A 72,089-nucleotide genomic window follows, 5' to 3' on the forward strand; every position below is an offset into this window, starting at 1 on the left:
TCTCTGTTGGGTCGCCAAAACACAATGAATGCCCAATGGCATTCACAATGGTTGACTGCCCTACAGAGATGGATCTCAGGAGGTCAATAGCCTCCTCACTCAGGGCAGCAGTGCTCACTGGGGCAGGGCCTGAAGTGCCTGGGGCAAAGGAGAGGCCCACCCTCCTGGGTGAGCGGGCACGGGCAACTCGCTGAGGGACTACTGGGAGGGCGGTGCTTCTACGGGGTGGCGGCTGTACCTGCAGCTGGGGTGGTCACAGAGGTGTCCGCCACCACCAGGGTGCTCCCATCAGAGGAGGTATCAGAGTCTGTGTCGTCCCCTCCAGTCTCTGCCCTGGTGCTCCCCTTGCCCTCCGTGCCACCGGTTCCCTTGGCGTCGGTGGACTCTGACTCCAGGGTCCTATGGGATGCAGCTCTCTCTGTCACCGGTGCCTCTGCTCCTCCGCTAGATGATGCTAATGCACACAAGGACAGGATGACAGAACAAGAAAGGGGAGAGAGAGAAATGATACACAGGGTCAATGACTGCAACAACACCACCGTTGGTGTACACAGCACCTTCACACACAGGGAACAGGCCTACGCAGTATGCATTGCACTACCAGTAATATGGCTAACCACCAAGGCATGTGGCGAAGCACACACCGCCAACTGCAGCACACCTGGGACACACGCAGTCCTGTCTAGAAGTGAATACTAACAAGCTAGGTTACCTGTAATTGCCATGAAACCCTTACCCTTCGGAGGACCTACGTTGCTATGTCTGGCCTGGCCTCAAGGGCACCCACTAACACACAACCACCACCCGAATACCACCCCAATTGTAATGATACCCACTGTACTCACCCCGTGTGGGTGCTGTGATGCCCTCAAGCGCCCATCCAGCTCTGGGTAGGTCAGGGTCCGACAGGCACCCCTTCCTCGTTGGGAGGCCATCCCCAGCTGGGCCTCTGCAGTCTTCCATGCCCAGCTTCTCAGGTCCTCCCACTGTTTCCGACAGTGGGTGCTCCACCTGCCATAGACCCCTAGGGTCTGCACCTCCTTGGCGATGGCACGCCATAATCCCTTCTTTTGATGACCGCTGATCTGCAGAGGAACTACATACAGGAGAACTTCATTAAACAAACAGTCCAGCCTGTCACACACATGGCCCACCATACCTGATACCATCAACATTGCAAAACACATAGGACAGCTCAAAACATGTACACCGCCAAGAGAAAATCCTCACACACCCCACCCACCCTTACATGATGCCTTCACACACATCTCCATGCATTCATGCCACATACATCATGCCCACAGTGTACTCACCTGTTGGTCTGGACGCCAATACAGCAGTCCCTTCTGGGGTAGGACCCCATCCACCAGTCACTCCAACTCCTCTGAAGTGAAGGCTTGGGCCCTTTCCTAGTCACACAGTAGGTTGCAGGCACAGGTCACAGCAGCACATGCACTGTAGGTCTTCTCCTGTGGAAGGTCAGGAAACAAGTGAGGAATCAGATAGAAAATGGCGGTCACGTCCACTGCGGTATACACCGTCACCACCGGCACATATCCCCATTGGCCACTATACTCCATAGAGCCACATATTATCCAATGAGGAATTGCATGGTGTTGCAAGACCGCCTTTTGCCACAATGCCCAACGTCGGTGGAGTTACCTCACTTCCACCTGTCCCTACATGTAGGACAGGAGGTCATCATTTCAGGGCGGGGGGAAACAGTCATATCGACATTAACTGCGTCACAGATTAGATTGGCATGTACCTCACCATTAACACTGTCCCATTACTTAAGTGCACCAAGTATACTGAAGTTTTTGTTCCATTGTTCCACTTGTGACAGCCTACTCACTCTTGTGTCCCTTAGATACCTACCGCTGCGGATGAATAGGAGGAGGAGACATCCCCCTGTGTACAGACCCCCAACAGGAGACAGGCCAGATCTCATCTATCCGTCATCCAACTGGGATCCACCCTCTTGTTTAAGTGCTATCAGTGCTCCATTTCTTTGCAACTGGTTCTTTCCAAGTGACAGTGGGCTTAGCAGTCGGGAATCCCCAAGGTGCCTCCTGCGTTATCTGTCAGCATCCCCAGGGATTAGGGTTAAATCATATCTCTGTTCTTGGTTAAACCTTCATGTTTCTAAGTAAAAATAATGTTCTGTGTTACACAATTGGATTTATCAATGCTTGTTTTACCAATGCTTGTTTGCTAATGTGAGCAGGTGTAGACATTTGCTTCTAATTGGGTGTGGTGTAGACATGTGCTTCTAATTGGGTGTGGTGACTCATCCACATGTGGAAACTCAACTGCTTTCCTGATTGGCTATAAATAGCAGAGTGAAGCATGCCTCCCTGCTTGGCTTTGTTTTGCTTCCTGATCTCAGCATCTGATTTGGCAGTTACGTCCCTGCTGTCATCCTCGTATTCAGTTCTTTTGAGGCAATTCTTTTCTTCGTTCCTGTACCAGCTGACACCAGGCATTCCTCCAGCACTCCAGAAAAGACTGCAGCTAAGTGACTAGTATTCTCCAGGGAGTTTGTAATTTGAGCGCCGCGCTTTCCTAGAACAGCTGGTGTATTTCAGACGTCGTATTTTGGCAGAGTGCTTATCTTGAAGAGACAAAAGCATTTCTGAACATTCTACATTATTATTGTTGTAACTTGCCTACATGTGCTTCAGGACATCTGCTTGAGCTCAAGTAACACAAAAAGTGCAATTTTAAAAGAACATTTACATGACTTTTCTTTCTGTAATAGCATAACTCTTGGATTTAAATTGTGTCATTCATGCCTGTGTTTCAGGTTAGAGGAATTTGCTTTTGAAGTGTTGTTTATACACACAGTGAAACCAAACCAAACTGTGCCACCCTAACTATTTAAACCCAGAGTGGACATTTGTATTTATTGGATTATTTTTGTTTCTTTTAGTTTAACCCTATGCATGCAGGAAAGTTATACATGATATAATTAATGCCCTTTTTTGTCTTTCTTGTGCATGATAAGTGCAACCACAGTTCTAATTGTAGTGTGCAAAAGTGAATCTCTGTAAAGCCAGCCCTAGTGTTGTAGTACTTATTGTTATGGTACTCAGTTTGGGTTTTTGGTAATGCAGTGTTAGTAATTGTGCCAACAGTTATTATTATTCAAGAAAAGTGCTGGAGCATCCCAGTGTTCTTCTACCGCTCCCATGCCCATATCAGAAAGAGATATTCAGTTTCAAGTAAGTTTAGTGCACTAACTTTACTATCACACTGTCAGCAATGACTTACCCCCAGAAGATACAGGGTGCCTGGCTGGACCGGCAAGACGTGGCAGTGTTTTGTCTCTTTCTCTTCCACTCCCCCTTTCCTTTTGGGACACCTACCGGGGTTTCTGTGTCCACCAGGAAGTGCTGAGAGGTGTTCCATGAAGTCGGGAGACATACCATCGCCCCTGCAGACATCCTGCTTTTCAGGTGAGTGGCCCGTCTCGACATTAGCAGCAGGAATGTCACAGCCAATGTTCTCAATCGTGCTGGCAAGAGTCTTGTCTGCCCTACATTTCTTTCTCTCACGTGGAAGAATTGGCCACTGTGAAGGGTGAATTCTATGCAATGGGACATGTCCCTAATATTATTGGGGCGATTGATGGTACACATATTGCGTTTGTCCCCCCCACCAGAATTAACAGGTGTACAGGAATCATAAGAGTTTCCACCCACTGAATGTGCAGATTGTGTGCCTGGATGACCAGTATATCTCCCACGTCAATGCTAAATATCCTGGGTCGATGCATGATGCCTTTGTTCTGAGGAATAGCAGCATTCCCAATGTGATGGCCCAACTCCGGAAGCACAGAGTGTGCCTAATAGGTGAGCATTGGTCCCTACCCACTGTATGATAGTGTATGCCTCTGTTGTTAACCCCATATCATTGTGTGAGGGTAAATGTGGTCCCTCAATAGTTGCGGGTGACTCTGGCTCCCCAAACCTATCGTGGCTGCTGACCCCTGTGAAGAATACCAGGACAGGGGCTGAGGAACGTTATAATGAGGCACATGGGCGAATCAGATGAATCATCGAGAGGACCTACGGCCTCCTGAAGGCCAGGTTCAGCTGCCTCAGTCTGATAGGTGGATCCCTGTGCTACTCACCCGAGAAGGTCTGCCAGACAGTAGTGGTATGCTGCATGTTGCACAGCCTGGCCCTCAGATGCCATGGACCTTTTCTGCAGGAGGAGGAGACTGGATATGCCCCTGTGCAGCAGTAGACCCTGACAACAGTGAGGATGAAGAGGCTGAGGATTAGGATGAGGACAACAGGACATCAGTTATCTGTCACAGTTATCTGTCAGTACTTCCAATGACACACAGGTGAGACAGTGCAACTGCACAATCCTATGACTATTGGTGTATTCTGTGTGGCTGTAGCATGATGGCATTAACTTCCTTTGCATTTCAACTTACTGTCACCTACGCTTTGTCATTTTACAGATGTTGGTGATATGACAACTGTGTACTGATTATTTCTATGCTCTCACAGTGTACAGTTCATTTGCACTAGATGTGACTGTTTCCAAAATACACATTTTCAAGACATGAAATACTAGTAGTCAGGTTGTGTTCAATGGTGTTTATTGTAGTGTTAAACACTTTAGAGGAAAGTGCAATGGAATGGGGTGATGATGGAGGAAAGTCCAGGGTATTGTTCCAGTCTGTTTGTTGCACAGGTCCAGTGTCCAAGGGGCCATAGGAAGGGGAGCAAAGGCAGTTCAAAGTGGATAAGGTGACTGAGTGGGACACAAGGGGGACTATTAGGAGAGTCTCATTTCCTGGCAGTGGTCTTTGCAAGTGTCTCTGGCTTCTGTCTGGCTCGCAGGGAAGGTTTGCAGGGTGGTTCACTTTCTGCAGGGGGAGGGGTGCTGGTGCCCTGTGGGTCCTGTGTGGGGCCTCCTGCCCACCAACTGCAGTGGAAGTGGAGGGCTGGTCAATGGACTGGCTAGTGGTAGGGACCCGCTGGTGCGCTGTTGCCTCCCTCATGATGTTGGCCATGTCTGCCAGCACCCCTGCTATAGAGATCAAGGTGGTGTTAATGGCCTGCAAGTCCTTCCTCATCCCCTGATACTGTCCCTCCTACAGCCATCTGTTCTCCTGCACTTTGTCCAGGATCTGGCCCATTGTGTCCTGGGAATGTTAGTAGGCTCCCAGGATCTCGGAGAGTGCCTCCTCGAGAGTTGTTTCCCTGGTCCTGTCCTCCCCCTGGTGCACAGGAGTCCTCCCAGTGTCCCTGTTGGCATGTGCCTCTGTCCCCTGAACGTTGTTCCCACTGCCACTGACCCCAGTTCCATGATTGTCTGGGGCATGAGGTGTGGACTGGGGTCCCTGTACAGATTGTCACACTGCTGATTGATGTGTCCTGGGGACATAGTTGTGGGTAAGCTGGGTGGGTGCTGTGGTGTTGGATACTGATGGGGGAGTCTCTGTGGTGGACTGTGATTGCGCTTGGGTGACCGGCTGTCCAGTGGTCCCTGATGAGTTACTGTTATCACTGGGGGCATCTTCTGTTTGGGGACTGGATAGTCGTGGCACCTCCTCTATGCTGACAATGGCTGGGGATGTAGGTGATGTTTTTTGCTTTATTTGTGTAACATATTGTACATCCCTGGCTTCCCCTATATCGTTGGTGTTGCCTTGTCACCTTTTGCTTGTGTATGGGTATGTATTGTGGTATTGTTAGTTCCTCTATGCTGTGCATGCTTTGGTGATGGGTGTCCATGCAGGGTTGGGAAGGGTGTTCCTGCACTGGTATGGCATGCAGGGCTTGGCATTGGGGTTAGTCAGAAGTGACGGTGCAGTGTGTGGGATGGAATGGAGTGATGGGGGTGAGGGTGTGGGTGTGACTTGGCATGCAGGTATTGGGGGGTGACAGGTAGTAAATATTGACTTACCAGTGTCTAGTCCTCCGGCAACTCCAGCGAGTCCCTCAGGATGCAGTAGTGCCAGTACCTGCTGAAAAGGCAATCCAAATATAGGACCACTGAGGAATCAAATAAGTCTGTTTCAACCAAATAATAAATGCATGTACTCCATGCAGTGTGAAGAATTCAAAATCATCATTGTCAGCAAAGTAACCAGAGGTAGTCTGTGCAAAAACAGGAACCTTACTTGATGAAGTAGAACTGGTAGGTTCTTCCAAAGGTGGTTGTTGATAAACAACTTCATTATTTGAAGCAGCAGTTGAAAACGGTACACTCATATATGGAGTATGTCCTCTATTGGTGGTAGCAACAGCAACTAGTGGAAATTCAGCATCTGAGACCCCCTACTGGGGAAAAGCATTGCTCCTATTACTTAATGCTTAAAGAGAGTTTTAATAAAGGGTAGTGAAAGGAGGCAGGTAACTACCCAAGAGCCCTTGTGGCCTAATATGTAGGACTGACCACATGGTGTAGCGTAATTAGATCAAATGAAACAAAGGGCCAGACTTACAAGGCCCTTTTGCCTCCTTGCGGCACACTAGTACAATTTTTTTATACTAATATGGCTCAAGGAAGCAATTTTCACCGCACCATATTTACAAAGTGGTGCTATGCATGCATTGTGCCACTTTGCGACCCCTTGCACCACATTATGCATATGTCAGGCATAATGTGGTGCAAGGTGGGGAGTTCTGGCATTAGGAGGCCTGCAAAAACGGCAAAAATAAATTTTTGGCATCATTTTTAATGGCTGCTCAAAGCAGGTGTTAAAGTGACCACCCATTTTAATCACTGGGCCTCCTTGCACTTTGCAGCACCAGCGTCAACATTTTTGATGCTAGTGGTGCAGCAAAGCAGAACAATACCATAAAAAATGTTGATACTATTGGCCAAATGTGCGCCATGGTGCGCCATATTGTAAATATGGAGCACCCATGGTGTCATTAAGTGGGGCAGGGGCGATACAAGAAAAATGGCGCATCAGCACTGATGCAGCAGTTTCTTGACAATATTCCCCAAAGCATTTGTACTTACAACCAGCAAACGTAGACAAAATCAAAGTTCTTGCACCTTGAATGCCTAGGATTGACACCAGTGCTCTCTAGGATGGGCCAAACTCCTTTGTATCCATAATCTTCTCTCAAACAAGATCACCAGCTTAAGGAATTCAGCCACAAGATGCTGGTTGCTCCTTCAATTCGTTAGTGTCAGACCAGTTGGAACTTCCATTGGAGTGCTCATCTCAGAAATCCTGTAATTATTGTAAGATAACAAAATGTTGATTAATGTTAAAAGGCGTATCCACCGCCATTTTTCCAGGATTATCGAGCTCTGGAACGCACATCTCGATGCTAAGGGGAACCTCATGTGGGTCCAGCCTCCCAAAGGTCTTCTATGCAGATTTTTTAAAGCTCTCTGGACTTCAGACAGAGGGTGGATCTAACTAGGACCTGGGCCTTATACTCTAGGTTTTAAGGACTACTTCAATTCATGTTTTTTCTTTTCCACTATCGAATTTCCCTCGGGATAATAGGGAGAGAACTAATACACAGCAACACTCAGGGTTCCCATGGTATCCTCATAAGCCTTGGAGGCAAAGGCAGGTCCCTGGTTCAGGTGAAATGCTGCTACTGCATCTACACCAATGAAGACCTGCAAATCTTTAATAACCGTTTGAGCATCAGTCAATTGTTGTGATCATACCCATAGAAATCTAGAAAATGAATCAGTGGCTAGTATACTAAATTTAAACATAGCATCTGACTTCAGAAGTCTACAATGATTTAAATATACACATTAGAAAGGCTTATTTGAAACTAGGAGGGGTGTCTATGTGAGCGTACTGTAGTGGAACCTTTAATTTGCTGACAAATGTCACAACTGAGGACATTCTGTTTTGTCTATTTGTACAGACCATACTACTGATAGATTGTCCTTAATAAGGAAACTGTAGCCACCACACCAGCATACACAGATGCCAATCCATCATGTGCTACTTTGATCTGTTCTAGTCTGAGGTCTTATTTTTGTATTGTTAGATCAACCACCACAGGGATGCGGGTAAAGGTAATTTTTTGGGCACTCAACAGAAAGGAATATTTTTTCTGGATATTTTTTGGATGAGTGAGTTTGTTGGAAATGGCCATTTCTGCAGGGTTATCTACACAAAGTTTGCTGTTCTCCTCCTATATTTCTGACCCTCTTTTTGTTAGCTTGTAGACGGGTCTCCTCGACCGCCTCTTGCAGCTCCTCGGACTGGCGCCTTTCGCGCGCCTCAATTGGAGGAATCGCACGTTCCCATGGAGACATGGGAACGCCTTCGGACTCTTGGAACCCGGATTTCTGGGTTCCACTATTAAAAGGAAAGACGGACTCCAGCAGAGGAGAGGAGGAGTTCTCTCCGAGGACGACACCGACGACAGAAGAGGAAAAGATGCCGCAAGAAGAGGAGGATGAGACAGGACCGGAGGTGGTTCCATTACACCACGGGGAACATCCAGAAAAGAGCCGAGACCCAGAAAGAGCACTTTCCGTCACGACCCTGGAGGGTCGTGGCTCAACAAGGTACGGTCCTTGTTACAAGGACGCCGACAACCCATTTTCTCTATTGGGACACAGGGGAGAGGAGGTTGAGAGACGAGGGGTGGGACTGAGGAAGGGCATGCGGAAAAGGGGTCATGGAGAGTGTAAATAAACGGGTGAAAACTTGGGCAGAGCACTGAGTGAGATACTTATCACAAGGATATCGAACCTCTCACCCCTCACTACCGGGCCTATCTATATACCCCTCCACCTCCATCTAAAGAGTCCCCCCCCCTTTCCGTGCATGTCTAAACACTAAAACTACGCCAGAACCCCCACAAAACCACTTACCTTTGTTTTCTCTCCTGTGTTTTGTTTTCGGTACCACCTGGGAGGTCACGCGACCCGGCACATCCAGGAGTCCTAAAGGAAGACAAAGGACAGAGACGTTAGAAAAAGAAGAAGTCAACTGGAATTTTTGATATCAAACTTTTGTTACCACATTAACTTCCATTACCTATTGTTTCAACCTCCTAAAGAAATACATTTTCTCTCTCTACATATGGCCCAGAGTCCTCTGTACCGCCAAGTCCCCACCACAGTGGTGTCAGAAGTGGGACCTAGAGTCCATAGGCGGTACAAAGAGGCGAACAGGATGGGGGAGAAACCTACGCTAGAGGATATGATTAAGCAGTTGGCAGAGGGTCAGCGACACCTCCAACTGGTGTGGGAGGCTCATCAACGGGAGGCAAAAGAAGACCGAGAGGCCCTTCAAACGGCATTAAAAAGCCAAGCCACCATCATGGCTAATAACCAGCTGGTGCATGAGACTGCGCTCCAGAAATTAACTGATACCATCGCAGTCAGCAAAGTACACCCTAATGTTCTGAGCTCGGTACTACAAAAGTTCCAAGAAGGGGAAGACCCTGACTCCTTCTTCACAAATTTTGAACGTGTGGCATCCTCGGCCCAATGGCCGGAAGAACGATGGGGCCAGTATATCGCACCCCTCCTAACGGGCATCCTTCAAACAGCATACCAGGTCGCTAATCCCGGGGGTACTACTCCTCATAAGGATATTAAGAGTAGTATCCTAGAAAGGGTGGGTCATGACTCAGAGTACTATAGGATGAAGTTTAGAAAGGTTAAATGGGGACAGAGTGAGGATCCCCGTACTTTCTATTTTAGGGTTAAGGATTTGGGGCTGAAATGGCTGGGGCCGTTAGGAACAGACCGAGAAGAAATCATTAAAGCAGTTATTCTGGAACAGTACCTAGACTCCCTCCCAGGCAGTACCAGGAACTGCATAAGACAGCATCTCAAGATAGATACGGAACTGGCTGTAGATCTAGCCTGCGCCTATCACCGGTCTGTTGATGTTAAGACTTTAGGCCCCAGGAACACTGTCAAACCTCCTGTGGGACCGCTCAAATATTCTCCCCGACGACCACCAGAAGAACCAGGGACCCAGAGACCTGGAGAGACTAACCCCATGCAGCAACCCCAATGTTTTAGCTGCGGAGAGTGGGGACACATTGCGAGAGGGTGCCCAAGGAAAGGCGACGGGGTAGAACCTATGGAAATTGGGGTCACCCGGGGTAGAGTATTGTGTACTGGTAGAGGGAACCGTACGTTCAAACAGATCATAAAAGTAAACGGAACCCCAATAGAAGCTCTGATCGATTCGGGCTGCAGCCAGTCAGTAATACGCGGAGACTTGTTAAGCCAAACGGACCAGACCCCGAGCCAGTTGGTTACTATCTGTTGCATTCATGGAGATAAAGAGAACTATCCTCTAAAGCTGGTCAGAGTAGAATGGGGAGAGTATCACGACTTTCTTCCAGTAGGAATTATGGACAGATTGGTAGAAGACTGCGTCATTGGTACGGATTATATCCGGTTCAATGATCTCTTAGATAAAACAAGATTACCCGTACAATCTCCTGACTGGTGGTCGGAAGCACCGTTTTCAAACAGTCATATTGAGAACTCTCCAGTTCACATAAAACTGACCAGAAGGGAGAAAAGACAAAAGAAACAAAATTACCAAATTGCAAGGTCTGAAAAACCCCCAGAGAAACTTGTAGCCAGTACCGACAAACTTCACCCTCTCTTTCAGAGCTAGCCAGCGGGACTCTATGTCACGCATGGAAAAATGCCAAAACAGAATCAACAAAGGAGGTGGGTCCTTATTTTCTAATTCATAAGAACCTTCTGTATAGAGTCACTACGTCCCCAAACGGAGAGAAGAAACAACTGGTGGTACCTGAGCCCTATCGGAATCAGGTCCTATTCTTAGCCCATAACCAGCCAGGAGGTGGACATTGCGGTCGAGAAAAGACTGAGGAATATTTATTAAGGCGATTCTATTGGCCAGGGGTTTATGCTCAAATCTGAAAATACTGCACACAGTGTCCTAGGTGTCAGTTAATAGAACCAGGAGCCTTGAGGAAAGACCCTTTACAACCCCTGCCCATTATTGAGATTCCATTTAGTCGTGTGGGTATGGATCTAGTCGGACCACTCTTACCATCATCCAAGGGTCACACCTATATACTAGTCTTGGTAGACTACGCTACCAGATATCCGGAAGCCATTCCCTTACCTAGTATGACCACGAAATCAGTAGCCCAAGCCATGATAACCTTCTTCTCTAGAGTAGGATTTCCCCAAGAGATCCTAACCGACCAGGGTACTCCATTTGTGTCAGCCCTTATGAAATAAATCTGTAAAACACTGGGGATCACTCAGATAAAAATCTCAGTATACCACCCCCAAACTGACGGTTTAGTAGAACGCTATAACCGCACCATCAAAACTCTGCTGAGGAAAACAGTGGATGACTCCGGAAAGAACTGGGACCAGAAACTGCCTCTGGTCCTCTATGCCATCCGGACTCATGAACAATCCTCCACAGGACATAGGGGGTTATTCCAACTTTGGAGGAAGTGGTAATCCGTCCCAAAAGTGACGGTAAAGTGACGGATATACCACCAGCCGTATTACGAGTCCATTATATCCTATGGAACTCGTAATATGGCTGGTGGTAAATCCGTCATATTTGGGACGGATTACCACCTCCTCCAAAGTTGGAATAACCCCCATAGTCCTTTCGAACTAGTGTTTGGGAGGCAACCCCGTAATTTACTTGATATGGCCACAGAAATGTGGGAAGAAGAAGGAGACGAAAGAAAAACCCCTGCTAGAGTATGTCAATAAATTAAAATCACACTTACAGACCACATGGGAAGATGTACGGAAACATCTAGAGAAGGCACAGGCAAACCAAAAGGCTTATTACGATCCGGGGACCAAACTACGGTCTTTCTGCCCTAACGACCAAGTCCTGATACTGCGACCAACCTCCGAAAATAAGCTGCTAGCTAAATGGCAAGGGCCCTACAGAGTGATAAAAGCGGTTTCCCCGTCACCTACCTCATCAAATTAAATCAGCACCCAAAGAGGACCCAAATATACCATGTCAATTTACTAAAAAAATGGGAAACACCAGAAGACACCCCTAACCCCTCTGCTACTGGGTTCTTAATAACCCCAACCACTGCTTTAGGTATGGACCTCTATCCCACCACTAGCGAAGAACAGCGGGAAGGTCCATGTATAAACAACTCTCTTACCAAAGCCGAAAAATCCCAACTAACCACCCTGTTACAAAATCATTCGCAATTTTTTTCTGAGACACCAGGTAGAACTTCATTAATTCAATACAGTATTAGAACACCGGAGGGCCAAACCATTCGCCTGCGGCCCTACTGGATTCCCGAAGCACAAAAGCATCTTATTGAAGAAGAAATAAAGAAAATGTTAGCCCTAAAGGTTATCGAACCGTCCACAAGCCCCTGGTGCTCCCCGGTTGTTCTCGTTCCGAAACCTGATGGGTCTGTTTGGTTTTGCATCGACTTCCGTAAGCTAAATAACATATCTCTCTTTGACACAATCCCAATCCACCAGTGGAGAAATTAGGAAGGGCCCGATATATGTCCACCCTGGACCTAACGAAATGGTACTGGCAAATCCCCCTCGCCTCTGTCGACAAAGAGAAGATAGCTTTTGCAACCCAGTCAGGCCTTTATCATTTTACTGTCCTTCCCTTTGGCCTTCACGGGGCTCCAGCTACATTTCAACGCTTAATGGATCGGCTTTTAAAACCGTTCCAAGCGTTTGCAGCAGCTTGCTTAGACGACATTGTAATTTTTAGCAATACCTGGACTGATCATCTACAACATCTTGAGGAGGTGTTCCGCATCTTAACTGAGGCCGGCCTTACGGCCAACCCAAAAAAATGCGTTCTAGGAAACACACAAATCGCCTATCTCGGTTACCTTATAGGCAACGGGATCCTACGGCCACAGAAAGATAAGATTGAGGCCATATTACAAGTGCCTGTGCCCAAAACCAAGAAAGAACTTCGATCCTTTTTAGGTTTGGTAGGGTACTATCGCAGGTTCATTCCCTAATACTCCACGATTGCCACCCCTCTCACTGACCTCCTGAAAAAACACTACCCCACCAAATTACCCTCATTCACTGACTCTCAACTCCGCAGCTTTGACCAGCTCAAACGGTCCCTCACGACCGAGCCTGTACTGAAATGTCCAGATTTTTCCATGTCCTTCCACTTATATACAGACACTTCCAACATCGGTCTGGGTGCTGTCCTCACTCAACCCGACAGTGAGGGGCACGAACATCCCATTGTATTCATCATTAGAAAACTACTTCCCAGGGAGTGCCACTACCCCACTATTGAGAAGGAGTGTCTGGCTATTAAATGGGCCGTGGAGAACTTACAATATTATCTATTGGGCAGACCTTTCATCCTGTACACTGACCATGCCCCGTTAACCTGGTTGGCCTCACATAAGGACACTAATTCTAGGGTATTGCGTTGGTTTCTTGAGCTCCAACATTTTCCTTTTCAGGTCCGCCACGTTCCGGGTTCTCAGCAGGGTCCTGCCGATTTTCTGTTCCGGTTTACCGACTCTTTGGTCCTCTACCAGTCGCGATCATGGGATGAGGAGTGTAGACAGGTCTCCTTGACCGCGTCTTGCAGCTCCTCGGACTGGCACCTTTCGCGCGCCTCAATCGGAGGAATCGCGCGTTCCCATGGAGACATGGGAACGCCTTCGGACGCTTGGAACCCGGATTTCCGGGTTCCACCATCAAAAGGAAAGACGAACTCCAGCAGAGGAGAGGAGGAGTTCTCTCCGAGGACGACACCGACAACAGAAGAGGAAAAGACGCCGCAAGAAGCGGAGGATGAGACCGGACCGGAGGTGGTTCCAGTACACCACGGGGAACATCCAGAAAAGAGCCGAGACCCAGAAAAGAGCACTTTTCGCCACGACCCTGGAGGGTCGTGGCTCAACAAGGTACGGTCCTTGTTACAAGGACGCCGACAACCCATTGGGACACAGGGGAGAGGAGGCGGAGAGACGAGGGGTGGGACTGAGGAAGGGCATGTGGAAAAGGGGTCACGGAGAGTGTAAATAAATGGGTGAAATCTTGGGCAGAGCACTGAGTGAGATACTTATCACAAGGATATCGAACCTCTCACCCCTCACTACCGGGCCTATCTATATACCCCTCCACCTCTATCTAAAGAGATCCCCCCCCACCTTCCCTGCATGTCTAAACACTAAAACTACGCCAGACCCACAAAACCACTTACCTTTGTTTCGCTCCTGTATTTTATTTTCGGTACCACCTGGGAGGTCACGCGACCCGGCGCCATCCAGGAGTCCTAAAGGAAGACAAAGAACAGAGACGTTAGAAAAAGAAGACGTCAACTGGAATATTTGATATCAAACTTTTGTTACCACATTAACTTCCATTACCTATTGTTTCAACCTCCTAAAGAAATACATTTTCTCTCTCTACATACGGCCCAGAGTCCTCTATACCGCCTAGTCCCCTCCACATAGCTCTAGGACTCTGGGCTCTATACCACTGCTAATCAGTGCTAACGTGAATGTGCTCACTCCATTAAAACTTGATATTATTGAATTAAACCTATTAGCTTATTGAATTTACCTGTAGGTCCCTTGTAAAGCGGTATACCATATACATAGGACCTGTAAAACAAATTCTTCTAGTGGGTCTGCAGCTCAGATTGCGCCACTCACAGAAGTAGTCTTTCAAACTTCTCTCAGGCCTAACAGGACAGTGCTATGCGTGCAGTTTACTGCCACATTGACTTGGCAAGCCAAAGTACTAACCAAGGCCTGAATGCCCTTTTTACTACACCTAAGTCACTCCTAAGGTAGGCCCTAGATAGCCCTATGGGCAGGGTGCTGTGTATGTAAAAGGTAGGACATATATTTTTATTTTTTACATGTCCTAGTAGTGACAAACAGCATATTTAATTTTTCACTACTGTGAGTACTGCTCATCCCATAGGTGTGCATTGGGAATTCCCTTATATATGTCTAAGTGGTCATTTCTGACCTGTGTGGACTAGCGTGGGCATGTTTGGTATGTTTGGAATGGTAGTGAAACATCATGCTAACTGGTGTTGGTAGATTTTTCATCACTATTTTAAAAATGTACTTTTAGATAGTGGGCATTTCTCTGTGCTTTTAACTCTAGTGCTTTGCAGCCTAATTTAAATCCAAGTCTGGGACAAAGTGACAGCTCCACTTGGTGCATACTTTCCAGACAGCCGTAACACAGGAAGGGCTGTGGGTGACAGAAGAGGCATCTGCATACTGATAGTCACCCTGGGCTGGGGAGAGGGAGGGTCATTCACACCTTATATGCCAAAAGACTTTGTCCTGCCCTCACACAATGGACTGATTATCCCCTACTGATGTCTGGAGACAGAGCTGGGTTGAAAGGGTGATTGTTTCACTTGAAAGGGTCCCTTTGAAGTTACCCCCTGAACAAAGGCATTTGTGAGTATAAGTAGAAGGGCTCTTGCCCCATAATGTCAAAGCACTTTGCAACTGGGACTGAACCTCTGCCAGAAGGACTGCTGAGCTGCAAAAGGACACATCTGGACTGCTCTCCTGTTGTTGCCTTGCTGCCTGGTATCTGCTGGGTGGCACAAAGGACTCACCTGGATTGCTTTTCTACTTGTTGCCCTGTCTGCCAGCTGCCCCCTGTCTTGTATTCGACAGAGACACTATGTGGACTTAGCACCAGGTGCTGCTGGAAGGAACTGTCATACTAAGAAGAACCACCATTAGGATTGTACTGCTGTTGTGCTGACCTGTGGCCTGCTAGGTCACAAGAGGACTGCCACTTCACCCCAAGGACCCTGATGTGCTGTCCTTTTGCCATTATCTGCCCCCAGGGCTCTGCCAGGAATCAGCAGAGGATTTCCACATGCTACCTCTGGTCCTGCAGTCATAGTGCCTGGTGAGCACTATAATCTTCACCTAATAGAGCTCATGGTGAGCTATGTTATAAGCCTGCAGGTAGCTCATTTCTGAACACCCCTGCTGTCCCCATGGATGTGTGCCCCTGTTTGGTGTTGCACTCCTAAGTTCTGCACTGTTTCCCTACCCAGGAGGGTCATGGGAGAAGGAGGAGTGCGGCGGTGATTGCCAACAGTGTTTTTGTGGAATGGGGAGTAAGCGCATACTCCCTGGTGCCCCCAGGACACAAGCAGATACCCACTCCTGCTGTTGGATGTTGTGAGGGTGGCTGGGTTCTTCCTGTGCTACCGCTGAGTGGCCCCAGGGAAGCCAGATAGCCAGCCTGTGTTGGCTTCACAGGCGGGCCCCTGCAGAGTGAAGGCAGTCACCACACTGCATGTTCGCAGGCAGTGGCCCATGAGGAGGACCTGCATGTGGGACCCTAGAGGGTTCTGCATGTCCCTGCTAATGGGCGTGGACCACCCCCCCACTCTTCACCTCACTCACCACCTGGGGAAAGGAACCCTCAGTAGGTGATTCCTATTGCAGCTTGATGTTGGGGAAGGCTGCCCTGGTTAGTGGCTACTCCGTGCACGTGTGGGCAGCTACCTTGCTATTTGTCATGCAGGGGACCCAGTGAGGTCATCCCACAAATTCATGCAGTTGATGTCTTCCCCCTACCTCAGGAGCATACCCTTTTTGGGGGGCCTTCATCCCTCAATGTGACTTGCAGGATGGGAGTGAATCCTCAACAGAGGTGCTGTCCCTGCTGAGCTCCTTCAGTACTGTATTCACGGCAGTAGGAGAACAGGAGCTCCTTTGCTGGATGTGGTGAGTACTCACTCACCTTATATCTTGTAAAAGAAGTGCAGATGCACTGTATCTATGAGTTTGTACGGATTCAGATATTGCTGAGGATATGTGATCACCATAGTGGTGATTTATGTATCAAGATACTTTGGCAATTCATATTTTTTCTTGCCCTAACCTAACTGCTGTATTTTCATGGCTTGATATTATGTTATGTGTTGTTATTGCCTTCCTGAGGTGATGTGCGTATTTACAGGATCTGCCTTGTATGCATTAGGAGTGGGTGCTTTTGATGACCTGTGCAACGTGGGAATATTTATTTTATTTGCACTCAGCGCAATGTTTTGACAATTGCTTAATTGGCAAAGTAATTACTGATTTATGCCATTTTGGCCCATGGTTAATATGCAATACAGTTTATTTTTATGTAATCTGGTGTGAAGTTTATTTTGTAATGTGCTTATTGTGCCAACAGTATGTATGTGTTGTGCAAAGGCTTTGCACATTGCCTCTTGGATAAACCTGACTGCTCTGGCAAAACTACCAAGGGGGTGAGCAGGGCTTATCTGTGGTGTGAAGCTCCCTTACTCTAAACAGAGTGGTGGTTTCTGCCTGGTTTAGTTGCCTACCCTAGCCAACCAGAAATCCCACTTCTTTTTAAGTTTAAAGAGAACGTTTATTGATAATTAATACACTATTTAAAAGATATAAATGTATTTGATGACAGGAGTGAAATAATACAATAACAGTTCAATTTCATGAAAAGCGCTTATTGAGGAACACAATAGATATATTAATATTTGAAAACATAAGTATATATGCATATATTAAATGTATTAGGGGAGGAAGTTATAAACAATGTAACTAAATACAATAAAAGGTAAAGTAAAAAAATTCATGGCGGTTTAGAAACCTCCTCATTTCTAGGGGAATGATTACACAAAGAATAAGCTAAAGAGTTTAGGTAATTTGTAATAGGTAACCATAACGTGTCTCTTTTGATAGCAAGGGATACAGGGGAAACATAAGCTCTTTCCAGTCTGTGATTATAACATATACCATACCACCAAGCTTGAAAGCATAATTTAGAAGCGTCCTTCCTAGTTTTCATAATTTGTTGAAAAGCAACAGCCAACAATAAATTTAAGATTAAGATAGAACTTTTTGGAAGATGATACCAGTCGTCTGCAAGGTTGCCAAAAAATATATTTGTAAAGCATAGGGTAACTTGAGTTTTAAAAATAGTATTAATTTGACTCCATACATTAACCCAAAATTGAAATGTATATGTACATTCAAAAAACATATGTTTAAGATCCGAGACCGGCTTATTACAGGACCATTAAGAGGACAAAAGGTTAGAATTAATTATATTTAAAGATGAAGTAGTAATTAATAACCTATTGTATATAAAAACGAAAGTTTGAATTGCATTAGCTGCTCTTGAGGATTTTCGTATTTTAATCCACACTTTATTCCATAAAGAAGGTGAAAATGAAATATCCAAATCTTTCTCCCATTGTATTTCTATTGCTGATTTAGGTCTATCATCAGGAAGAACATTAATTGTTTGATAAATACAAGAAGCTGATGCAGCCTGTAATAGCAGATTCTTAATTCGAAAATGATGGACAGAAGATGCTTGCTGAACCGGAAAGAAATGATATGACCTATTTACAACATGTATTAAAGCATCATATTTTCTACTAAAAGAGGATGGAAAGGAAAAAACAAGTTGTGCCTGTACAAAAGAAAGAGGGGAATCATTTTCAAATAGTTGGTACACCCATCTTAACCCCTTCAAATGCCACGATTTTCAATAGATGGTTCTATTATTCAACTTGATGAATTATTGTACCAAATTGACAAATTTAGAAACTGTAGTCTGTCTTCATTGTATGAAGCAAAAATAGGTTGAAGAATTCTGCATGAATTTTGCAAAATCGGGAGGGAGATAGGTGGTGATTTATTTGACAGAGTTAATACCTCTGAAAATGTAAAGGGGGCAATAAATGACTTTTCAACTTCAACCCATAATGGCAAAAAGCAGAATCATCTTCATTCAATAAATAAGAAGCTTTCTTAAGAGAAAAAGCCATATGATAAGAGCGAAGATTCTGAAAATAAACCCCTCTGCAAATTTTAGGTCCCAACAATGTTTGGAGGGACATTCTGGGTCTCTTATTATTCCATAAGAATTTGGTTAGAATAGAGTTCAGACTCTTAAAGTAAATATTTGGGATATTAATTGGAATGTTTGATAAGTAAAAGAGAATTACAGGAAGTAATATTGTCTTAAGAGAATCTAATCTACCCCACCAGGATAAAAATAAAGGGTTCCATTTAGATATGAGAGAATCAAGAACAGAAAATAATTGCAAAAAAATTACAAGAAATTGTATCTTTAAAAGAAGGTTTAAAACAAAGACCTACGTATTTAGCTGTAGCATTGTTCCAGTGAAAATTTGAAGATCTAAAATCTTCAGGAAGGCAGAATTTATTTAAAGGAAGTATTTCACAATTATCTTTATTTAACTTATACCCTGAAATGGAAGCAAAATTCTGTACTTGGAATAGAAAAGAAGGAAGTCAAGATTTCGGATTCAATATAAAAAAGTAAGATATCATCAGCAAAAGCCGGAAACCATGTAAATTTGGATTAGCTCTAAGTTTCAATAAACAGGGTTCCAAGGCAAGAACAAATAAAAGCGGTGACAACCGACATCCCTGATGAACTCCTCTATGAAGTGAGAACGAGGAAGAAATGAGAAAAATAGCAGCCTCAGGAGAAGAATACAATAATAAGATTAGATTTATGAATTTAGGGCCAGATGTAGGAAACAAAAATTTAGCGACTCGCATAATGCACCCAGAGTCGCAACACAGAGAGCGAGTCTGCTGTTTGCGAGGTCGCTTTTTGCGACCGTGCAAAAAACGAACTCGCAATTTGCGAGTGGGTGTCGCAAATTGCGAGTTGCTTGTAAATTGGTTGCAGGTGCTGCAGAACACTCCAGAAACCACTCCAGAACACTCTGGAAACACTTCCTGGCACATGATGTTGACATCACAGCCAGGAAGTTTACAAATACACCTGGGAGGAGGGAGGGCCACACCCTTTTTAACTGCTGAACTGCACACAGGAGAAACAGCAGCTGCAATGGAAGGAACTCCAAGAAAGAGAAAACTTAAATTCTCAGAGAAGGAGCTGGAGGTGCTGACAGAGGAATGCTGTCAGCACTATGATGAATTATTTGGAAAGGCAGCCCTCAATGTGCCAGAAGCCACCAAAAGACAACTGTGGCAGGAGATCCAGGAAAAAATCAACTCCCTGGGGGTGAGCCACAGAAGTGTTGAAGAAATAAAAAAAAGGTGGTATGACCTCAGCTCCCGGACCAAGGAGAGGGTGGCTGAAAGGCTCCGGGAGATGAGAGGCACAGGAGGGGGACCATCTTCAGTACCACCACCCACACCCCTGGAAGAAAGGGTGGAGGAGACCCTGGAGCAGGAGGCAGTGTCAGGATTTGGAGACCTGGACACCTCAGAGCCCACCACATCAACCGTGAGTACCATGTGACATGCCTGTACCCCTATCAATGCCATACCCCCACCCACCATGTACACAGGGGCATGCTCAACCAAGATAGCTCCATTTCAGGGTAGCAAACACCAGAATGATGCATTATGGGAAATGTAGTCAAGTAGGCAGTTCATAGGCAATTGTTTATTAGGAAGTGTGCAACAGATAGTAGACACTGACAGTCTGTTCCCCATGTCCCACAGGTCTCCCACAAGACACCACCACAACCCACAGCAGCCAGCCCCATGAGGACAGCGCAGGAGCCGCCAGCACTTCCACCTGCACGGCCAACACCATCCCTGTTATGTCCACACCTGCTGCAACTGTGTTCCAGGAGGCTGCGCCAGCAACAGGCAGGAGTGATACAGTTGAGCACACAGGGCAGCCACTGCTGCGCAGGCGACGCAGGTACAGGAGATCAGGGCTGCAGGCTGCGTCCGGCCGTCAACCTACCAGCAACAGTGAGGCACAGCTGCTGCGTGGTCAGCACCTGTAAAATAACATATTAGGGCGGATTAGTGGTGTGCTGCACCGCTTTGTTAGAAATAACGAGGCCAGCATGCAGCATCTGAATTCCAGAATTGACATTATTGCCACAAACACTGGGGACCTAGCCCTGTCCATGAGGGATCTGGCGGCAGGACTACTGGCACAGGCCGAGGGTGGGCGGCGCAGGGACCGTCAGCTCCTACAAAGACTAGATCGGATGGCCACATCAATCGGCAGACTGGCCGTGAACACCACTGGCCTGTCGAGGAGGACAGTTGGCCTCCAGGTCGAAATGGGCCATTTTGCTGGAGATGTGGCTAGGGGCCTGGGCCGTATCACACACGTGATAGACTTAATGCAGGCACGGCATCTGTCCAGGGGCACAGGGGAAAAACCCCAGGACAGCGAGGAGGGCTCTACAGTGAGCAGTGTCTCTGCCACTGACACCAGGGTGCTCCGGAGTACCAGTACCAAGCAGAGCACTGCAGAGGCACCAGGGACCAGCCAGGCTGGCAGGGGCCACCGAAGGACATAGACATTACCCTGTCCCTGTTGATGTGGCACATGACATCAATGTGCCCCATGCATGGTTTGCATTTAGATGACCATGAACAGTTATTATTTGTAAATAGTTCAATTTCTGCACATATTAAATAGTTTTTTGGTTCCACTTAACAAATGGAGTTTTTGGTCAATAGGTGAGTATGGTTGGAGTTGACACGTACCTTCCAAAGTATTGGCTTGCGATGTGTTCCCGTCTCAGTCTGCCTTGATTAGCTATACTCCGATCCCCATGATGGCGATGTGGTTGCTCTTGCTCTTCATCCTCAGGATCTGGGTCTGCAGGGGTGAGAGGTAGCCCACGTCGGGTGTCTATATTGTGAAGGATGGCGCATGCGACCACAATTTTGAATGCTGTAATGGGGGTATACTGGAGGGCACCTCCACTGCGGTGGAGGCATCTGAATCTTGCTTTCAGTAATCCAAAAGTGCGTTCGATAAGGTTCCTGGTCCTCTTATGTGCATTGTTGTATCACCTCTCACATTCATTGCTAAGTGTTAAGAACGGAGTCATAATCCATGGCCGTAGAGCATATGCACTGTCACCTGTTGGGCACAAACATTACACTGTTAGAAAGTCGTGGTTGGTGTGCACAGTGACCTGTCTGTATGTCTACAAAGTGTATGCAGCTCTACCTAGGAGGTATCAGTCTCCAAACTCCCCACGTTCCAGGCGTTGGTGTATCCGACTGTGCCTAAAAATGTAGGAGTCATGGGTACTGCCTGGAAACTTAGCTACAATGTCAGTGATGACATAATGGGCATCACAAACAACCTGTATATTCAGTGAGCGGGTACACTTTCTGTTGCGGAAAAGATGTTCCAGGTTTGCAGGGGGGCATATTTGAATATGTGTCCCATCTACACACCCTATGACATGGGGAAAGTTGGCAATCCGGTAAAAGTCCAGCTTGGTGCTATTTATTTCTGCCTCATTCCTTGGTAGGTATATGAAGTGAGACATGTGTGTGAGTAAGGCATCTAGGAAGGCCCTGAGGAACCTTGACACTGCACTTTGAGATACCCCACCTGCCACAGCAATGACCCCCTGTTAGCTCCCTGAGGCCAAGAGGTGCAGTGAGCATAGCAATTGCACATGCGTAGGGATGGCGCAGCCGCGCAGAGTCTGGTGTTCTAGCTGTGGTTTTAGTAATTCAATTAATTCTAGTATGGCTGCGCTGCTAAGGCGGTATTTGTCATAGATCTCTTCCTCAGTTTGCTGAAAAACAGTCTGCCTTGTTCTATATATCTTCTCCTGTCTATGGCCCCTCCTCCTCCTCTGCTGGGCTGCGTGGACTCTCCTCCTCACTGCTATCAGGTATATCTCCGCCATTTTGAGTAACCCAGATGCCTTCTGGGTCTCCTTTTATACTTTGGTTATGGTTACCACCTGCTCTGAGTTAGTGGTAAATTGCAAGTGCAAACTGGGCTTTTTGCGAGTAGTCGCAATTTGCGAGTTGCAATTGCATAAGGATTGCGACTCGCAAATAGCGACTTGCTATTTGCGGGTCGCAAAATGGGGTTGCACATTTTGTGAGTCGCTAACGGCTCTCATCGCTTTTTGCAAGTCGGAAATGGGGTTTTTGCATCCAATTTCCGATTTTGCACAGTCGCAAATAGCGATTCGGGCCATTTGCGACTCGCAAAACTTTGCTACATCTGGCCCTTAGTTCCAAAGCCAAACCATGAAAGCGTTGAAAAAAGAAAGACTCAGTTAACACGATGAAGAGCTTTTTCAGCATCTAGGTGGTCATTCTGACCTCGGCGGTAAAAGGCGCCTACCGCCGGTCAGAAATCCTCCATAATTCCGCCGCGGTCGCGGTAATCCGCCACGGTCATTCTCACCCGCAGCAGCCAAACCTCCGAAAATCCAACAGCCACAACAGACCGCCAGACCAGCGGTCGGCGGAAAAGTGGAGGTGACCAAACCTCCACCGTCACGCCAACAGAAATACGCCCATGCCATTACGACCCACGAATCCACGCAGCGGTCTTTCAAACGCGGTTTTACATTGGCGGGACACACCGCCGCGGTCAGAATACACACAAACGAACAAAACTCAGCCACATTGGACGATTTGAATTCCACACACCTGATACACATGCACACACCACTCCCACACACACAATACAATATAAAACACACACCCACATCACCCACAAACCCCTTCGACCAAAATCCAAAAAGAAGCACTGAGAGACACAGCAGCGATCACAGAACACCATCACACAGAGGCACACTACACCATCACCCACACAATATCCACACACAAAACAACACACACCAACACACTCAACTCACTTTACTACACATACTCCACCCCACACATCATACACACCACTCCATGGCACCCCAAAGACACCCCCGCTTCTCAGACGAAGAACTCAGGGTCATGGTGGAGGAAATCGTTCGGGTAGAGCCCCAGCTCTTCGGCACACAGGTCCAATACACCAGCATTGCCCGGAGGACGGAGCTATGGCAGAGGATTGTCGACAGGGTCAACGCTGTGGGACAGCACCCCAGAAATCGGGAAGACATCAGGAAGCGATGGAACGACCTACGGGGGAAGGTGCGTTCCATGGTATCCAGGCACAACATCGCCGTGCAGAAGACTGGCGGAGGACCCCCACCTCAACCCCCACAATTTACAACATGGGAGGAGGAAGTCTTGAACATGCTGCATCCTGACGGCCTCGCAGGAGTCAGCGGAGGAATGGATTCTGGTAAGTTGAAGCTTCAATACTGCTTCCCCCCCACCTGCATGCCAAATCATACCCCAACCCTCACCCCCATTCTCAAACCCCACCCTCACCCCCACCCCCATCCTCACCCCCACCCTCACCCCCACCACCATCCTCACCCCCACCACCATCCTCACCCCCACCACCATCCTCACCCCCAGCACACCTATTCCCTGCCAATGTCTCACCATCACAACCCACACATCCCAAAACCTAGGCCTGCATGCGTCCACTAAGCATGGACACCCATCACCAAAGCATGCCCAATGCATATACACATTCCCCCCACAAGCCACCCTCACCAAAGCCCCCACACACGAATGCCAGCACTTGGGGACACGGGAACCCACAGATACACCCATATGGCACACATTGAAACTATAACCATACCTCTATACCCCTGCAGGACCCGACCGCCAACACACCGCCACGGAGGGCCCAGAATTCTCCACACCCCCCACCCAAGAGGCCGTCAGCGATGACAGCAGCTCTGTCGACCTGGACACTGATGACCAGCCCGGACCATCGGGGACCTCTGGACAGTCGGTTCCCCTCAGACAGCCACAGGCCACTACAGACCCAAACCCCTCTGGGAACACCAGCACAGCTCCCACCCAGCGGGCCCATGCCTCTGTCTCCAGGGCGCGTCAATCAGCGGTGTGTCTACCACTACAGGGCACCCAGGATAACCCACCACCCCAACAACAACAGGGACCTGGGGGCAGTGGTAGTGGGCACACCGGCCAGGGGGCAGAGGCCCAGGGAAACAGGGGAACTGGGAGGGCAGCTGTGCGACAGGGGGGGGACGGGCCCAGGGAACCCACTCTCCACGAGGCCCTCACCACCATCATGGGAGCATACAACCGCTCCCAGGAGACGATGGCGACGGTACTGGCCAGGTTCCAGGAGATCCAGGTACTGCAGGAGGAACACTATCGGGGGTACAGGGAGGACATCAGAGCCCTCACCTCCACCCTGGTTACCATGGTAGGGCTGCTGCAGGAACTCATCAACACCAGGACGGACACTCAACAACAACAAAGGGCCCCTGCCACTAGCCTGGACCAAGAACAGCCAACCACCTCCGCCGGCGCTAGTGGACAGGAGGCCCCCGCACAACAGCAGCCCACCAGACCCCCACCTCCTGCAGGAGAAGAACCACCCCGCAAGAGGGCCCTGAGATCTCGCAAGAAGACAGAGTAGGATGTCAAGACCCCCGCCAGCAAAGGATACCCCCTGATGTCATCCCACTGTCCCACATTGTCACCCTGTCCATCCTTGAACTGCCCATGCTCCATCTCTCCACAGGCCTATGGACAATGCACCTGTGTGACTGTTACTCTGGACTCTGCCATGGACATTCCTTCACCATAGCCCCCACCCACTTGAAACCACCCTTCCCATTTTGAGCACTGAAATAAACACCTATTTTGCACAAAACTATCTGGAGTCTGGCTGTGATTTCAAAATATTGTAATTGACATGACAGTGCAAATATGTCCTTGTACATAGTGAAGTCAACAAACAGCTGCCACAAAGCTGTAGTCCATGGGGAAACGAAGCACAGGACTCGTAGTGGGGACCCCAGATCTGAAATAGGGAGGGAAAAGCCACAACTCAGTCATCATACACTGGGGCAAATAGACAGGCAGCAGAGATGCAGGAGAGTAGTTTACATTTACTAAATTATGTTTGAATTGTTACCTGTGTCCTATTGGAAGTACTGTGCAATGATTCTGTCCCTGTTGTCTGTTTCATCCCCGTCGTCTTCCTCCTCTTCACTCTCCACAGGTTCCACAGCTGCCACAACACCACCGTCTCGACCATCCTCCTGCAGGAAAGGCACCTGGCGGCGCAAAGCCAGGTTGTGAAGCATGCAGCAGGCCACGATGATGTGACACACCTTCTTAGGTGAGTACATTAGGGATCCACCTGTCATATGCAGGCACCGAAACATGGCCTTTAGGAGGCCGAAGGTGCGTTCGATCACCCTCCTAGTACGCCCATGGGCCTCATTGTACCGTTCCTCTGCCCTGGTCCGGGGATTCCTTACTGGGGTCAGTAGCCACGACAGGTTGGGGTACCCAGAGTCCCCCAATAGCCATACACGGTGTCTCTCTAGCTGTTCCATCACATAAGGGATGCTGCTATTCCTTAGGATGTAGGCGTCATGCACTGACCCAGGGAATTTGGCATTTACATGCGAGATGTACTGGTCAGCCAAACACACCACCTGGATGTTCATGGAATGGTAACTTTTTCTGTTCCTGTACACCTGCTCACTGTCTCTTGGGGGAACCAAAGCCACATGGGTCCCATCAATGGCACCAATGACGTTGGGAATATGTCCAAGGGCATAGAAATCACCCTTCACTGTAGCCAATTCGCCCACCTCAGGGAAAAGGATGTAGCTCCTCATGTATTTCATCAGGGCAGACAACACTCTGGATAACACCTTCGAAAACATGGGCTGAGACATCCCAGAAGCAATTCCCACTGTTGTCTGAAATTACCCACTTGCCAAGAAATGGAGTACTGACAGGACCTGCACCAGAGGGGGAATCCCTGTGGGTTGGCGGATGGGGGACATCAGGTCGGGCTACAGCTGGGCACACAGTTCATGTATAGTGGCACGGTCAAGCCGGTAGGTCAGGATAATGTGGCGTGCTTCCATTGTCGACAGGTCCACCAGCGGCCTGTACACGGGAGGATTCATCCGTCTCCTCGCCAAACCCAGCGGACGGTGCCTAGGAAGGACAACATGGAGCACACAGTCAAGCAACCCACAGGTACGTACTCACAGCTTGCACAGTAAACAATTCTCTATGCAGTGAATGGCGTGTATGAGTGGCTATGCAAGGCCTAGGCCTGTGTGACGCAGTTGAAATTGAGCCATGTGGACCCTCGAAATGGCGGCTGCCTGACCTGTGAAGTGTGACAATGGGATGTGAGGTCAATGCGCTGGCGTGGCACACCGCGGCGGTCGGCGGTCGAAGACCGCGGCGCGAAGCCGCATTGGTTAACATTGAAGCCTATGGGTTTCAGGAGCCAATGGCGAAGGGCGCCGGCGGTGGCGGTACGCACCGCCGCGGGCGTGACCGCCATTTTCTATCTACTTATTCACTCGCGACTTGAACTTTCACAGGAGAGGACCTATACTGCAAGTGTTGCTGTGACCTCGGTCTGGAAGGGACAATGGCTGCTGCGCCTGGGGAAAGGGCCCCTGCCTTCACTGGAGAAGAGTTGGAGAAACTTGTGGATGGGGTCCTCCCCCAGTATGCGCTACTCTACGGTCCTCCAGACCAACAAGTGAGTTTAATTCAATATGGATTTGGGGCCACAGGCTGGCTTGGGGGCCTGGCGGGGGGCCTGACGGGGATGGGGGGCATGTTGGGCCTGGCGGGGGGGCCTGGCGGGGGGCCTGGCGGGGATGGGGGGCATGTTGGGCCTGGCGGGGGGCCTGGCGGGGGGCCTGGCGGGGATGGGGGGCATGTTGGGCCTGGCGGGGGCATGGCGGGGGCATTGCGGGGATGGGGAGCATGTTGGGCCTGGCGGGGGGCATGGCAGGGGGCCTGGCGGGGATGGGGGGCATGTTGGGCCTGGCGGGGGGCCTGGCGGGGATGGGGGGCATGTTGGGCCTGGCGGGGGGCCTGGCGGGGGGCCTGGCGGGGATGGGGGGCATGTTGGGCCTGGCGGGGGGCATGGCGGGGGGCCTGGCGGGGGGCCTGGCGGGGATGGGGGGCATGTTGGGCCTGGCGGGGGGGCCTGGCGGGGGGCCTGGCGGGGATGGGGGGCATGTTGGGCCTGGCGGAGGCATGGCGGTGGGCATGGCGGGGGGCATGGCGGGGGGCCTGGCGGGGATGGGGGGCATGTTGGGCCTGACGGGGGGGCCTGGCGGGGGGCCTGGCGGGGATGGGGGGCATGTTGGGCCTGGCGGGGGGCATGGCGGGGGGCCTGGCGGGGATGGGGGGCGTTGGGCCACTGGCAACGAAAATGCAGACAAACTTGAACGTGGTATTTCTCCCTCCCTGTACGTGTCACATAGGTCCGCGCCCATGAGAAGATCGGGATTTGGCGTGCCATCGCCAAGGAAGTCCGGACCCTGGGGGTCCACCAGCGACGGGGCACCCACTGCCGCAAGAGGTGGGAGGACATCCGCCGCGGGACCAAGAAGACCGCCGAGTCTCTGCTGGGGATGGCCTCCCAACGTAGGCGGGGTGCCTGCCGTCAACTGACCCCACTGATGTTCCGGATCCTGGCGGTGGCCTACCCTGATTTGGATGGGCGCGTGAGGGCAGCACAGCAGACACAAGGGGGTGAGTACAAGCATAATCTACTCTGTTGTCACGCAGTGGAGGTGTCTGGGTGGGGGAGGAGGGCTGTGGGTCCCCCTAGGCCAGGGCGATATCTGTAGGCTGGGCACCCCCGTAAGCCCCTGTGTCCCCAGCCACCACCCTCAGTAGTGTGCCAGTACAGCCATCCCTGGGCCGTGTCATCCATGGGTGCAGTTGTCAACTCTAGGCGTGTAGGGCATGTTCCACGGAATGCGTAGCGGACCCCAAGTGCGCAACTTAGTGCAGGGGGCATCTGTGTCTGTCATGTCCGCTAACTGTACCGGTGATCCATGTACTCAAAATCTATTTATTTCTCTCTCCCCCCCCCTTTTTGTTTGTCTTTCTGTGCTTGTGTGCATCAGCATCATCAGGCGGAGGAGAAGTGGCATCGGGGCAGGAGGGAGCTGCATCTCACATGGCCCAGGAGGGCCATGCCACAGAGTCTGACTGGACCAGTGAGACGGAGGGCGAGGGGAGCTCCACAACGGGGACGACTGGACCCTGCAGCGACACGGACACGTCCTCGGAAGGGAGCTCCCTTGCGGGGGTGGCACCATCCGTGCCCCCCGCCATTACAGGTACAGCCGCCACCCAGTGCACCATCTCCGCCCTCCCAGCAGCCCCTCAGCGTTCGCCCCGTGCCCGCTCTGCCAGGAAGCCGGGCATCTCCTTCGCCCCAGGCACCTCAGGCCCTGCCCCTGTTACCCCCGCTGCCCTCAGTGAGGAGGTCATTGACCTCCTCCGAACGCTCATTGTTGGGCATTCTACCCTTTTGAATGCCATCCAGGGGGTGGAGAGGGAGGTTCATCGCAGCAATGCGTACCTGGAGGGCATTCATTCGGGTCAGGCTGCCCATCAGCGATCGTTCCAGGCTCTGGCCTCAGCACTGACGGCAGCCATTGTCCCTGTCTCCTGCCTCCCTCTACTAACTCCCTCCTCCCAGTCTCCTGTTCCTCTGCCTGTCCCACCCACACCATCAGACCAGCCTGCACACACCTCAACACCCAAGAGCAGCTCATCCAAACATAAGCACCACAGATCACGCAGACATTCACACAAGCAACATTCCGATGCAGACATGCCAACAGTCACTACCACCTCTGTGACCCCCACCTCCTCGTCTCCCTCCTCCCTCCCTGTGACGTCTACACTCACACCTTCATTCACCTCACCATCAGCCAGTGTTTCCATCACCAGCACACCCTCCAGTACAGTCCGCACACGTGCAGTCACCACCCCCACTGCCATTTACACGTCCCCTGTGTCCTCTCCCACTGTGTCTGTCACCCCCTCTTCCACACCACACAAACGCAGCCACCCACCCACCCAACAGCCATCCACCTCACGACAGCCTATCCCTCCTGCACCTGCACCCAAAGACAGCAAACGTGACTCACCTACAACCACATCCTCTCCCTCCACTCCCATTCCCACTGTACCTATCACTCTCCATTGTCCCAAGAAAATCTATCTCTCTACTGCTACCTTCTTTCCTGACCCTGAGCCCCCCCCTCCTTCTCGTCGGGGTAAAAAGAACACCTCAGCCACCACCAGCCCTGCAGCCCCCTTGACAAGGGTGCAGGGGTATTGGAGCCCACCAGCCCGCATGTCTGGATCTTCGCCCAGCAGCAAGGGGACAGGCAGCCCACCCCCTGGGAAGAGGAGCAGGAGGCGGAAGGGCCGCCGCAGGAGCCCGGGTTCTATATCCCCCCAGGACACTAGCCAGCCACCGTCAACAGCCACAGCTCCAAAGGGAGGAAAGGGCCACAGACTCCCGACTAAGGAGGGCAAGGGCAGCAAGGCGGAGAAGTCAGGCAGCAGCCCTGCTGCCCATGGAGGACCCGTCCCAACTGCCCAGGAGGAGCCCACAACCCCCATAGCCGCTGCCCAGGGAGGACCCAGCCCAGCTGGCCAGGAGGGCCCCACCACCCACAGCCCAGGTGGGCATTGAAGGAGCACCATCCCCGCTGCCCAGGAGGGCACCACCAGGCAATGAGCAGTTGGCCATAGAATGGCCGCCGTCTCCAGCACCGCTCCGCTGGGGACCGCCGTCTCAAGAACCGCTGAACTGGGCCCTTCAAGGCAAGAACCGCTGAACTGGGCCCTTCAAGGCAAGAACCGCTGAACTGGGCCCTTCAAGGCAAGAACCGCTGAACTGGGCCCCGCCGTCTCCAGCACCGCTCCGCTGGGGACCGCCGTCTCAAGAACCGCTGAACTGGGCCCTTCAAGGCAAGAACCGCTGAACTGGGCCTTTCAAGGCAAGAACCGCTGAACTAGGCCCCGCCGTCTCCAGCACCGCTCCGCTGGGGACCGCCGTCTCAAGAACCGCTGAACTGGGCCCTTCAAGGCAAGAACCGCTGAACTGGGCCCCGCCGTCTCCAGCACTGCTCCGCTGGGGCCCGCCGTCTCAAGAACCGCTGAACTGGGCCCTTCAAGGCAAGAACCGCTGAACTGGGCCCCGCCGTCTCCAGCACCGCTCCGCTGGGGACCGCCGTCTCAAGAACCGCTGAACTGGGCCCTTCAAGGCAAGAACCGCTGAACTGGGCCCTTCAAGGCAAGAACCGCTGAACTGGGCCCTTCAAGGCAAGAACCGCTGAACTGGGCCCCGCCGTCTCCAGCACCGCTTCGCTGGGGACCGCCGTCTCAAGAACCGCTGAACTGGGCCCTTCAAGGCAAGAACCGCTGAACTGGGCCCTTCAAGGCAAGAACCGCTGAACTGGGCCCTTCCAGGCAAGAACCGCTGGCCCTTTGGCAGACGTGGCAGGGCAGGATCTGTCTCGGGCAGGGCTGCAGGATGTCCTCTGGCCAACATGCCTCCTCCAGTGGCAGTGGAGTCTGTTATGGACTGTTTGGACTGTGGCTTTGCACTCCCCAGGATGGCCCAGTGGGCAGGCCACCCACTGTATGGACTGTATGGACTGTGGCTTTGCTCTCCCCAGGATGGCCCAGTGGGCAGGCCACCCACTGTATGGACTGTATGGACTGTGGCTTTGCTCTCCCCAGGATGGCCCAGTGGGCAGGCCACCCACTGTATGGACTGTATGGACTGTGGCTTTGCACTCCCCAGGATGGCCCAGTGGGCAGGCCACCCACTGTATGGACTGTATGGACTGTGGCTTTGCACTCCCCAGGATGGCCCAGTGGGCAGGCCACCCACTGTATGGACTGTATGGACTGTGGCTTTGCACTCCCCAGGATGGCCCAGTGGGCAGGCCACCCACTGTATGGACTGTATGGACTGTGGCTTTGCACTCCCCAGGATGGGCCAGTGGTCATGGAGTCCCCTCGTGGATCTGGAGTTGTGTACTCAAGTGGCTGAGGTGCCCCCCCTTCCCTTCCCCCTGAGGTGCCTGTCCTTTTTTCTTTCTGATGCCCCTGCAGTGTTCTCTCCGTGGAGTTCTTGTCGTGGGACTGGGCCTTGCCCCTTTGCTCAGGACCCCTGTGGTCCACGGACAGTGGTTGGACTACATATAGTAGATGTATATATTTTGTACATAGTTTATTTATTTATTTGGATTACTGCTGTCCATTTTTCAATATATCTGCCCGTTTAAGATCTCTTCTTTTGGTCTTTGCATTATTTCGGAGGGGGGGGGTTTGTGGGTTGTGACAGTGATCTGTGGGAATGCATTGATGTGTGTGTTGTAGTGGGTGTGGGTGGGTGGGTGTGTGCTGGTAATCTTTTCCCTCCCCTGTGTCGTAGGTGCAGTACTCACCGATGTCTTCCACGCCGCCGGGCGTGCTCCTGGTACAGGAGCAGGTATAGGAGTGCGGGGATGACCTGTAACTCGGGTTCCATACTGCCGGAATCTCGCGTGGAGTATGTGGAGGTGAGCGTTTTCCTGTTCGTAGTCTCTTTCCGCCGTGTTTTTATCGGCGGTGCTCCTGCCCCGGAAAAGGTGGCGGATTGGTGGGTCGTGATATGGTGGGCGGTACCTTGTCTGCCGCCTGGCTGTTGGCGGTGACCGCCGCGCTGTTTGTTTGTTCCGCTGTGGCGGTCGGAGTGTTAATGCGGCGGGCTGTGTTGGCGGTTCCCGCCAGGGTCAGAATTGCATATTTTGGACCGCCGGCCTGTTGGCGGGTTGGCCGCCGCTTTATCACCGACCGCCAGGGTCAGAATGACCCCCCTAGAGTAGTTGCAGATAGAGAGTCCTTATAAGTCAGACTTACTTCAAATGTTAAAAAATAATTGTGTGTTGTCAGATAAGAAGAGTCCTTTAATAAAGCCAGACTGCTCTTTACCAATTAATTTAGGGAGAATCAATTTCAAACACATAATTTTAGCAAAACGTTTATAGTCCAAATTTGCTAGAGATATAGGTCTATAATTCTTACTTTGGATCTATGTTATCTTTTGGTATCAGAACTATTAAAGCCTCTTGAAAAGATCCTCCAGAGAATTGTGCATTAACAAAATAGGTAAAAATGTTTAATAATCTTGGAACTAATAATTTAGAAAAACGTAAATAAAATTCAATAGTAAAGCCATCTGGGCCTGGAGCTTTACCTTTTTTAGTAAGATTTAGGCCCTCCTTACAACCCTGGCGGTCGGTGTTAAAGCAGCGGTAATACCGGCAACAGGCCGGCGGAAAAAAAATGGAATCATGACCATGGCAGAAACCGCCAACATAGGCAGCCACTTTAACACTCCGACCGCCACGGCGGTAGAAACAAACACCGCAGCGATAACCGCCAACAGACAGGCGGAGGACAAAGTACCGCCCACACTATTACAAGAGGCCTATCTGCCACCTTCTCCGGGGCGGTACCAACGCTATCAAAAGCACAGCGGAAACAGGACTTGGAACGGAAACCACTTACCTCTCGACACCCAAAGAGGAACCAGGACGCCATGGAGCCCGAGATACGGGTCCTGCCCATGCTGGTCTTCCTCCTCTTGGATCAGGAGCAGGAAAGACGCCATCGACGACCACGGTGAGTACTGCTCCTACAACACAGGGGAGGGTGAGAGGGAAAAGAGAGTGACACACACACGCAACAGGCAATATCCCCACCCCCACCACCCTCACCCACAACACCATACACACAAAAACATGCAGCAACATTACATATACACCCCCTTACCCCCTGGAAGAATGCAAGGACAAAAGGAAATGATTGTAACAATTGTAATCAAGAAAAATCAGATAGTGCAATTTCAAAAATCTGTATATACAAATATGTACACCAACTACACAAGTCCGGATATTAATCAAACATCGTCCGTGGATCAGTGTCCCAAAACGCATGGGCGAAGCCCACACAAGATACCTGACTTGAAACGGAGAGAACACTGCAGGGGCATCAGATCGAAATGAAAGAGGCACCTCAGGGGGATGGGAGGGGGGGGGCACCTTAGCCGGATGAATGCACGACTCCACTGCTCCACGAGGGGGCTACATGCCCACTGCTCTATCCTGGGGAGTGCAAAGCCACAGTCTCACAAGTCTTTCCAGTGGGTGGTTTGCCCACTGCTCTATCCTGGGGAGTGCATAGCCACAGTCTCACAAGTCTTTCCAGTGGGTGGTTTGCCCACTGGTCTATCCTAGGGAGTGAAAAGCCAAAGTCTCTCAAATCTTTCCAGCGGGTGGTTTGCCCACTGGTTCGTCCTGGGGAGTGCAAAGCCACAGTCTCTCTAGTGGGTGGTTTGCCCACTGCCTGGTCCTGGGGAGTGCAAAGCCACAGTCTCTCTAGTTGGTGGTCTGCCCACTGCTTGGTCCTGGGGAGTGTAAGGCTACAGTCTCACAAGTGGATGGCTTCTCCACTGCTTCTGGAGGGGGCTTTGTGCCCAGTGTGCTTCATCCTGCCAAGGACTGAGGAAGTGGATGTGAATCTCCACTGGTTCTGGAGGGGGCTTTGTGTCCAGTGTGCTTCATCCTGCCAAGGACTGAGGTAGTGGATGTATCTCTCCACTGGTTCTGGAGTGGACTTTTTGCCCAGAGTGCTTCATCCTGCCAAGGACTGGGGTAGTGGATGTATCTCTCCACTGGTTCTGGAGAGGGCTTTGTGCCCAGTGTGCTTCATCCTGCCAAGGACTGGGGTAGTGGATGTATCTCCCCACTGGTTTTGGAGGGGGCTTTGTGCCCAGTGTGCTTCACATGCAGTGTGGCAGGTCCTATTCTCTCACCTGGGTGTGTGTGCCACGAGATTGGAACAGGCAGCATGATACGCCATGGAGGCAGAGACACACCCCACCCTGCTGCGACTTTGCCTGCCACCTGCAGGTACAAACAGTGCTGAGAGTCATGCCTCATGGACGCTGGGCAGGGTCCAGGACGTTTCCTGCAGCCTCGGACGGCTGCTCACTGGGGATGATAGCCATGCAGCTGTGGTGGCACTGTGTGAGCACGTCTCGGGGCTGGTGGCGGTGGTTGCAGCGATGTCTGTGGCGGAGGTGCTGGTGGTGGTACATGTGTCTGCACCTGTTGAGGGACACAGCAGGACGTCTCCTGCAGCCTCGGATGGCTGACCACTGGGGAAGATGCTAGGGACTGTTGCTGAGGCAGCAGCCATGCAGGTGGCGGTGCTGGTGGCAGTGCTGGCGGCGTTGCTGCTGGCGGGGCAGGTTGCGGTGCAGATGGCAGTGTCCACCGCCGTACAGGTTGATGTACTGGTTGACAGAAGGGGTGACTCTGTTCCCTCAGCCGGAGCCACTGTGCCCTGTCCTGACCTGCTCTTCGGCTTGTGTCCCTTCCTTACCTTTGATATTGCTGCTGGTGTCTTGCCACTGTCCTCTTTTGGCTTGGAGGAGCCCTTGCTTGCTGGTAGATGCGGCTTCTCCCTCCGGCATGTGGGCACCTTCTTCACCTTGCCAGGTGGCGGAATGGCCTACTCCTTGGCCTCGATAGGTGGCACACTGCCCTGATGGGTGGCCCCCGCGATGAGACCGGAGTTGCTGGGATCACTGTGCTTGTGGCTTTGGTGGCTGAGGTGCTGTGCTGGGACCTGAACAGCCTGGCTGTTGGGAAGAGGTCAATGTCAGTCAGGAAAAGTTTCTTAGACACACTGGGACGGGACGATGGAGGGGGTTTGGGAGTGGAGGAAGAGGTAGTGGTTGTAGGAGGTGTAAGTTTGCTGAATATGCGTGAAGGTGCATGGGCCGGAGGCTGTTGTGAGGTGGATGGCTGTTGGGTGGGTGTGTGCCTGGGTTTGTGTACTTTGGGAGGAGGGAGCACAGACACACTGGGAGAGGGCACAGGGGACGTGTGAATGGCAGTAGGGGTGATGAGTGCACGTGAGCGGTGTGTGATGATGGGCGTGCTGATGATGGAGATAGTGGCTGAGGATATAGTGCATGCTTGTGTGAGTGTAGACGAGACAGGGAGGGAGGAGGAGAACGTGGAAGAAGGGGACACAGTGGAGGCAGTGGATGTCAGTGTGTCTGCATGGGGATGGTGCTTGTGTGAGTGCCGGTGGGATGTGTGGTGCTTATGTTTGCCATGTCCACTCTTGTGTGTTGATGAGTGTGCATGGTGGTCTGATGGTGTGCTTTGGGATAGGCTGAGGTACAGGGGATTGGGACTGGGTAGTGGAAGTTGGAGGGGGGAGACTGGACACAGGGACAATGGCTGCCATCAGTACTGAGGCCGGAGCCTGAAATGCTCTCTGTTGTGGCGCCTGCACAGAATGAATGCCCTCCAGGTATACATTTGTTTGCTGCAAATGCCTCCCAACACCATGGATGGAATTCAAAATGGTAGATTGCCCAACAGAGAGGGATCTCAGGAGGTCAATAGCCTCCTCACTGAGGGCAGCAGGGCTGACTGGGGCAGGGCCTGAGGTGCCTGGGGTGAAGGAGATGCCCACCCTCCTGGGTGAGCGGGCACGGGACACATGCTGAGTGGCTGCTCGGAGGGCGGTGCTGGCGGGGGTTGGCAGTGCCTGTTGATGCAGTGGGCACAGAGGTGCCCGCCACCGCAAGGGAGCTCCCATCAGAGAAGGAGTTGCTGTCGCTGGTGTATGCTCCTGTCCCCGTTGTGGAGCTCCCCTCGCTCTCCGTCCCACTGGTGCCTTCAGACTCCGTTACTTCACCCTCAAGAGCCATGTTGGATGCAGCTCCCTCCTTCTCCGGTGCCACTGCTCCTCCACCAGATAATGCTAATGCACGCAAGAACAGGGTGACAAAACAAAAAGGGGGGGAAAGACAGAAGATACACATGGTCATTAAATGCAACACCACTACCGTTGGCGGACACAACACACAGGGAGCAGCCCTCTGCACTAAACCATGCACTAACAGTGCAGGGGAAAAGCACATGCCCAAGGGGGACTCTGTCTAGACCCATTTCATGCACAGCTGGCACCCATGGGAGCCTGACTATGTGTAGAGGACAAATACCACCTTTGAGGATAGACTGGGAATGAGGCTGCAAAACAATGGATCTACCTTTGCTTGTCTGCCCTTGCCTCGGGGAACCCACAGACCCCCACCCAGACACCTTGTCAAGCGCACAGAGTCAGCTGAATGAGAGTGTACTCACCCCCTTGTGGCTGCTGTGATGCCCTCAAGCACCCATCCAACTCTGGATATGCCACCGCCAGGATCCGGTACATCAGGGGGGTCATGGTGCGACAGGCACCCCTTCCACGTTGGGAGGCCATCCCCAGCTGGGCCTCAACATCTTCTTGCTCCAGCAGCGCAGGTCCTCCCATCTTTTCCGGCAGTGGGGGCTCCCTCTATGGTAGACCCCCCAGGGTCCGCACGCCAAATACCCTTCTTCTGGTGGGCACTGACCTAGAGGAAAAGTGAAGTAATAATGGATGTCACTATCCCGTACTGTTCTTCTCACGCATTGCCTAAAAACCTCCCACCCTGGCCCAGATATACATACACACACACTATCGTCACATGCTGGCCCGTCACCTTCTCCTCCCTCTTCCATCCACGACACTCCACACAATCATGTGCCATTCACCATGCTCACAGTGTACTCACCTGTTTGTCTGGAGGACCGTACAGTTGCGTGTACTGGGGGAGGGCCCCCTCCACTAGTTTCTCCAACTCCTCCGAAGTGAAGGCAAGGGGCCCTTTCCCCAGACACTGTAGCCATCGTCGCTTCCAGACACAGGTCACAGCCGCACTTGCAGCGTAGCTCCTCTCCTGTTGAAGGTCAGGTATCAAGTGAGTGAACAGTTAGAAAATGGCGGCCACGTCCGCGGCGGTGCGACCGTCACCGCCGGCGTACATCGTCATTGGCTCGTGAAACCCATAGGGACCAATGTTAACCAATGCTGAATTGCGCCGCAGTCTTCGACCGCGACAGTGTACAACGCCAGTGCAGTTACCTCATTTCCCCTTGTCCCACCTTGCAGGTCAGGCAGCTGCCATTTCAGGGGGCCACATGGCAGGCCAAATAACTGCATCACACCTATTTAGGCCAGAAATACAGACAGGCAAAGGCACTTAGAGCAATTGTTACATTTTTGAAAAACAGCATGGTGATACCTAAGTGTTGTATGACCCTCTGCTCACCATTCTCCTACATAGGGCATGTCCGCTGGGGCAAGTGATGAGATGGTGGCATCCTCCACTGCACAGAACCCTGGTGGACCTATCAACAATGGAAGAGAGACACATAATTATCACTTACAGACTTGATCGTGCAACAATCCAGGAACTGTGTGCCTAGTTGAAGCCAGACCTGATTTCAGCTATCAGCCATCCCACAGGAATACCTCCTCTAGTGCAGGCCCTGTACTCCATTTCCTGGCCAGTGGGTCTTTTCAAACAACAGTGGCCATGGCATCAGGGATGTCCCAGCCAATGTTCTCTAACGTGTTGTCCAGAGTGTTGTCTGCCCTGCTGAAACACATACGCAGCTACATTGTTTTCCCTCAAGTGGAGGATTTGCCCACAGTGAGAGGTGACTTCTATGCCCTGGGACATATCCCCAACATCATTGGTGCCATTGATGGTACACATGTGGCATTTGTCCCCCCTGCAGGAATGAACAGGTGTACAGAAACCGGAAAAGCTACCATTCTATGAATGTGCAGATGGTGTGTTTGGCAGACCAGCACATCTCCCATGTGAATGCCAAGTATCCTGGCTCTGTGCATGACGCTTACATTTTGAGGAATAGCAGCATCCCTTATGCGATGGGGCAACTCTAGAGGCACCGGGTGTGGCTAATAGGTGAGCCTGAAGTCCCCACACAGTTTCATTTGCTGTCTGGGTATGGGAGATTACCTAATGTTTGGAGGATGTCTAGCAGTGTTTATTTCTGTGCAAATAAGTGTAGAGGGGTGTGAAATGGGCTGGGGTGATGGTGGAGGAATGTCCATGGCAGAGTCCAGTATCTTTGTCTCACAGGTGCATTGTCCAATGGGGCATAGGAGGTGGAGCTATGGCAGTTTAAGGTGGACAGAGTGAAAAAGTGTGAAAGAAGGGTAACATTCAGGGGGTCTTATTTCCTGGCGGGGGTCTTGGCAATGTTCTCTGTCTTGTTCCTGGATCTCAGGGCCTGTTTACGGGCCGGTTCTCCTTCTGCAGGGGGTGGGGTGCTGGTAGCCTGTTGGTCCTGTGGCTGTGCCTCCTGTCTACTAGTGCCAGCGGAGGTGGAGGGCTGTTCATCATCCAGGCTAGTGTCAGGGGCCTGTTTGTGTCCCGTTGTGTCCCTCATGGTGTTGACAAGGTCTGCCAGCACCCCTGCAATGGTGACCAGGGTTGTGTTAATGGACTTCAAGTCCTCCCTGATCCCCAGGTTGTGTTCCTCCTGCAGCCACTGGGTCTCCTGAAACTTGACCAATACCGTGCCCATGGTCTCCTGGGAATGGTGGTAAGCTCCCATGATGTTGGAGAGGGCCTTGTGGAGTGTCGGTTCCCTGGGCCTGTCCTCCCCTGTCGCACAGCAGTCCTCCCAGCTTCCCTGTTATCATGTGCCTCTGTCCCCTAAACTGGGTGCCCACTGCCACTGACCCCAGGTCCCTGATTGTCTTGGGTTGCTGGGTTTGCATGGGGTCCCTATAGTGGTGGACACACTGCTGATTGACGTGTCCTGGGGACAGAGGGATGGGCCAGCTGGGTGGGTGCTGTGGCAGTGTTTCCTGAGGGGGGATCCTCTGTGGTGGTTTGGGACTGTGTCAGGTGAACCGACTCTCCCGAGGTCCCTGATGGGTCGGGCTGGTCATCTTGATCCAGGTGTGCAGAGCTGCTGTCATCACTGTGGGCCGCTTCTGTGGGGGGACTGGATATGTTTGGCACCTCCTGTCCGGTGTTGTTGGGTAGGGGTTCTGTTGGGGTGTAAATGCATAGTTTTAGCATCTGTGTATGCCATCTTGTGCATTGGGTGAGGTACCCTCTACTCCTGTGCTTGCGTCATTGTGTTAGCCCTTTTGTGATAGTTGTTTTGGGGTCTGTGTGGGTTTCTGTACTGGACATGCTTTGGTTACGGTGGTCCATGCATAGGTGTTGCATGCAGGGTCTTGGTATTGAGATGTGTGGGTTGTGATAGTGGGACATATGGAGATGATGGTGTGATGGGGGTTAGGATAAGAGTGGGAGTATGTGATGGCAAGCAGGTGGGGTGGGGGGGATGAAGTAGTTAAGATATGACTTACCAGAGTCCAGTCCTCTTGCTACTCCTGTGAGGCCCTCAGGATGCAGTATTGCCAAGGCTCCTCCCATGTTGTTAGTTGTGGGGGTCCACCACCACTCCTCTGTACAGCAATCTGGTATCTTGATACCACGGAACGCACCTTCCCCCGTAGGTCGTTCCACCTCTTCCTGATGTCATCCTGTGTTCTTGGATGCTCTCCCACTGTGTTGACCCTGTCGACGATTCTCCGCCATAGCTCCATTTTCCTTGCAATGGATGTCTGCTGCACCTGTAATCCAAATAGCTGTGGCTCTACCCGGATGAATTCCTCCACCATGACCCTGAGCTCATCCTCAGAAAACCTGGGGTGTCTTGAGGTGCCATGATGTGGTGTGGGTGATGTGTGAGGTGCTGTCTGTTGTGATGTGTGGGGGGATGTGTTGGTGTGTGTTGTTTGAGGTGCGTGGATGTTGTATAATTGATGGTGTTGTGTGTCTGTGGATGCTGGTGTTTTGTTAGCTAATCTCTGTCTCTGGCCTTCTTCGAAATTTGTGGTTGAAAGGGGTTGTGGGTAATGTGGGTGGGTGTTTTATATTGGATTGGGTGTGTGGTGTGTATGTGTATTCAGATTTCTAACATGGTGTGAAATCCTTGTGTGTGATGTTTTCACGCTTTCACTGTTTGAAGTGTTGCATAAACACTTTACACATTACCTCTAAGGTAAACCTGACCGCTCCGTGCTAAGCTACCAGAGGGTAACCACAGGTTCATTTTGGGTTTGTTTGTGCCTTACCCTGCTGGGGAGTGTGTTTGCTGCTTGACCAGGGCTTACATCCCAGTCAACCAACAACACAATTTCTAGCAGGGTCTTTTCCATCTTGTTGTCTCCCTGTCCCCACAGCATTAATGGTGAATTCATTAACCAGACATTTTCACAGCAAATGGATCGACAGAGCTCAGGTACAACATAATTTAGCACAGAAGACACGTTTTCAATTTGATACTAAAAGTGTTAAGTGTTACAGTAATTTCCACATAATTAACCCATTTATCACCACAATAAGGTGCAATAGACTAAAACCCACAACTTAACTAAAGTGCATACATCCGTAAAAATGCCTTTGTGCCTTGCTGTATGCATCTTCTAAAACAAAGACTGATTCTTTATGCTTTTCAGTTCAATACTAAAAATTGCTTAGAGTGCCAAATAATATCAACATAAAGAGACCATTTAATACTGTGATAAAGTGCGATAAGACAAGACCAGTTACTTTTGTAGTGCAATCATTAAAAAAAGTTTTTTTGTGCTTAATTCACATTTTCCATTGTACAAGGGGGATTTAGTTGGACTACAATATTACCTAACCACTTCAAATTATAGGAGCCGGTGACACCGTGGCCTTTAAGCCAGCAGGACACTTAAATTACAGTACTGTTGGTTATGTAATCACCAATCAATCAAATCAGGATTTATAAAGCGCGGCTAATCACCGAATAGGGTATCCAGGCATTTGTAGGTCCAGAAGGTTTATTCAAATAGCCAGGTCTTGAGGGCCCTTCGGAATTCCAGAAGTAAGGTGATTGTCTGGAAGTGTGTGGGGGGACTGTTCCAGGTTTTTGCTGCAAGAGTGATCATTCTCCATTTCTTCTTCCATAGATGCGGGGAGTATGGGCAAGTGAAAGGGAAGCAGAGAGCAGTTTTCTCGATTGTTGGTGGAAGTTCAGACGGTGGTCCTTGGTTGTGTAGAGCCATGTGTGCATGGGTCAGTAGCTTGAATTGACATCTCTTCTGTACGGGAGCCAGAGGAGTTACCTGAGGTTGGATATGATGTGGGTTAGTCGGGGAAGGCCGATGATTAGTCTGGCTGCGGTGTTCTTTATGGTCTGAAGTCTCTGTAGGAGGTGCACCGCAATTCCTACGTAGAGGATGTTGCTGTAGTCCAGTCGGCTGGTGATCTATGATGGGGGCCTGCGTCGCATGTGTAGAGGTAGCCACTTGAAAATCCTACGCACCATGCACGAAGTGAGGAAGCAGGCGGACGACAAGGCTTTGATCTGTGATTTCATGGTATGCTTTTTGACAGTGATGATTGCAAGGTTTCTGGCATGGTTGGAGGGAGTGGATATGGGTCCTAGGTCTGATGGCCACCAGGAGTTGTTCTATGTGTTGCTTCTGTTGGAAAAGATCAGTACATCCGTCCAGTCTGTGTTCAGCTACAGGCAGTTGTTCTTCATCTAATCAGCTACGCTTGTCTTGCATCTGTGGAAGCTGGTTCTGATGGTGGAGGGGTCGTCGGTGAGTTAGAGGATGAGTTGAGTGTCGTTTGCATAGGAAATTTATGTTGAGACTGTGGGATCTGACGATGTTGGCCAGAGGGGTCAGATATGCGTTGAAGAGTGTGGGGCTAAGAGATGAGCCCTAGGGGACAGCACAGGTGATCTCCTTGGGATCGGAGATGAAAGGTGGGAGGTACAGCTACTGGGTTCTTCTGTTGAGGAAGGATGTGATCCATCTAAGCACGTCCACTTGGATGCTGATGTGGTGGAGTCTTTTGATCAGCATGTGGTGGGATACACTGTCAAAAGCTGTGTAGAGGTTGAGAAGAATCAAAACTGCTGTTTCTCCTCGGTTGAGGAGAGTTTGGATGTCGTTGGTGGCTGCGATCAGGGCAGTTTTGGTGCTGTGATTGCTATGGAAACCGGATTGGGAGACATCGGTTCTGTTCCAGGTGTGTCATGAGTTCCTTGTTGATGATCTTTTCCAGTACTTTCACTTGGAATGGGAGCAGAGAAAATGGCCGATAGTTTTTAGGTTCACTGGGGTCAGCGGAGGGTTTTTGAGCAGTGGTCCGACTTCTGCATGTTTCCAGGCATCGGGAAATGCTGCAGTGTTGATAGAGGTGTTGAAGAGTTTGGTCAATTCCTGACCGATCCTTTGGTTTCCAAGGTTGAAGATGTAGTGCCAGCATGGGTCTGTGGGAAGTCCCGAGTGGATGGATTTCATGGTGGCAGTGATGTCCTGGGTGCAGAGGATGTTCCAGGTAGTCAGTATGTGGTTTGTGTGGATTATGCTGTTGAGGAAGTCCATAGGTGTGGTTTGCGGTTCGAAGTTTCTCTATATGGTTGCAATCTTGTCATGGAAGAAATGGGCGAAGTTGTCACACAGCTCCTCCACTCAGAAGCCTAAATAGGCTATGAAACTCTTCAAAGCTACATCGAGAAATAGCCTTATCCTAGCCACAGATGTTGCTATAATGATAGTAAAATCTGAGCAATTTTAATATCTTTTTTATTTAAATTGGAACTAGGATCTTTAATATCCCTAATATGTACTGCTTCTTGTTTACCACGCACATACTAGACTATCAATTTGCCAACAAATTGACTCTTCTCATACTGTTGCCGCAGAAAATATTTTGAGCTATCATTTCTTCACAAACATAGAAATCACATAGCCTCTGTCTGGCCTGATCATACTTATGTTTGCAACCTATTCTGCATCCAGCCACCTCCTGAGTTAAAGCCTTTTGTGCATGGCCAAGAGCACATCATGCAATTCCTTAATGCGCAATTCCCAAACTTGCCTCTAAGCTGACTTGTAGACAATGACCTGTCCTCAGAATGCAGCTTTAAATGATTCCCATACAGAGAATGAAGAAGTCATGCCAGGATTGATCTCAAAGAATTCCTAAATAAATTTACGCATGCTGATCAACCATTCTTGGTGAACTAGGAGTGACTTGTCAAACCGCCAGTATGCCCTTGAAGTCTGAGAGCCCTTGATCGCCATGCTAACCCCAACAACTGAATGATCTGAAAAAGGCATTATCCCAAATCACAGTGCCTTCAAATTTAACAAACTCAGAGATTAGAAAATAATTCATCTGAGAAGCTGCAATATATTGGCTTGAAAAACAGGTAAAATGCACTTGCCCACTGACATCGAATCACCATGGGTCTACTAAATTTAGACTGATTTTCATTGCTGCCATCATCTTGGCTTTTTTAGGTTTCAGTTCCTTTTTAAATTTGTTTGCGGTGTCCAAGTTAAGATCCTGTATAAAATTAAAATCCCTCCCCCCGAAATTAACAGGCCTGCCACACCCATTATTGAAGAAAAAATTGCCTTAAGGGGAGCACATTCATCCTGAACTTGACCATATTATTTAAGGAGGTTAAGGAAAGCTCTCTGAACCTGAACTTTCAACAGGATCTATCATCTCTACTTATCACTGAAGACTTTGTGGAATTTCCAGTCTAACAGTCTGGACCAAAAAATCACCACCCCCTGTACTGTGAGCCCAACTGAGGAAAGAAATGCATGGGAGCAGTCCCTGGGAATGATAATTTTAGGGGTACTCTCTTTCAAATCGGTCTCCTGAAGTAAAACTACTACAGGATTAAAAATATTTGTCTAGCTTAGCTTGCCTTTGTCGCCCCCAAACCCAGCAGCAGATACAACAGAACCACTCTTATCTTCTTCACTTGGTTTTTACTAATTTCTGCCAAAATTCTCCTTAAGGTATTATCATTGCACCAAGGCACCATTAAAAGTCGCTCAAAGGCATTATCAGTACGCAAAGTTGCCAGCTGACTTAAGTACCACAACTGATGATTCTCCTCCAAACCAGCACATCCTATGCTCATCCACAACCATCAAACCCACCCCACCAAAAGTGCCCACCTGTCCCTGGAGGGAGAATAGCCCACACTACCCCCTACCGTTCCTAACAGCTACTTGTGTGCCCTTGAAAAGTACCTTGGCACACTTGGAGGGGAAAGCTAAACCCCCCCGGCCACCCCCCTCACCCTAGACCACAGCTGTATCATAGCTTTCATGGCCATAGTCACCCAGTTATCCCCCTTCCTAGGTTGCTTATTAAAATCTGGTTAATGGGCTACAAGGTCTTCTGCCAACTGAAGACATCTACAGCTAATATCCCAATATGTTAACATGTTCCACACCAATATCAACCAGATTTTGCCCTTAACCAAAAGATTCCTAGCAACTTGTAGAGTTGTGCATAAATAAAATTACCCCTTGAACAAGACTTTTTTGCTTTGAGTATTGAATAATAGAGGTCTGTGCCCCAGCTGACTGAATTAATCAATAATACCAACTGATTCTTTGACATATCAGAAAACACTGGCAGTCATTTATTCCCTGCCAAAGAAAAAGATTTTTGGTGAATTGCTTTTGTAAGAATCCGTTCTTTAATTCTATAATCAGCAAAAATGACGATAATAGTATGAGGATAATTCACGTTTGGCTGCTTTTGGGACGGAACCCGGTGTGCTTGCATGATTGTCAAATCAGCTGGGGACTTTTCCAGAATATAAGTCTTGATCAGGTTGTCCATAAACAGCAGCATTTCCTGATGATTGCCCTGCAAAACGGAGATTCAACCACCTAGCATAGTTTTCCATCTCCTCCATTTTGTTTTGAGATTCACTCAACTTTCTGGAGCTTTCCAAGGTCGATGTCCCATACCAAAGAGCGGTCATCTAAATCCAATACTCCCTGTTCAAGTTCCTGAAAAGGCGGTGGAATCTGCCTCATTGCTTCTTCAATTTGATCTAACCTTTGATTAATCACAGCTGTGTCCTTTCGTTGCATTTCCTTGAGCTCTCATAATTCATTCAAAATAATTTCAAGCAGAATACATGACTGCTTCTGGGTTCGGTCTATTATATCCTTCCAATGCACCTTGTATAATTACTGTTTGGCTTCTCAGCATCACAGTCAAAATCTGGTCAATGCTACTCTTGTGACAGGTGACTTGACTTCTGGCACCCCTCTGCTGGCAGCCCTGATGATGGGTCCTGACTTATTGCCTGGTTTGGTAGTTCCTGAATCTGACTCTCTGATGCCAAGTCCATTATTAACTGAGAAACCTGTGCTGGGTATGACCCACACCTCTCCTTTTGAACCACATTGCCTTCTACCACCGATGGCATGGCATTTGCTGGATGCCAAATGTTGGTAGTCTTAAGAAACAGAGAGTAGTGTCACCTGCCATTAGAACTGCTGGTGCTCTCTCCCAAAATTGTGATAGTCGTCGGCACATGTGCCTGTGAATGCTCACTGAGGTAGGCACTACCTGCCTGTTACCCTATATTGCAACCCCTTGATTATTTTGCCAAATCAAAGTTCTCCGAACTTCTGTCCGAGTGACTTCAGAGTCAGGGTCTGCTGACTCTTGGACCTCTAGCCCCAGCAGCAGTGCAGCTTTGGCCACTGCCATCCTGCAGCGGTTGACAGATAATTTGCCATTACGTGCTGCTAGGGGGTGAATAAGGCACTTTTTGCCCTTTTTAATATGGAAGGTGAGTCAGTAATTTCACGGCTGGGCTTAGAACCTCTGGTACATGGCTACTGCATCTCCTAATAGTCAAAATATCAGATCTTAGCTACGTTTTGTTAAGAAATCAAATTGCCCTTCACATGCTGTCATTGTTCTTGTTTTTTAGGGCAAAAGCAGAGCAGAACATTGGACATTGTGAAGTGAGCCACACACACGGAACTAGACCCAGCGACCCTCATAAAAGTGCCAAACAAGCAAAACAGGCAAGCGCTTACCAGTGGGTGAGAAACCTGGTAGCCTCTAAAGATAGCACCCTCCGTATCTACTCTGTATCTGCTCCATACAGGCTGCAGTGCCCACAGCAGTGCACAGCTGAGCTTCAAGGGCAGTGGCCATGCTTCAAGGGAAAGTGGCATTTTCCTCACGGTCACCGCTTCATCTTAGTCTTCGTTCGGGATATAGGGCAATGGCTCCTCACATACTGCTGTACTGCTACAATAATGCATGGTCCGCCTAGTGGCATCTTCCTCACAGCCACCCGCTCTGCTCACTCATGGCTTCTGGCTCACACACAGCAGTGTCAGTATATACAGAGGGTGGGAGGTTCCAAGCGTGCCTCCCACTTACCCACAGAATATGTGACAAGTGTCCACTGGCTTCCCCAGTAGTCCTCTTCCTTTCTTCTGCAGGTTCAAAATACTGCAGCTAACCATATCAATGGAACGGATGACTTTGAAAACAAAAACCTTGATGTTTTCTTTTTGCATTTTGTGTCCTTTCCTGTCACACATTGTAGTTCCAGAATACAACAGTAAGGCAGCATTTTATCAGGAGAAGTGTGGGAATGCTGGGTGGAAGGATTTTTGTGGGTCCCCACACATTCCTGAACTTTCCCTCACACAAGTGAGGGAAATCTGTCACTTTACCAAAATGTGCTGTTTGCCAATTGTAGGGAATTCTGTGTAAGAGAACACAGTAGAATGCAAGAAAGTCACAACACATTGGACTCCCTTGTTTTTTTTTTGTTTACAGAAATGTCTGGGGTTGATAGATGTTCCTGGTGCAAATAGAGCTGTGTCTCAAATAGAGCAGCCATCCAAATTACAAAACTGAGTAAATCTGAACAGAAAATCATGATGATTTACATTCTGGGGCTTTTCCAAGCTACACAAGTTATCACCAATTTTTTTAAAACAAGAATGAGGAGTGCATCTTACATATTGTTGGAAATGACCCTTTCTGCAGGATTATCCCCAAACATTTTGCCTTTTTCTGACCTTCTTTTTGCTGGGATTTAGGACTCTGGGCACTTTACCACTGCAACTCATTGCTAAAGTGCATTTGCTCTCTAACTTAAAACCTGGTGGGATTGGCTTACACTTGTTTGGCCTATTTAATTTACCAAGTCCCTTGTAAAGTGGTATGCCATCTTCCCAGGGCCTTTAAATTAAATGCCACAAGTGGGCCTGCGTTGTTGATTGTACCACCCTTAGAAGTAGCCTTTCAAACCTGTTTCAGACCTGTCACTGAAGTGCCTACATTTGCAGTTTACTGCCACATTGACCTGACATTTCAAACTACTTGCCAATGCCTAAACTCTCCTTTTACTACACCTATGTCACCCCTAAGGTAGTCCCTAGTTAACCACATGAGCAGGGTGCTGTGTATGTAAAAGGTAGGACATGTACATTTATGTTTTACCTGTTCTAGTAGTGACAAATAGTCTAGTTCATTTTTCACTACAGTGAGGGCTGCTCCTCGGATAGGTTAACATGGAGAATTCCCTTATATATATTTATTTTGAAATATAAGTCCAGGGGCTCTGACCCCATGTTTTCTTATCTGAAGGGAGTAGTGTGGGCATGTATGGTATGTTTGAAATGGTAGTGATAAGTCCTGCTTACTGATGTAGGTGGAATTTACATTACTATTTTAGAAATGTAACTTTTAGAAAGTGGGCATTTCTCTGTGCTTATAACTCTGAGTGTTTTGCAGTCTGACTCTAATCCACATCTAGGTCAGAGTGCCAGCCACACTTTGTGCATACTTTCCAGACAGCTACAACAAAGGGGGGTTGGATGTGAGAAAGAGGCCTCTGCATTCATCTGCATACAGATAGTCTTCCTAGGCTGAGAGAGAGGGAGGCGGGGTACACTTACATTTGTATAGGTTGTGTCCCTGCTCCACACCATGGGCTGATTTACCCCCTACTGATGTCTGGAGCCATGGCTGGGTTGCATGGGGTTGTGTACTTGTATTACACCTGAAAGGGTTCCATTGAAGTCACCCCTGAAGCAAAGACACGTTGGAGAATAAATACAGGGATTTTGACCCCATATGTTTTTAGACCACTTTTGAGACTGGGACTGAACCTCTGTCAGAAGGACTGCTGTACTGCACAAAGACACATCTGGATTGTTCTTCTGTTGTTGCCTTGCTGTCTGCTACTTGCTGGGTGGCCTAAAGTACTCACTGGATTGTTTTTCTGTTTGTTCTCCTGCTGCTAACTGCCCCTTGATCCTGTTCTCCCAAGGCACTGCAGTATTGCCAGTAGGAACAACCACTTGAGCTGCTCAGTTCATTGTGTGCTGGCCTGCCCCCCTAGGTTAGGCTGCCTGAGAGACTGTCATCCTGCGATTAGGTTTCCTGTGCTGGCATGCCTACTGCTTTTCTTGTGCCCCCTCTAAGTGTTCTACCAGGGCTGGTGGCCTGCTCTTTGTCTTGCAAATCATTGCATGCAGAGAGCTGTGGATTACTCACAGGTCAAGCGCATTCTGAGCACTCCGTTTCTGGCCAGTCGCACATTGCGCAATTTCCTACACATCTGAATGGTGAGCATTTTTATCTGGTTTGTTTCTAAAAGCATGTAGTTAGTGCTGCCTTTGGACTGACTTCACCCATGTGGAAGGGCTGTGTGTTGCTCCTCCTTCTCCAGTGCCACACTCAGCAAGGAACCACCATGGCGCCAGAGATGTTCCACTTCGAAACCACATGTAATATGTGCTGCAGTGTGCTCTGAGCCGGCTGACAAAGGGAGCCAGGTGGCCCCAACAGAATCACCACTGTTGCTTCCCCGACTGCACAACTCACCTTGAAAACCAGGGCTTCCCTGTGTGTGTGTGTGTGTTATCGCAGCACCATCTTCCAGGGAGAGAGCCTCGGTAAGTTGGGCTCCCAGTACGCCAACCACAGAATCAGTGTAGTTGCCTGTGTGTTATAGGCTGCACAACTGAAGTATTCCACCCATGGGTCCCTCATGAAATTTTCTCGTCGATCCTTGAAGTGTGTGAGTGCCCTACCTGTATGTGAGTATTCCTGGACACTCCGTTCATTGTTCACCAATGGTAGTGTGGTGTTAGCGTTCAATGGACAAACCCGCTCATGACATCGCCACTACCAAGGAAATTGCCGTATTATGTCTAAGAGACAACAGGTTTCTCTGTGCCTAGCTCAGGCCTGATTACTGTAGTATGTTTAATAGGAGCACAGATACGCTGTGCCCTAGGATTTCATGATGGTTATGTGCAGTAGTACTGAAGGATCATTACTGATATGCTGATAGCAGTGTATCCAATATTGGTGATTCATGATGACATTTGGTAATTCAGGCACATTTTCATATCCTGATTTGTGTTCTCACACTCGTGGTGACTCATGTACCTTTTTCTAATCAGATTTGGTACTTCACTAGCAGAGTACCAAGTACTCTCTCAGTCCTTGCATTATTTGCACAATATCTATGTCGATTTGATCTTATGACATATGCAGTATAGAGAAACTTTTTTTTATATAAACATGTGTGGAGTCTCTTTTGTCATGTTTTTACTGTGTTACTCATGTGAGTGTGTTTCACAAACATTGCCTCTGGGAATAAGCCTGACTGCTCTAAGCCAAGCTACGAAGGAGGTGAGTGCATGTTTAATTTGGTGTATAACTTACTTGCCCTGACTAGAGTGGTGCATTCTGCCTGACTTAGGTGCATATATATGAGCCAACTAGAAACCTAATTTCTAACTCATATTTTGTGTTGATATCCTTTATTCACCTTACAAAAAAACATTTCTGTTGATCGTGCTAAGAAATGTACGAATAAAGAGAAAACATGCACTACAGGTTCCCTACCCGTATTATTACCCACCAGAGAAGCAAATGGGAAGCTCAAAGATGCCAGGTGTATTGTGTATCTTGCAACCTCAGTTATTTTATCTGTCCCATACTTTAAGCCAGAATCACAATTAAGAGACTGATAAAATTTAGAAAGTATTGATTCTTGCCTGCCAAGACGTTTTGCTGTTTATAATTCCATTAGACTATGGGGGTCATTCTGACCCTGGCGGTAATTACCGCCATGGCGGAGGTCGGCGGTAGCACCGCCAACAGGCTGGCGGTGCACCGCTGGGCATTCTGACCGCGGCGGTTCAGCCGCGGGCAGAAACGGAAAGTCGGCGGTGTACCGCCGACTTCCCGCTGCCCTTGAGAATCCTCCATGGCGGCGGAGCGCGCTCCGCCGCCATGGGGATTCTGACACCCCCTACCGCCATCCGGTTCCTGGCGGTTCTCCCGCCAGGAACAGGATGGCGGTAGGGGGTGCCGCGGGCCCCTGGGGGCCCCTGCAGTGCCCATGCCAATGGCATGGGCACTGCAGGGGCCCCCGTAAGAGGGCCCCACGAAGAATTTCAGTGTCTGCTTTGCAGGCACTGAAATTCGCGACGGGTGCAACTGCACCCGTCGCACCTTCCCACTCCGCCGGCTCCATTCTGAGCCGGCGTCCTCGTGGGAAGGGTGTTTCCCGCTGGGCTGGCGGGCGGACTTTCGGCGGTCGCCCGCCGGCCCAGTGGGAAAGCCAGAATGACCGCCGCGGTCTTTCGGCGGGAACCGCTTGGCGGGCGGCGACCGCCGTCCGCCGCGGTCAGAATGACCCCCTATATTTGGAGAGTTACTTGAAAAAGTGATCTATGTTTCAGTCATGAGATGCATGTCTCACATGACTATCCTTTTTTCACCTGGATCACAAAAAAACAGTCCAAATAATAGTGATATCAAACTTAGGAATAATTAGAAAATATACACTGCAGCTTCCAAATACACATTTTCAAGATAGTGGGGGTCATTCTCACCTCGGCGGTAAAAGGCCCTTACCGCCGGTCAGAAGACCGCCATCATACTGCCGCGGCCGCGGTAAACCGCCACGGTCATTCTGACCTCCAACTGCCAAACCGCCGAAAACCCAACATCCACGGAAGGCCGCCTCATCAGCGGGCAGCGATAAACTGGAGATGACCAAACCTCCACCGCCACGCCAACACAAACACGCCCATGCCATTACGACCCACAAATCCACACGGCGGTCTTTCAACCGTGGTATTCCATTGGCGGTACACACCGCCGCGGTCAAAATACACACCCAGCTCCAAAACACAGCCACATTGGACAATTTGAAATACACACACCTGATACACATACAAACAACACTCCCACACATCCAAGCAACTATAAAACACACACCCACATCACCCACAAACCCCCACTACTAGAAAATCGGAGAGAAGGCGAGAGAGAGAGAGCACAGCTATCGAAAACCCCAACACACACAGGAACACAACATCATCAACCACACCACATCTACGCACACATCACCACACACCACCACTCACATCACAACAAACACCACCCCACACCTCATCCACACCACCCTATGGCACCCCAAAGACACCCCAGGTTTTCGGACCAAGAACTCAGGGTCATGGTGGAGGAAATAATAAGGGTAGAGCCCCAGCTCTTCGGCACACAGGTGCAACACACCACAATAGCCAGGAAGGCGGAGCTATGGCAAAGGATCGTCGACAGGGTCAACGCTGTGGGACAGCATCCCAGAAACCGGGAAGACATCCGAAAGCGCTGGAACAACCTACGGGGGAAGGTACGGTCGATGGTCTCAAGACACAACATCGCTGTGCAGAAGACTGGCGGCGGACCCCCACCCATTCCACCCGAATTCACTGCATGGGAGCAAGAGGTCTTGAACATCCTGCATCCTGCGGGCCTCGCTGGAGTAGGCGGAGGAATGGACTCTGGTAAGTCGAATGTCAACTACTCCCCCCCCCCCAACCACCAGCATGCCAAACCACACCCCCACCCTCACCCCCAACCCCCCAGCACACATCCTCCCTGCCAATGTCTCACCAGCACAACCCACCCAACCCAAAACCAAACCCTGAATGCCAACACAAACCATGGACACCCATCACCTATGCATGACCACTGCACATACCCATCCCCCCCCCACAAACCACCCTCACAACTCCTCCCACAAGGGAATGCCAGCACTGGGGGACAAGGGCACCCACAAATCGAACACCATGGAACACACAGAAGCAATAACCATACTCTTTTACCCCTGCAGGGCCCGAATGCCAACCCACCGGCCAGGAGGGTCCAGATATGTCCATCCCACCCCCAGAACAGGCCCCCAGTGAGGACAACAGCTCTGTCGACCTAGATCCTGATGACCAGCCCGGACCATCGGGGACCTCTGAACAGTCGGTTCCCCACACACAGACACAGGCCACAGCAGACCTAACCCCCTCTGGGAATATCAGCACAGCTCCCACCCAGCGGGCCCATGCCTCTGTCTCCAGGACAGGTCAATCAGCGGTGTGTCCGCCACTACAGGGCACCCAGGCTGACCCAACACCCCAACAACAACAGGGACCTGGGGGCAGTGGTAGTGGGCACACCGTCCAGGGGACAGAGGCCCGGGGAAACAGGGCAACTGGGAGGGCTGCAATGCGACAGGGGGGGAGGACAGGCCCAGGGAACCGACTCTCCAAGAGGCCCTCACCACCATCATAGGAGCATACCACCGCTCCCAGGAGACGATGGCGACGGTACTGGCCAGGTTCCAGGAGATCCAGGCACAGCAGGAGGAACGGTACATGGGGTACAGAGAGGAGCTCAGGAACATCGTCCTGGCCCTCAACCTAATAGTCACCACATTGTGGGACCATGTGGCACCCCAAAGGACCCCTGTCACCAGCCTGGACCAGGAACAGCCTACCACCTCCGCCGGCGCTAGTGGACAGGAGGCCCCCACACAACGACAGGCCACCAGAACCCCACCTCCTGCTGAAGATCAACCACCCCGCAAGAGGAACCTGAGATCACAAAGGAAGACAGAGTAGGATGCCAAGACCCCCGCCAGCATAAGATACCCCCTGATGTCATTCCACTGTCCCACATTGTCACCCTGTCCAACCTTGAACTGCCCCTGCTCCATCCTTCCACAGGCATATGGACAATGCACCTGTGCGACTGAGAACTGGACTCTGCCATGGACATTACTCCACCCCCACCCATCATCGTTTCACTATCATGGACCTATATGTAGCACGAAAAATAAATCACTAATTGCACTTAAAACACTCAGGAGTCTGCTTGTATTCTTAACAAATGTATTACACATAACGGTTCAAAAATGTTCAGTTACATTGTGATGACAACATACCAATGTCAATGTGCTTTACTCCATGGGCAAACAAAGCAGAAGTCACGCAGTGGGTCATACAGCTCTGAAAAGGGAAGGGAAAGTCACAATTCAGTTGAAAGGAACTGGGGGGGAAACACAAAAAGTAGAGATGCAGGAGGCCTGAAGCAAATGTAAAATGGCGTGGGGGATTCTTACCTGTGTGCTACTGAAAATACTGTTGTATGACTGTGTCCCTGTTGTCCATGTCGTCCCCTTCGTCTTCCTCCTCTTCACTCTCCACAGGCTCCACAGCTGCTACAACACCACCATCTGGACCATCCTCCTGCAGGAAAGGCACCTGGCGTCGCAATGCCAGATTGTGAAGCATACAGCAGGCCATGATGATCTGGCACACCTTCTTTGGTGAGTAGATTAGGGATCCCCCTGTCATATGCAGACACCTAAACCTGGCCTTCAGGAGGCCGAAGGTTCTTTCTATAACCCTCCTAGTTCGCCCATGGGCCTCATTGTACCGTTCCTCTGCCCTGGTCCGGGGATTCCTCACTGGGGTCAGTAGCCACGGCAGGTTGGGGTAACCAGAGTCACCTATTAGCCACACACGGTGTCTCTGTAGCTGTTCCATCACATAGGGGATGCTGCTATTTCGCATAACATACGCGTCTTGCACTGACCCAGGGAACTTGGCATTTACATGGGAGATGTACTGGTCAGCCAAACAGACCACCTGGACATTCATAGAATGGTAATTTTTCCTGTTTCTGTACACCTGCTCATCGTCTTTTGGGGGTACTAAGGCCACATGGGTCCCATCAATGGCACCAATGATGTTGGGGATATGTCCAAGGGCATAGAAGTCACCCTTCACAGTGGCCAAATCACCCTCCTCAGGGAAAACAATGTAGCTCCGCATGTATTTCATCAGGGCAGACAACACTCTGGACAAAATCTTACAAAACATAGGCTGAGACATCCCAGATGACATGGCCACTGTTGTCTGAAAAGACCCACTTGACAAAAAATGGAGGACTGACAGAACCTGCACCAGAGGGGGAATTCCTGTGGGTTGGCGGATGGGGGACATCAGTACTGGCTCCAGCTGGGCACACAGTTCATGTATAGTGGCTCGGTCAAGTCGGTATCGAAGTACTATATGACGTTCCTCCATTGTCGACAGGTCCACCAGCGGTCGGTACACGGGAGGATTCCTCCTTCTCCTCGCAAGTCCCAGCAGACCGTGCCTAGGAAGGACAACATGGAGCACAGAGTCAAGCAACCCACAGGTACGTTCACCCAGCTTGCACAGTACACGAATCGCTATGCATTGAATGGCTTGTATGAGTGGCAATGCAAGGCCTAGGCCTGTGTGACGCAGTTGAAATTAAGCCATGTGGGCCCTTGAAATGGCGGCTGCCTGACCTGAGAAGTGTGACAGTGGGATGTGAGGTCAATGCGCTGGCGTGGCACACCGTGGCGGGAGGCGGTCGAAGACCGCAGCGCGAAGCCGCATTGGTTAACATTGAACCCTATGGGTTTCAGGTGCCAATGACGAGGTGCGTCGGCGGTCGCGGTCGCGGTACGCACCGCCGCGGTACGCACCGCCGCAGGCGTGACTGCCATTTCATATCTGATTAATCACTCGAGACCTGATCATCCACAGGAGAGGACCTATACTGCAAGTGCTGCTGTGAACTCGGTCTGGAAGAGACAATGGCTGCTGCGACTGGGGAAAGGGCCCCTGCCTTCACTACAGAAGAGTTGGAGAAACTTGTGGATGGGGTCCTGCCCCAGTATGCGCTACTCTACGGTCCTCCAGACCAACAGGTAAGTACACTGTGTGCACGTTGAATGGGCTATGCCTGTGTTGAGTGGAGTGGAGATTAGATGGTGGGGTGGGGAGACAATGACGAGTGCAAGGCACGACAGATGAGAGCATGTGCCACATGGCAAGGTTGGGGAGGGGGGGCAATCACATCTATCATGCGGAAAATTTATGATATTTCCAATTCCACCTTGTACATTTCAAATAGGTCAGCGACCATCAGAAGATCGACATTTGGCATGCCAGCGCCAAGGAAGTCCGGACCCTGGGGGTCCACAAAAGACGGGGCACCCACTGCCGCAAGAGGTGGGAGGACATCCGCCGCGGGACCAGGAAGACCGCCGAGTCACTGCTGGGGATGGCCTCCCAACCTAGGAGGGGTGCCAGTCGTACCCTGACCCCCCTGATGTCCCGGATCCTGGCGGTGGCCTACCCCGATTTGGATTGGCGCGTGAGGACATCACAGCAGACACAAGGGGGTGAGTACCAGCACATTCTGCTATCTTTACGCGCAGTGGAGGTGTCTGGGTGGGGGAGGAGGGCTGTGGGTGACATTAGGCCAGGGCGCTTTCTGTAGTGTAGTCCTCTCCTTCAGCCATGTCCCTGTGCCCCCGCCCCCCACCTCTGTAGGGTGACAAGTACAGCTATCCATGGTCCTGCATCACCCATGTGCGCGTTTGTTGTCCCTAGACCTGTTGGCCTAGTCACAAGTACTGAGTAGTGTACCCCCATTGCGCGGCTTAGTGCATGAGGCTCCTGTGTCTGTCCTCTCCGCCAACGGTGTTGACAATGCATGCACTAAACCTGTCTTTATTTCTCCCCCCACCCTTTTTCTTTATCTTCTTGTGCATGTGTGCATTAGCATCATCAGGCGGAGGAGAATTGGCACTGGAGCACGAGGGAGCTGCAACTCACAAGGCCCCGGTGGGCCATGGCACAGACACGAGGCCACCAGTGATACGGAGGGCGAGGGGAGCTTCACAACGGGGACCCGTGGTGACACCAGCGACACCGACACGTCCTCGGATGGGAGCTCCCTAGCGGTGGCAGCAACATCCGTGCCCCCCGCCTCTACAGGTACAGCCGCCACCCAGCGCACCAGCTCCGCCCTCCCAGCAGCCCCTCAGCCTTCGCTCCGTGCCCGCTCGCCCAAGAAGGCGGGCATCTCCTTCACCCCAGGCACCTCAGCCCCTGCCCCTGTTACCCCTGCTGCCCTCAGTGAGGAGGTCATTGACCTCCTGAGGACGCTCATTGTTGGGCAGTCTACCCTTTTGAATGCCATCCAGGGGGTAGAGAGGGAGGTGCATCGTAGCAATGCATACCTGGAGGGCATTCATTCGGGTCAGGCTGCCCATCAACGATCGTTCAATTCTCTGGCCTCAGCACTGACGGCAGCCATTGTCCCTGTTTCCAGCCTCCCTCTTATAACTGCCTCCACCCTGTCTCTGTCTCCTGTTCCTCAGCCTATCCCATCCACACCATCAGACCAGCCTGCACACACCTCAACACCCAAGGGCAGCTCATCCAGACATAAGCACCACAGATCACACAAACATTCACCCAAGCAACACCCAGATGCAGACATGCCAACAGCCACTACCACCTCTGTGTCCCCCACCTCCTCGTCTCCCTCCTCCCTCCCTGTGACGTCTCTACTCACACCTGCATGCACACCACCAACAGCCAGTACTTCCATCACCAGCACACCCTCCAGTACAGTCCGCACACGTGCAGTCACCACCCCCACTGCCATTTACACGTCCCCTGTGTCCTCTCCCACTGTGTCTGTCACCCCCTCTTCCAAGACACACAAACGCAGGCAGCCACCCACCCAACAGCCAACCACCTCACGACAGGCTCCAGCCCATGCACCTTCACCCAAGGACAGCACACCTGACTCTCCTACAACCACCTCCTCTTCCTCCACTCCCATAACCACTACACCTACCCTTTACCTTGGTCCTAAAAAACTTTACCTCTCCACTCTTGACCTCTTTCCCTCACCTGACCCACCCCCTCCATCTGCTAAGAGTCCCAAGAGCACCTCAGCCACCACCAGCCCGGCTTCAAGAGTCACCATAGTGCAGGGATTTTGGAGTCCCCCCTTTGCCAGCAGTGATACATCGGTCAGCAGCAAGGGGACAGCCAGCCCCCCCCCTGGAAAGAGGACCCGTAAAGTAAGGGGCCGCCGCGAGAAGACGGCTGCCCCCAGGGACCAAAATTCTGCCACTTCACCTGCCACAACATCCAGGGGAGGCAAGGCCCAGAGAGCCACATCGAAGGAGGGCAAGGGCAGCAGGGCGGAGAAGTCAGCCAGCGGGAGCGCGGACCAGGAGGGCCCCACAAGCCCCATCCCGGGTGTGAGGGAGGACACCCAAGGGCCCATGACACCGTCACCGAAGGGTCCAGCAACTGCACAGTCGGAGGGCGACTGAGCAGGGAGTCCTGGCCAGGTCTGACTCCCTTGACTTACAGAACAAGCACCGCTGAACAGGGCCCCGCCGTCCAGTAAGGCACCGCTGAACAGGGCCCCGCCGTGCAAAAAGGCACCGCTGAACAGGGCCCCGCCGTCCAGAAAGGCACCGCTGAAGAGGGCCCCGCCGTGCAGAAAGGCACCGCTGAACAGGGCCCCGCCGTCCAGAAAGGCACCGCTGAAGAGGGCCCCGCCGTCCAGAAAGGCACCGCTGAACAGGGCCCCGCCGTCCAGAAAGGCACCGCTGAAGAGGGCCCCGCCGTGCAGAAAGGCACCGCTGAACAGGGCCCCGCCGTCCAGTAAGACACCGCTAAACAGGGCCCCGCTGTGCAGAAAGGCACCGCTGAAGAGGGCCCCGCCGTGCAGAAAGGCACCGCTAAACAGGGCCCCGCCGTCCAGAAAGGCACCGCTGAAGAGGGCCCCGCCGTGCAGAAAGGCACCGCTAAACAGGGTCCCGCCGTCCAGAAAGGCACAGCTGAAGAGGGCCCCGCCGTCCAGAAAGGCACAGCTGAAGAGGGCCCCACCAAGACAGGTACCGCTCCGCTGGGCCCTTCATCTCAAGCACCGCTCCGCTGGGCCCCGACGTCTCAAGCACCGCTCCGCTGGGCCCTTCCTGTCAAGCACCGCTCCGCTGGGCCCCGCCGTCTCATGCACCGCTCCGCTGGGCCCTTCCTGTCAAGCACCGCTCCGCTGGGCCCCACCGTCTCAAGCACCGCTCCGCTGGGCCCTTCATCTCAAGCACCGCTCCGCTGGGCCCTTCATCTCAAGCACCGCTCCGCTGGGCTCCGCCGTCTCAAGCACCGCTCTGCTGGGCCCTTCCTGTCAAGCACCGCTCCGCTGGGCCCCGCCGTCTCAAGCACTGCTCCGCTGGGCCCTTCCTGTCAAGCACCGCTCCGCTGGGCCCTTCATCTCAAGCACCGCTCCGCTGGGCCCCGCCGTCTCAAGCACCGCTGGCCCAATGACAGTGCCGTTTCTGTGTCGAGCTACTGTTCACGCTGCACTCGGCCCACCCTGCCTCCTCCATTGCCTGTGGAGACTGTTATCCACTTGAGAGACTGTGGCTTTGCACTCCCCAGGATGGCACAGTGGGCAAGCCACCCACTGTAGAGACTTGTGAGACTGTGGCTTTGCACTCCCCAGGATTGAACAGTGGGCAAGCCACCCACTGTAGAGACTTGTGAGACTGTGGCTTTGCACTCCCCAGGATGGCACAGTGGGCAAGCCACCCACTGTAGAGACTTGTGAGACTGTGGCTTTGCACTCCTCAGGATTGAACAGTGGGCAAGCCACCCACTGTAGAGACTTGTGAGACTGTGGCTTTGCACTCCCCAGGATGGCACAGTGGGCAAGCCACCCACTGTAGAGACTTGTGAGACTGTGGCTTTGCACTCCCCAGGAGGGCACAGTGGGCAAGCCACCCACTGTAGAGACTTGTGAGACTGTGGCTTTGCACTTCCCAGGATGGCACAGCGGGCATGGTGGCCCCTTCGTGGATCTGGCATTGTGGACTCATGTGGCTGTGGTGCCCCATTTCCCTTCCCCCTGAGGTGCCTGTAGTTTTATCATCTGATGCCCCTGCAGTGTTCTCTCCAACGGACTCAGGTCTCCTGTGTGAGCTTTGCCCATGTGTTGATACACTTTGGCCCACGGACTGTTGAAATTTCAGTGACTGTGCTGGACTTCTTGCCTCTATTTATCGGTTACACATGTTTAAACTTGAATTTTTTTTTTTCATTTTCCTATTTTACCATGACTTCAATGAACCTATTTTATACATAAATTTAGTTTCTCACTTTAATTATATCTTTTCATTATTCCGGGGGGTTTGGGTGGTGTCACTTTGACTTGGTGCTCTGCATTGGTGTGTAGATAGTTGGGGGGTGGGTGTATTGCGTATGTGTGTGCCCGTAACCCTTCCTCCTCCCCCCTCCCCTGTGTCGTAGGTGCGGTACTCACCGTTGTCGTCTGTGCCGGAGTTCGTACTCGTGGTAGATGAGCAGGTAGACGAGAGCAGGTAGGATGTTCAATTCGGGCTCCATGCTGTCCTCCGTCCTCGTGGAGTGTCTAGAGGTGAGCGTTTTCCCGTTCGTAGTCTGTTTCCGCCGTGTTTTTATCGCCGGTGCTCCCGCCCCGGAAAAGGTGGCGGATTGGTGAGTTGTGATAGGGTGGGCGGTACGTTGTCTGCGGCCTGCCTGTTGGCGGTGACCGCCGCGTTGTTTGTCTGTCCCGCCGTGGCGGTCGGAGTGTTAAAGTGGCGGGCTGTGTTGGCGGTTTCCGCCAGGGTCAGAATTATTTATTTTTTACCGCCTGCCTGTTGGCGGGTTGGCCGCCGCTTTATCACCGACCGCCAGGGTTGGAATGACCCCCAGTGTCTTCATTTTTTCATTACACAATATTCAGACACATCATTTATGGATTACCAACCCCTAGTTGCCCCAGAATAGTCAACATACTGCAAAAGCAGGCAAGTGCACCACATAAAGAGAATTTCACTAGCAACATATATGTGTCTGCCGTGCGCTGTGTTTCCATAGAACTCTGTTCAGCTGTGGTGACATGCATTTATTGCTAATATAGATTATAAAATTCCTTTTAAGAAATATTCATGTTTTTAATACCTAATACAAATGTACACCTTTAAGCAAATATATCATGAAAACTGTACTTTAAATGTATTGATACTCATATTTCGTCAAAGGTTTGTTGTTGACTCTTTTTATCTCTCCCCCTGCACATTTTCCTCCCTCAACACCACTCCCTTTACCCACCCCTTGGGCGTGCATTGGGTACCAACATTAGCTTGCATTACCCAGTGAAATTACACCAGTGAGAATTTTCCTTATTTTTTCACAAAATTCTCAAGCAAAAGAAACAAACTGGTAAAAAATAAAGTCATATCCTGAGTGAATGAAGGAAATTATAAAAAAAAAATATACAAACAAATAAAGCAATTAAAATGATAAAAAATAGAAAGAAAAAAAGAAAATACAAAAAAAAACAAAAAATTAAAATAACTTAAATGAATAATGATCAATAATTGCTGATGTTTGTAAGGGAGGACAGGAAGAAAGAACCCTATTGTGAAGAAAGGTGGTGCAAAATCAAAATTGCAAAAAAAAGGATGGAAATATTAGCAATGTTCATCAGAATCACATTCTTTCATTATACATTTACTACAATGATCCCCAAGCATGCATTAAACTGGTATCATGTGCATCCTATGGCAAAGGCTCTCTGGCTGGATGCACACATTGTCCACCAGCCGCATAGTCAAATAACAACAACAGCAGCAAGCAAGGAGGCCCGGCAAACAAAGAACACATGCAAGCCTCTGGCAAAAACACATTGGCTGGATGCACAAAATGGTGGCCAACCACATGAACAAGCAATAACAGCAAGAAAGGAGGCATGGAAAACAAAGAACATATGCACGCCTGTGTTAAAAACCCAGTGGCTGGATGCACAAAATAGCTGACAGCTACATGTTCAAGCAACAACAACGAGTAAGGAGGCATGGAGAATAAAGAACACATGCAAGCCTATAGACATAGATGACACAAAACGTCCCCTGGCCACACAGTATAGAGAAGAAAGACAAATGGTGGATGACGACAAACACTCACACACACCAGAAAAAGGAGGCATGATGGTAACACAGAAGAGAACACTAACATTAACCCCTTCTGTGCCGCGGACGTAATGGTTACGTCCTGGGCACAGTGCCTCTGTGCCCAGGACGTAACCATTACGTCCTGGGCACACAGCCCAGAGGGAGCGCTAGCGCTCCCTCTGTGGGGTTCCCCCCACCCCCACAAGTCAGGGATGGAAGGGGAAGCCCTTCCCTTTCCAACCCAACCCCCCCAATCCCCCGTGACGTCAGCACGCAAGTGCGTGCTGATTGTCATAGAGCCTCCCCCATCGCGCTGGAAGCTCAGCTTCCAGCGCGATCGGCAGAGAAATGCTTTGCATTTCTCTTTCGATCACGTGGGGGAGGCCGAGAGAGGCTTCAAAGGGAAAGAAATGTATTTCCTTCCCTTTGAAGTCTCTCTCTGCATTTAGGCAGCCGTATTGAAAGCAATCTGGCTGTCAAAACACCCACTAGACACCAGGGATGTTTGTTTTTTGAATGAAATTGGCATGAGGGAGCGACCCCTTGGGCAAGGGTCGCTCCCAGAGGGGGCATTTTTTTTAAGGCCTTTTCTGCCTCGCCCGGGGGCAGAAACCTCTAGGCACCAGGGATTTTTTTTTTTTGTTTATTTTTGTTTCGTTTTTTGTTTTAGGTGTGTGGAGCGACCCCTTAGGCAAGGCTCACTCCCATAGGGGGCGAGTTATATTTAGGCCATTTCTGCCCCCCTTGGGGGCAGATTGGCCTATTGTTATTAGGCCAATCTGCCCCCAAGGGGGGCAGAAACCTCTAGGCGCCAGGGCAATTGTTTTTTTTTTGTTTTGTTTTTTTAGAGATAGGGAGCGACCCCTTAGGCAAGGGTCACTCCCTTGGAGGGGCAAATTGTATTTAGGCCATTTCTGCCCACTTTGGGGGCAGATCGGCCGATTTTAGGTCAATCTGCCCCCAAGGGGGGCAGAAACCGCTAGGCACCAGGGATCTTTTATTTTGCGCCGTCACGCAAGGGGAGCGACCTTGTAGGCAAGAGGCGCTCCCCGGAGGGGGTGGGGGGAGCAAATTTATTTTAGGCCACTTCCGCCCCCCCTGGGGGCAGATCGGCCTATTGTTATTAGGCGATCTGCCCCCGGGGGGCAGAAACCTCTAGGCGCTAGGGCTAATTTTTTTATGTTTTTTTTTTGTTTGTTTGTTTTTTTAGAGATAGGGAGCGACCCCCTAGGCAAGGGTCGCTCCCCTGGAGGGGCAAATTGTAGTTAGACCATTTCTGCGCGCCTTGGGGGCAAATCAGCCGATTTTAGGTGAAACCACTAGGCAGTGGGGATCTTTTTTTTGCGCCGTTACACGAGGGGAGCAACCCCGTAGGCAAGGGTCGCTCCCCGAGGGGGTGGGGGGGCAAATTAATTTTAGGCCATTTCTGCCCCCCCTGGGGCCGGGTGAGCTAGAGGCCAAAATCCACAGGTAGGCTCTTTGCAAAAAACACCTCTGTTTTCTGTGAAAAAATGTGATGTGTCCACGTTGTGTTTTGGGCCATTTCCTTTTGTGGGCGCTAGGCCCACCCACACAAGTGAGGTACCATTTTTATCGGGAGACTTGGGGAAACGCTGGGTGGAAGGACATTTGTGGCTCCTCTCAGATTCCAGAACTTCCTTTCACCGAAATGAGAGGAAAAAGGTTTTTTTGGTCCACATTTTGAGGTTTGCAAAGGATTCTGGGTAACAGAACCTGGTCAGAGCCCCACAAGTCACCCCATCTTGGATTCCCCTAGGTCTCTAGTTTCCAAAAATGCACAGGTTTGGTAGGTTTCCCTAGGTGCCGGCCCAGCTAGAGGCCAAAATCTACAGGTAGGCACTTTGCAAAAAACACCTCTGTTTTCTGTCAAAAAATGGGATGTGTCCACGTTGGGTTTTGGGGCATTTCCTATCGCGGGCGCTAGGCCTACCCACACAAGTGAGGTATCATTTTTATCAGGAGACTTGGGGGACCTCTGGGTGGAAGGAAATTTGTGGCTCCTCTAAGATTTCAGAACTTTCTGTTACCGAAATGTGAGGAAAATGTGTTTTTTTAGCCAAATTTTGAGGTTTGCAAAGGATTCTGGGTACCAGAACCTGGTCAGAGCCCCACAAGTCACCCCATCTTGGATTCCCCTAGGTCTCTAGTTTTAAAAAATGCACAGGTTTGGTAGATTTCCCTAGGTGCCAGCTGAGCTAGGGGCCAAAATCCACAGGTAGGCTCTTTGCAAAAAACACCTCTGTTTTCGGTAAAAAGAAATGGGATGTGTCCACGTTGTGTTTTGGGCCATTTCCTTTTGTGGGCGCTAGGCCTACCCACACAAGTGAGGTACCATTTTTATCGGGAGACTTGGGGGAACGCTGGGTGGAAGGACATTTGTGGCTCCTCTCAGATTCCAGAACTTCCTGTCACCGAAATGAGAGGAAAAAGTTTTTTTTGAGTCAAATTTTGGGGTTTGCAAAGGATTCTGGGTAACAGAACCTGGTCAGAGCCCCACAAGTCACCCCATCTTGGATTCCCCTAGGTCTCTAGTTTTAAAAAATGCACAGGTTTGGTAGGTTTCCCTAGGTGCCGGCTGAGCTACAGGCCAAAATCTACAGGTAGGCACTTTGTAAAAAACATCTCTGTTTTCTGTAAAAAAAAAATGGGATGTGTACACGTTGTGTATTGGGCCATTTCCTTTTGTGGGCGCTAGGCCTACCCACACACGTGAGGTACCATTTTTATCGGGAGACTTGTGGGAACGCTGGGTGGAAGGAAATGTGTGGCTCCTCTCAGATTCCAGAACTTTCTCGCACCGAAATGTGAGGAAAATGTGTTTTTTTTGCCACATTTTGAGGTTTGCAAAGGATTCTGGGTAACAGAACCTGGTCAGAGCCCCACAAGTCACCCCATCTTGGATTCCCCTAGGTCTCTAGTTTTAAAAAATGTACAGGTTTGGTAGGTTTCCCTAGGTGCCAGCTGAGCTAGAGGCCAAAATCTACAGGTAGGCACTTTGCAAAAAACACCTCTGTTTTCTGTAAAAAAAATGGGATGTGTCCACGTTGTGTTTTGGGGCATTTCCCGTTGCAGGCGCTAGGCCTACCCACACAAGTGAGGTATCATTTTTATCGGGAGACTTGGGGGAACATAGAATAGCAAAACAAGTGTTATTGCCCCTTGTCTTTCTCTACATTTTTTCCTTCCAAATATAAGAGAGTGTGTAAAAAAGACATCTATTTGAGAAATGCCCTGTAATTCACATGCTAGTATGGGCACCCCGGAATTCAGAGATGTGCAAATAACCACTGCTCCTCAACACCTTATCTTGTGCCCATTTTGGAAATACAAAGGTTTTCTTGATAGCTATTTCTTACTCTTTATATTTCAGCAAATGAATTGCTGTATACCCGGTATAGAATGAAAACCCAAGGCAGGGTGCAGGTCATTTATTGGCTCTGGGTACCTAGAGTTCTTGATGAACCTACAAGCCCTATATAGCCCCGCAACCAGAAGAGTCCAGCAGACGTAACAGTATATTGCTTTAAAAAATCTGACATTGCAGGAAAAAGTTACAGAGTAAAATGTAGAGAAAAACTGCAGATTATTTCACCTCAATTTCAATATTTTTTTTTTCCAGTTGTTATTTTCTGTAGGAAACCCTTGTAGGATCTACACAAATGACCCCTTGCTAAATTCAGAAGTTTGTCTACTTTTCAGAAATGTTTCTGTTTCTGGGATCCACCATTTGTTTCATGCCCATTTCTGTCACTGACTGGAATCATAAAAATGGGGTATGTCCCAGTAAAATGGCAAAATTGTGTTGAAAAATTGGGTTTTCTGCTTCAAGTCTGCCTGTTCCTGAAAGCTGGGAAGCTGGTGATTTTAGCACCACAAACCCTTTGTTGATGCCATTTTCCCAGAAACAAACACAAGCCTTCTTCTGCAGCCCCTTTTTCCCATTTAAAAAAAAAAATGAAATTTTCACTGTATTTTGGCTAATTTCTTGGCCTCCTTCTGGGGAACCGACAAAGTCTGGGTACCTCTAGAATGCCTAGGATGTTGGGAAAAGAAGGACACAAATTTGGCGTGGGTAGCTTATGTGAACAAAATGTTATGAGGGCCTAAGCGCGAACTGCCCCAAATAGCCAAAAAAAGGCTCGTCACAGGAGGGGGAAAAGGCCTGGCAGCGAAGGGGTTAATTCAGCAATGCAAAACACGAAAATGACCTGAGGTATTTAAATTTTACAACACACATCCTTTTATGCTAATAAGTATTACTCCACAACATATACACTTTTTTGCAAAAAAAATTGAAATGCAAACCATAGCCAACATGTTTAATTTAATCCAATGCCATCCCTGCCCTAAATTTAATGTTAACACCATATACCTCAGAAACATTTATATCAGAAACATTTATTTTATGCACTGATGACTACTCAAACAGGGCTTACTGGCTAGTAAGAAATTTAAGCCACATAGTAAAATAAATGACTATTGCAAATGTAACAAACACAGAAAAATGTACTGAGCTGTGGAGCATTTCCTTTACAAGAGATGAAAAATTGATGAAATGCAAATTAAGTAAATAGGCCCCTACTTAAACTCCAGACTACCCACCACAATAAAATGCAAAAATCAAGTAAAAGTACAAAGAAATACTGGTGCATGCCCAAGCAAACAAACACCACCCTTATACTATAGTTTTTTAACTTACTTGTGTGATATCAAAAAAACAAAGTCCTTACATCCAGAGTTATGTATCCAGGAGACAAAGAGAGTGATCATTGCATTTCGAAATCCAATAAAAAAGTGACCAGGAGATGGACAAAGCACTGGAAGGAGCCTGCTGGACAGGAACATGAAGATGAAGTCTCTGTGGCACTTCCTTCCTGTTTGAAAAAAGGCTCCTCACAATAAAAAGCAACTTGAAGGGATCCTTGGGTAAAAAAATTCACTCAAAAATGTCTGTTTCACTAGATTAAGATGCACACTGAATAGAAAATCCACTAGAGGTGCTGTTGTGCTCGTGCAATGTTTTTTCTGCCATCACGGCCAGTAGCTGCGCGAGTGCGCGTGAAGTTTCATGCATGTTGGCTAACAGGCCGACAGTATTGTGTGCTAGCGAGCAAGCACCAAAACAAAACTTGCATACACAAATGGAACTCCGATCCACGTCAGATGGCAAAATTTGGTAACTCTGCACTACTCCACGTATTGTGAAGTGCCCGAATTCCTAAACCTCTGCCAGCGGAGCAGAGTTTTTCTCCCGGACCTAATGTAAACTTCACTATTTGGCCAGTGATTACGAGAGGTCTTCACTCTAATATATATTGCCAAAGGTCACACCAGATTGCTGAACCAACCGCTCTCAGTTGGAAAGTTGATTTCAGAAGCCAATAGCACATATTTTCGATTACATAACAGAGCTCTGATAACGAATAGATGAAGCCTGCTATTCAAACACATGAGCTCCATTCTAAGAAATTTCATGTCTAACTGCTTATACTTTCGCATTCTCTCTGGATACCGTTGATAGTTATGCACTAAACTGAGTACTTCAAAATAAACATTTTAAAATATATTTCCACTTTTCTTAGTTCTATATGTGAGTATGTCATTTATAAGAAAAGAGTGCTTGGATTGCCAGTTTGTCCCAGAACTCATCAAACAAGACTGATAGTAACCAGAAAACATTGCCTTTAGTAGGCTACTGGTAGCACTGTAGTCCAACTGGCTTTCAAATTCAATGCTGGTGTTTTGAACTTTCTTGTGCCAACTAAAGGCCTATTTCTATAATTACTACTGATATTAAGATTACAACTGAAATAATAGGCTGAAATTATACTTTCCTTCACTCGTTGACCCTTCTCAGGAGTGTTTTTTACTCTGGTGATCCTTCATGAACCACCTTAGGAATCTATTCCATTTACTATTGGAGGTTAGAGACACCAATGACAAAAATAAACTGGTTTCCCTAGACACCGAAAAGGCATTTGACAAAGTCGAATTGCACTGCCTGCTCCGGGTTGAGTTGATGGTACTGAGCAAACCTTTCCTTGACAAAGTGTGATGGCTCTATTGTACACCTATGGCCTCCATGTCCTATGGAGGCTTTGTCTCACTCTATTTTGCTATCACCCAAGGCATGAGACAGAGCTGTCCCCTCTCTCCCCTACAGTTTCTTCTTGTGCGAGAACAGCTGGTATCTGCCACTCGAGTGCCCCTGCAATCCATGGCAAACACACTGCGGTAGGGGAACTTAAAGTTATCTCACCCTTTTGGACCCAGTGACCTCAATATTGGCCCTGTTGAAGGTGATCAATTTCTTCTCCAAGATGACGTCTTCACCCAGGACTTTTTTAGGCGTTTCACCCTTTCAGTGGCTAATATTCCACCTTAAACATCTAGCAATCCACCCCAGCCCAGCTTTACAACCACAATTCGATAAAATACACCCCCCCCCCCATTTTGGACAAAGTGAAAGCCAAATTTGCCGCCTTGTGCAGCTACAATTATCCATGTGGATTATAATCCAAATCATAAAAGTATATATTAAGCCACAGTTTATGGGCATCTTCGGTATGCTCCCTGTGAAGGTGCAGATCACCATTCTCCAAGAGACTGATAGAATTATCTGACGGTTGGTTTATGGGGGAGCTGCAGGCCACAACTAAAAGTGACCAACATTTATGCCTTCACCTCTGTAAGGGGCCTTCGGCTCCTCCACAGTGAATCTTTTTGGCTAGCTTCTCAACTGGCACATGCCGTTTACATGTTCAAAACCCATAACAAGATTCTTCTCTGGAGGGACGTGGAGTGTACTCATGGACCGCAATTTGCCAAAATGGCAGGGGTAGCTGAAGTGACATCACGTGCCATTTAACATTTATTTTCACGCACACAAGCCTTCTTACACATACACACACATTCACTCACACACACACTCTCCTTTACATAAGCACACTCATCCGCAAGCATGAACACAACATGGATTTAAATGTGTTTTTTACTCACCTCAGCTGCCAAAGAGAGTCATATTCCAGCTAACCATAATGCATTTTTAGGTCGAGTCTAGACAATGTGCATGTGCTGTCTGCAAAGACCTGCTGTTTTGAGCAGAAGGAGTTTAATCCCACCTGCTCCTTAGCATTGGTTGACTGAAACGTCACTCTTCCTTGTTACCTTCTAACTGGTTTAGGCTTCTGATACCTCACTTCCGTTCTTGACTCAGGAGCACCGGCCAAATACAGTTTCCTTTTGCTTTCATTGTTTATCTGTTATTAGGGGGGAACTCTTTAAAAAAATATTTTCTGCCTTGTCTGATATATGTTTAGCAGAGGGTAGTATCCTGCATGGTTCGTGTTCCGATTTTGAAATGTTGTTTTACACTCCTGCTTCGACTCGTGTTACCATTTTGGAATATTATTTTAGTTCCTGTATGCATTTACCTGGCGGGGGTAATTGTAATTATATATATATGTATATTTTTTTTAAACACCAGAGAACCGGTTCTATTTATTTATTTATTTTAAGCACATGAGAAACAATGCCAAGACTCGTATGTGGTTCCCCTGCTCCAAAGTTGGCTCGTCTGGCCCTAACACCACAAGTATTAAATTTTGTTAATAGGCCGATAGAAATGGTAATAGCTAGCTTTTGATCCACTGATGAACCGCCTGATTTCTCAAAATGTATTTTAAATGTATTGATGATTTACAAGCTAGACGTTTCTTTTCTATGCAATTATGAGGGAAGGAGCATGTCCCAATCACATTTTAAAGGACCTGACATATGGGAATCTTTACATTTGTTCTAAATTGATGGTTGAGTCACTTTCTGTAAAATGTCTTCCAGACCCATGTTAAAGACCCGCCAAGTTCTTTTTGGGCAATTTTGTATAGTGTGAAATCGACCAGAAGGTATTGGAGCATTTCGCGTGAGAACCAGTTACTTTACTTTACTTCTGTGCCTGTCTGGTCCCCCTTCCCGTGTGTTTCAAGGTGAGTACATGATTTTGTGTGCAAGCTCCTATCTACATGCTCACCTCTTTGTTTACAAGTAATTTTTTTTTTTTTTGCCTATGCACCTATGTGTCTCCTGTAATAAATGAGTTGTCTGGGAGGGATGAGGTCATTAGATAAGAATGGTCCCTCATTCATCCTTCTTCACTCCAGGGCCGTCAGCCACTCCATGGCATAGACAGGCCACCACAGCGGATGCTCGGGGAGACGCTTGAATAGTAACTTCACTTCAAGTCCAATGGTGATGGTTCCTGGAGCTGTAAAAGGCCAGGAGAGTGAAGCACAAATGAAGGGTATGACCCCCACCAAAGACATACATTTACGTAGGTAAAAGACATAGGCCCTCATTATGACATTGGCAGTGAATTCCGATTACCGCTGCGGTGACTGCCGCCAACATACCGCCATGGAGGCAAACATCCATCCACTAGATTATGACACAAAACCATAAGAAAACAGCCACAACTATAAATCCGCCAGACCCACTGTACGTGATAAACTGTCGGACCTACCACCCATACTGTTACGCCACCAATACTAAGCCCTCCCAATAAATACCCACGAATGACCACAGCAGACATTCAACAGCGGCAAACCATTGGAGGCGAACACGGCCGCGAAGGATATGGCCACCCAAATCCAAACAAGACAACATTAGCCAGAACAAAAAACCCACACCTGACATAAATACACACACCCCACGCTCCCACCAACAGCACTATAAAACACCCACCCACAATCCTTTGCTAACACGACAAGGAGGCTATACTTTGTGACGCTAATCTAAAAGAGAACTGCACACACATATCACAACTACCAATTCATCCGACACGCACCACACACCACATCACACATCACCCTCTGCACAACCTACACACACCACACAATACCCATGTCCCGACAAAGGCACCCCGCTTCACTGATGAGGAGTTGTGGGTCATGGTTGAGGAAATAGTCAGGGTTGAGCCACAGCTGTTTGGAGCACAGGTCCAGCAGATATCCATTGCCAGGAATATGGAGCTATGGCGGAGGATCGTGGGTAGGGTGAATGCCGTGGGACTCATCCACGCACAAGGGATGACATAAGGAAGAGGTGGAATGACCTACGGTGGATGGGGCATTCCATTGCAACAAGGTACCAGCTCGCCATCCAGAGGACTGGCGGTGGACCCCCTCTTCCTCCCCCACAGCTGATACAGCATGGGAGGAGCAAGTCTTGGCAATTCTGAGGGACTCACTGGAGTAGCCAGAGGACTGGACGCTGGTGAGTCAACATTTACTACTTATAACCCCCTATGCCTGCATCCGGTCTCGACCCCTCACCCTGACTCCCATCACCCTACTCCACCCCATACAGTCACCACCACAATTAAAAAACCTAAATGCCAAGCCCTGCATTCCATATCCACTGCATGCACATCCCTTCCAGCCCTGCATGTACAACCACCACCAATGCATGCACAGCATGGAGAACTAACAATCCCACAATCCACCACGGTACAGGTGGAAGGGCAACAACAATAATATAGGGGAAGCTAGTGATGCAGAATATGTCACAAACATGTAGCATAATACATTACTTACATCCCCCAGGTGCCCCAGCTAATCTCAGCGGCGAGGAGGTGCCACGGCTATACAGTCCCCCACCAGAAGATGCCCCCAGTGATGACAGCAACTCTGGAGCTCTGGATCTGGATGAACTCCCTGGCCCATCGGGGACCACTGGTCAGTCGGCTACCCCAGCCAATACCCAGTCCACTACAGAGCCTCCCCCCTCAGAATCCAACACCACTTCAGCCACTCAACGCCCCCAGACCTCTGTCTCCAGGACACGTCAATCAGTAGTGTGCCCCCACTCCATACCTCACAGGCAAGACAATGAGGGTCCTGGGGTCAGTGGCAGTGGGCACACTGTTCAGGGGACAGGGGCACAGGGACACAGGGGCACAGGGGCACAGGGGGCCAGGGACAGTCAGAGGGCAGTTGTGCACCAGGAGGAGGACAGGCCCAAGGAACCGAAGGCCTAGGAGGCACTCACTAATGTCCTGGGGGCTTACCAACAATCCCAGGACAAGATGGGTCAAGTGATAAACATCATGCAGGAGAACCAGCGGCTACAGGGGGAACACCACCAGGAGATCAAGCCAGAATTGCAGGCCCTGAACTCCACAATGGTCTCCATTGCAGGGGTGCTGGCTGATATGGCCAACATCATGAGGGACTACACAACACACCAGCGGGCCACTTCCACTAGCCAGTGTACTGACCAGCCCTCCACATCTGCTGCAGCTAGTGGACAGGAGGCCCTGCCACAGGACCCACAAACCACCAGCACCCCTCCCCCTGCAGAAGGTGAACCACCCCACAAGCGGTCCCTGCGACCCAGACAGATACCAAAGACAGATGCTAAGACAAAGACCACCGCCAGGAAATTAGCCTCTCCTGAATGTCCTCCTTGTGTT

The sequence above is a fragment of the Pleurodeles waltl genome, chromosome 1_1, assembly GCF_031143425.1.
Source record: "Pleurodeles waltl isolate 20211129_DDA chromosome 1_1, aPleWal1.hap1.20221129, whole genome shotgun sequence".
Taxonomy (NCBI): Eukaryota; Metazoa; Chordata; class Amphibia; order Caudata; family Salamandridae; genus Pleurodeles; species Pleurodeles waltl.